Below are 72,089 nucleotides of genomic sequence, written 5' to 3'. Positions count from 1 at the left end.
TCACCAACTGCCCCTCCGACTCACCAACTACCTCTCCGACTCACCAACTGCCTCTCCGACTCACCAACTGCCTCTCCCACTCACCAACTGCCTCTCCGACTCAGCAACTGTCTCTCCGACACACCAACTGACTCTCCGACTCACCAACTGCACCTCCGACGCACCAACTGCCTCTCCGACTCACCAACTGGCTCTCCGACTCACCAACTGCCCCGCCGACTCACCAACTTCCCCTCCGACTCACCAACTACCTCTCCGACTCACCAACTGCCTCTCCGACTCACCAACTGCCCCTCCGACTCACCAACTACTTCTCCGACTCACCAACTGCCCCTCCGACTCACCAACTGCCTCTCCGACTCACCAACTGCTTCTCCGACTCACCAACTGCCTCTCCGACACACCAACTGCCTCTCCGACTCACCAACTGCCGCTCTGACTCACCAACTGCCCCTCTGACTCACCAACTGCCTCTCCGACGCACCAACTGCACCTCCTACTCACCAAGTGCCTCTCCGACTCACCAACTGCCTCTCCGACTCACCAACTGCCTCACCGACTCACCAACTGCCCCTCCGACTCACCAACTGCCTCTCCGACTCAACAACTGCCCCTCCGACTCACCAATTGCCCCTCCGACTCACCAACTGCCTCACCGAGTCACCAACTACCTCTCCGACTCACCAACTACCTCTCCGACTCACCAACTGCCCCCCCGACTCACCAACTGCCTCTCCGAGTCACCAACTACCTCTCCGACTCACCAACTACCTCTCCGACTCATCAACTGCCTCCCCGACTCACCAACTGCCCCTCCAACTCACCAACTGCCTCTCCGACTCACCAACTGCCTCACCGACTCACCAACTGCCCCTCCGACTCACCAACTGCCTCTCCGACTCACCAACTGCCGCTCCGACTCACCAACTGCCCCTCCGACTCACCAACTGCCTCACCGAGTCACCAACTACCTCTCCGACTCACCAACTACCTCTCCGACTCACCAACTGCCCGCCCGACTCACCAACTGCCTCTCCGAGTCACCAACTACCTCTCCGCCACACCAACTGCCACTCCGACTCACCAACTACCTCTCCGACTCACCGACTGCGCCTCCGACTCATCGACTGCCTCTCCGACTCACCGACTGCCTCTCCGACTCACCGACTAACACTCCGACACACCGACTACCTCTCCGACTCACCTACTACCTCTCCGACTCACCAACTACCTCTCCGACTCACCAAATGCCTCTCCGACTCTCCATCTGCCTCTCCGACTCACCAACTGCCCCTCCGACTCTCCAACTCACTCTCCGACTCACAAGCTGCCTCTCCGACTCACGAACTGCCTCTCCGACTCACCAACTGCCTCTCCGACTCAGCAACTGCCTCTCCGACTCACCAACTACCTCTCCGACTCACCAACTACCTCTCCGACTCACCAACTACCTCTCTGACTCACCTACTACCTCTCCGACTCACCAACTACCTCTCCGACTCACCAAATGCCTCTCCGACTCTCCAACTGCCTCTCCAACTCACCAACTGCCCCTCCGACTCACGAACTGCCTCTCCGACTCACCAACTGCCTCTCCGACTCAGCAACTGCCTCTCCGACTCACCAACTACCTCTCCGACTCACCAACTACCTCTCCGACTCACCAACTACCTCTCTGACTCACCAACTACCTCTCCGACTCACCAACTGCCTCTCCGACTCTCCAACTGCCTCTCCGACTCTCCAACTGCCCCTCCGACTCACCAACGCCCTCTCCGACTCACCAACTAGCTCTCCGACTCTCAACTGCCCCTCCGACTCATAAACAGCCTCTCCGACTCACCAACTGCCTCTCCGAATCACCAACTGCCTCTCCGACTCACCAACTGCCTCTCCGACTCACCAACTGAGCCTATGACTCACCAACTGCCTCTGCGACTCACCAACTGCCTCTCCGACTCACCAACTGCCTCTCCGACTCACCAACTGCCTCTCCGACTCACCAACTGCCTCTCCGACTCACCAACTGCCTCTCCGACTCACCAACTGCCCCTCCGACTCACCAACTGCCTCTCCGAGTCACCAACTACCTCTCCGACTCACCAACTACCTCTCCGACTCACCAACTGCCCCCCCGACTCAACAACTGCCTCTCCAAGTCACCAACTACCTCTCCGACTCACCAACTACCTCTCCGACTCACCAACTGCCTCTCCGACTCACCAACTGCCCCTCCGACTCACCAACTGCCTCTCCGACTCACCAACTGCCTCTCCGACTCACCGACTAACACTCCGACACACCGACTACCTCTCCGCCACACCAACTGCCACTCCGACTCACCAACTACCTCTCCGACTCACCGACTGCGCCTCCGACTCATCGACTGCCTCTCCGACTCACCGACTGCCTCTCTGACTCACCGACTAACACTCCGACACACCGACTACCTCTCCGACTCACCTACTACCTCTCCGACTCACCAACTACCTCTCCGACTCACCAAATGCCTCTCCGACTCTCCAACTGCCTCTCCGACTCACCAACTGCCTCTCCGACTCACCAACTGCCTCTCCGACTCACCAACTGCCCCTCCGACTCTCCAACTCACTCTCCGACTCACAAGCTGCCTCTCCGACTCACGAACTGCCTCTCCGACTCACCAACTGCCTCTCCGACTCAGCAACTGCCTCTCCGACTCACCAACTACCTCTCCGACTCACCAACTACCTCTCCGACTCACCAACTACCTCTCAGACTCACCAACTACCTCTCCGACTCACCAACTGCCTCTCCGACTCTCCAACTGCCTCTCCGACTCTCCAACTGCCCCTCCGACTCACCAACGCCCTCTCCGACTCACCAACTAGCTCTCCGACTCTCAACTGCCCCTCCGACTCATAAACAGCCTCTCCGACTCACCAACTGCCTCTCCGAATCACCAACTGCCTCTCCGACTCACCAACTGCCTCTCCGACTCACCAACTGAGCCTATGACTCACCAACTGCCTCTGCGACTCACCAACTGCCTCTCCGACTCACCAACTGCCTCTCCGACTGACCAACTGCCTCTCCAACTCACCAACTACCTCTCCGACTCACCAACTGCCTCTCCGACTCACCAACTCCCTCTCCGACTCACCAACTACCTCTCCGTCTCACCAACTACCTCTCAGACTCACCAACTACCTCTCCAACTCACCAACTGCCTCTCCGACTCTCCAACTGCCTCTCCGACTCACCAACTGCCTCTCCGACTCACCAACTGCCTCTCCGACTCTCCAACTGCCTCTCCTACTCACCAACTGCCTCTCCGACTCACCAACTGCCTCTCCGACTCACCAACTGCCTCTCCGACTAACCAACGCCCTCTACGACTCACCAAATTCCCCTCCGACTCACCAACTGCCTCTCCGAGTCACCAACTACCTCTCCGACTCACCAACTACCTCTCCGACTCACCAACAGCCTCCCCGACTCACCAACTGCCTCTCCAAGTCACCAACTACCTCTCCGACTCACCAACTGCCTCTCCGACTCACCAACTGCCTCTCCGACTCACCAACTGCCTCTCCGACTAACCAACTGCCCCTCCAACTCACCAACTGCCTCTCCGACTCACAAACTGCCTCTCCGACTCAGCAACTGCCTCTCCGACTCACCAACTACCTCTCCGACTCACCAACTGCCTCTCCGAGTCACCAACTACCTCTCCGACTCACCAACTACCTCTCCGACTCACAAACTACCTCTCAGACTCACCAACTACCTCTCCGACTCACCAACTGCCTCTCCGACTCTTCAACTGCCTCTCCGACTCACCAACTGCCTCTCCGACTCACCAACTGCCTCTCCGACTCTCCAACTGCCTCTCCGACTCACCAACTGCCTCTCCGACTCACCAACTGCCTCTCCGACTCACCAACTGCCTCTCCGACTCACCAACGCCCTCTCCGACTCACCAACTGCCTCTCCGACTCTCCAGCTGCCTCTCCGACTCACCAACTGCCTCTCTGACTTGCCAACTGCCCCTCCGACTCACCAACACCAGCTCCGACTCACCAACTACCTCTCCGACTCACCAACTGCCCCTCCGACTCACCAACTACCTCTCCGACTCACCAACTGCCTCTCCGACTCACCAACTGTCTCTCCCATTCACCAACTACCTCTCCGACTCACCAACTGCCTCTCCGACTCACCAACTGCCTCGCCGACTCACCAACTGGCTCACCGACGCACCAACTACCCCACCGTCTCACCAAATTCCCCTCCGACTCACCAACTACCTCTCCGACTCACCAACTGCCTCTCCGACTCACCAACTGTCCCTCCGACTCACCAACTACTTCTCCGACTCACCAACTGCCCCTCCGACTCACCAACTGCCTCTCCGACTCACCAACTGCCTCTCCGACTCACCAACTGCCTCTCCGACTCACCAACTGCCCCTCCGACTCACCAACTGCCTCTCCGACTGACCAACTGCCCCTCCGACTCACGAACTGCCCTCCGACTCACCAACTGCCTCTCAGACTCACCAACTGCCACTCCGACTCACCAACTGCCTCTCCGACTCACCAACTGCCTCTCCGACTCACCAACTGCCTCTCCGACTCACCAACTGCCCCTCCGACTCACCAACTGTCTCTCCGACTCACAAACTGCCTCTCCGACTCACGAACTGCCTCTCTGACTCACCAACTCCCTCTCCGACTCACCACCTACCTCTCCGACTCACCAAATACCTCTCTGACTCACCAACTACCTCTCCGACTCACCAACTGCCTCTCCGACTCTCCAACTGCCTCTCCGACTCTCCAACTGCCCCTCCGACTCACCAACGCCCTCTACAACTCACCAACTACCTCTCCGACTCACCAACTGCCCCTCCGACTCACCAACTACCTCTCCGACTCACCAACTGCCTCTCCGACTCACCAACTGCCTCTCCCACTCACCAACTGCCTCTCCGACTCAGCAACTGTCTCTCCGACTCACCAACTGCCTCTCCGACTCACCAACTGCACCTCCGACGCACCAACTGGCTCTCCGACTCACCAACTGGCTCTCCGACTCACCAACTGCCCCGCCGACTCACCAACTTCCCCTCCGACTCACCAACTACCTCTCCGACTCACCAACTGCCTCTCCGACTCACCAACTGTCCCTCCGACTCACCAACTACTTCTCCGACTCACCAACTGCCCCTCCGACTCACCAACTGCCTCTCCGACTCACCAACTGCTTCTCCGACTCACCAACTGCCTCTCCGACACACCAACTGCCTCTCCGACTCACCAACTGCCGCTCTGACTCACCAACTGCCCCTCTGACTCACCAACTGCCTCTCCGACGCACCAACTGCACCTCCTACTCACCAACTGCCTCTCCGACTCACCAACTGCCTCTCCGACTCACCAACTGCCTCACCGACTCACCAACTGCCCCTCCGACTCACCAACTGCCTCTCCGACTCAACAACTGCCCCTCCGACTCACCAATTGCCCCTCCGACTCACCAACTGCCTCACCGAGTCACCAACTACCTCTCCGACTCACCAACTACCTCTCCGACTCACCAACTGCCCCCCCGACTCACCAACTGCCTCTCCGAGTCACCAACTACCTCTCCGACTCACCAACTACCTCTCCGACTCATCAACTGCCTCCCCGACTCACCAACTGCCCCTCCAACTCACCAACTGCCTCTCCGACTCACCAACTGCCTCACCGACTCACCAACTGCCCCTCCGACTCACCAACTGCCTCTCCGACTCACCAACTGCCGCTCCGACTCACCAACTGCCCCTCCGACTCACCAACTGCCTCACCGAGTCACCAACTACCTCTCCGACTCACCAACTACCTCTCCGACTCACCAACTGCCCCCCCGACTCACCAACTGCCTCTCCGAGTCACCAACTACCTCTCCGCCACACCAACTGCCACTCCGACTCACCAACTACCTCTCCGACTCACCGACTGCGCCTCCGACTCATCGACTGCCTCTCCGACTCACCGACTGCCTCTCCGACTCACCGACTAACACTCCGACACACCGACTACCTCTCCGACTCACCTACTACCTCTCCGACTCACCAACTACCTCTCCGACTCACCAAATGCCTCTCCGACTCTCCATCTGCCTCTCCGACTCACCAACTGCCCCTCCGACTCTCCAACTCACTCTCCGACTCACAAGCTGCCTCTCCGACTCACGAACTGCCTCTCCGACTCACCAACTGCCTCTCCGACTCAGCAACTGCCTCTCCGACTCACCAACTACCTCTCCGACTCACCAACTACCTCTCCGACTCACCAACTACCTCTCTGACTCACCTACTACCTCTCCGACTCACCAACTACCTCTCCGACTCACCAAATGCCTCTCCGACTCTCCAACTGCCTCTCCAACTCACGAACTGCCCCTCCGACTCACGAACTGCCTCTCCGACTCAGCAACTGCCTCTCCGACTCACCAACTACCTCTCCGACTCACCAACTACCTCTCCGACTCACCAACTACCTCTCTGACTCACCTACTACCTCTCCGACTCACCAACTACCTCTCCGACTCACCAAATGCCTCTCCGACTCTCCAACTGCCTCTCCGACTCACGAACTGCCTCTCCGACTCACCAACTGCCTCTCCGACTCAGCAACTGCCTCTCCGACTCACCAACTACCTCTCCGACTCACCAACTACCTCTCTGACTCACCTACTACCTCTCCGACTCACCAACTACCTCTCCGACTCACCAAATGCCTCTCCGACTCTCCAACTGCCTCTCCAACTCACCAACTGCCCCTCCGACTCACGAACTGCCTCTCCGACTCACCAACTGCCTCTCCGACTCAGCAACTGCCTCTCCGACTCACCAACTACCTCTGCGACTCACCAACTACCTCTCCGACTCACCAACTACCTCTCCGACTCACCAACTGCCCCCCCGACTCACCAACTGCCTCTCCGAGTCACCAACTACCTCTCCGACTCACCAACTACCTCTCCGACTCATCAACTGCCTCCCCGACTCACCAACTGCCCCTCCAACTCACCAACTGCCTCTCCGACTCACCAACTGCCTCACCGACTCACCAACTGCCCCTCCGACTCACCAACTGCCTCTCCGACTCACCAACTGCCGCTCCGACTCACCAACTGCCCCTCCGACTCACCAACTGCCTCACCGAGTCACCAACTACCTCTCCGACTCACCAACTACCTCTCCGACTCACCAACTGCCCCCCCGACTCACTAACTGCCTCTCCGAGTCACCAACTACCTCTCCGCCACACCAACTGCCACTCCGACTCACCAACTACCTCTCCGACTCACCGACTGCGCCTCCGACTCATCGACTGCCTCTCCGACACACCGACTGCCTCTCCGACTCACCGACTAACACTCCGACACACCGACTACCTCTCCGACTCACCTACTACCTCTCCGACTCACCAACTACCTCTCCGACTCACCAAATGCCTCTCCGACTCTCCATCTGCCTCTCCGACTCACCAACTGCCCCTCCGACTCTCCAACTCACTCTCCGACTCACAAGCTGCCTCTCCGACTCACGAACTGCCTCTCCGACTCACCAACTGCCTCTCCGACTCAGCAACTGCCTCTCCGACTCACCAACTACCTCTCCGACTCACCAACTACCTCTCCGACTCACCAACTACCTCTCTGACTCACCTACTACCTCTCCGACTCACCAACTACCTCTCCGACTCACCAAATGCCTCTCCGACTCTCCAACTGCCTCTCCAACTCACCAACTGCCCCTCCGACTCACGAACTGCCTCTCCGACTCACCAACTGCCTCTCCGACTCAGCAACTGCCTCTCCGACTCACCAACTACCTCTCCGACTCACCAACTACCTCTCCGACTCACCAACTACCTCTCTGACTCACCAACTACCTCTCCGACTCACCAACTGCCTCTCCGACTCTCCAACTGCCTCTCCGACTCTCCAACTGCCCCTCCGACTCACCAACGCCCTCTCCGACTCACCAACTAGCTCTCCGACTCTCAACTGCCCCTCCGACTCATAAACAGCCTCTCCGACTCACCAACTGCCTCTCCGAATCACCAACTGCCTCTCCGACTCACCAACTGCCTCTCCGACTCACCAACTGAGCCTATGACTCACCAACTGCCTCTGCGACTCACCAACTGCCTCTCCGACTCACCAACTGCCTCTCCGACTCACCAACTGCCTCTCCGACTCACCAACTGCCTCTCCGACTCACCAACTGCCTCTCCGACTCACCAACTGCCCCTCCGACTCACCAACTGCCTCTCCGAGTCACCAACTACCTCTCCGACTCACCAACTACCTCTCCGACTCACCAACTGCCCCCCCGACTCAACAACTGCCTCTCCAAGTCACCAACTACCTCTCCGACTCACCAACTACCTCTCCGACTCACAAACTGCCTCTCCGACTCACCAACTGCCCCTCCGACTCACCAACTGCCTCTCCGACTCACCAACTGCCTCTCCGACTCACCGACTAACACTCCGACACACCGACTACCTCTCCGCCACACCAACTGCCACTCCGACTCACCAACTACCTCTCCGACTCACCGACTGCGCCTCCGACTCATCGACTGCCTCTCCGACTCACCGACTGCCTCTCCGACTCACCGACTAACACTCCGACACACCGACTACCTCTCCGACTCACCTACTACCTCTCCGACTCACCAACTACCTCTCCGACTCACCAAATGCCTCTCCGACTCTCCAACTGCCTCTCCGACTCACCAACTGCCTCTCCGACTCACCAACTGCCTCTCCGACTCACCAACTGCCCCTCCGACTCTCCAACTCACTCTCCGACTCACAAGCTGCCTCTCCGACTCACGAACTGCCTCTCCGACTCCCCAACTGCCTCTCCGACTCAGCAACTGCCTCTCCGACTCACCAACTACCTCTCCGACTCACCAACTACCTCTCCGACTCACCAACTACCTCTCAGACTCACCAACTACCTCTCCGACTCACCAACTGCCTCTCCGACTCTCCAACTGCCTCTCCGACTCTCCAACTGCCCCTCCGACTCACCAACGCCCTCTCCGACTCACCAACTAGCTCTCCGACTCTCAACTGCCCCTCCGACTCATAAACAGCCTCTCCGACTCACCAACTGCCTCTCCGAATCACCAACTGCCTCTCCGACTCACCAACTGCCTCTCCGACTCACCAACTGAGCCTATGACTCACCAACTGCCTCTGCGACTCACCAACTGCCTCTCCGACTCACCAACTGCCTCTCCGACTCACCAACTGCCTCCCCGACTCACCAACTGCCTCTCCGACTCACCAACTGCCTCTCCGACTCACCAACTGCCCCTCCGACTCACCAACTGCCTCTCCGAGTCACCAACTACCTCTCCGACTCACCAACTACCTCTCCGACTCACCAACTGCCCCCCCGACTCAACAACTGCCTCTCCAAGTCACCAACTACCTCTCCGACTCACCAACTACCTCTCCGACTCACCAACTGCCTCTCCGACTCACCAACTGCCCCTCCGACTCACCAACTGCCTCTCCGACTCACCAACTGCCTCCCCGACTCACCAACTGCCTCTCCAAGTCACCAACTACCTCTCCGACTCACCAACTGCCTCTCCGACTCACCAACTGCCTCTCCGACTCACCAACTGCCTCTCCGACTAACCAACTGCCCCTCCGACTCACCAACTGCCTCTCCGACTCACAAACTGCCTCTCCGACTCACGAACTGCCTCTCCGACTCACCAACTACCTCTCCGACTCACCAACTGCCTCTCCGAGTCACCAACTACCTCTCCGACTCACCAACTACCTCTCCGACTCACAAACTACCTCTCAGACTCACCAACTACCTCTCCGACTCACCAACTGCCTCTCCGACTCTCCAACTGCCTCTCCGACTCACCAACTGCCTCTCCGACTCACCAACTGCCTCTCCGACTCTCCAACTGCCTCTCCGACTCACCAACTGCCTCTCCGACTCACCAACTGCCGCTCCGACTCACCAACTGCCTCTCCGACTCACCAATTGCCCCTCCGACTCACCAACTACCTCTCCGACTCACCAACTGCCTCTCCGACTCACCAACTGTCTCTCCCACTCACCAACTACCTCTCCGACTCACCAACTGCCTCTCCGACTCACCAACTGCCTCGCCGACTCACCAACTGGCTCACCGACGCACCAACTGCCCCACCGTCTCACCAAATTCCCCTCCGACTCACCAACTACCTCTCCGACTCACCAACTGCCTCTCCGACTCACCAACTGTCCCTCCGACTCACCAACTACTTCTCCGACTCACCAACTGCCCCTCCGACTCACCAACTGCCTCTCCGACTCACCAACTGCCTCTCCGACTCACCAACTGCCTCTCCGACTCACCAACTGCCTCTCCGACTCACCAACTGCACCTCCGACGCACCAACTGCCTCTCCGACTCACCAACTGGCTCTCCGACTCATCAACTGCCCCGCCGACTCACCAACTTCCCCTCCGACTCACCAACTACCTCTCCGACTCACCAACTGCCTCTCCGACTCACCAACTGTCCCTCCGACTCACCAACTACTTCTCCGACTCACCAACTGCCCCTCCGACTCACCAACTGCCTCTCTGACTCACCAACTGCTTCTCCGACTCACCAACTGCCTCTCCGACACACCAACTGCCTCTCCGACTCACCAACTGCCGCTCTGACTCACCAACTGCCCCTCTGACTCACCAACTGCCTCTCCGACTCACCAACTGCCCCTCCTACTCACCAACTGCCTCTCCGACTCACCAACTGCCTCTCTGACTCACCAACTGCCTCACCGACTCACCAACTGCCCCTCCGACTCACCAACTGCCTCTCCGACTCAACAACTGCCCCTCCGACTCACCAATTGCCCCTCCGACTCACCAACTGCCTCACCGAGTCACCAACTACCTCTCCGACTCACCAACTACCTCTCCGACTCACCAACTGCCCCCCCGACTCACCAACTGCCTCTCCGAGTCACCAACTACCTCTCCGCCACACCAACTGCCACTCCGACTCACCAACTACCTCTCCGACTCACCGACTGCCTCTCCGACTCACCGACTAACACTCCGACACACCGACTACCTCTCCGACTCACCTACTACCTCTCCGACTCACCAACTACCTCTCCGACTCACCAAATGCCTCTCCGACTCTCCAACTGCCTCTCCGACTCACCAACTGCCTCTCCGACTCACCAACTGCCTCTCCGACTCACCAACTGCCCCTCCGACTCACCAACTCACTCTCCGACTCACCAACTGCCTCTCCGACTCACCAACTGTCCCTCCGACTCACCAACTACCTCTCCGACTCACCAACTACCTCTCCGACTCACCAACTACCTCTCCGACTCACCAACTGACTCTCCGACTCACCAACTGCCTCTCCGACTCACCAACTGTCCCTCCGACTCACTAACTGCCTCTCCGAATCACAAGCTGCCTCTCCAACTCACGAACTGCCTCTCCGACTCACCAACTGCCTCTCCGACTCAGAAACTGCCTCTCCGACTCACCAACTACCTCTCCGACTCACCAACTACCTCTCCGACTCTCCAACTGCCCCTCCGACTCACCAACGCCCTCTCCGACTCACCAACTAGCTCTCCGACTCACCAAATACCTCTCTGACTCACCAACTACCTCTCCGACTCACCAACTGCCTCTCCGACTCTCCAACTGCCTCTCCGACTCTCCAACTGCCCCTCCGACTCACCAACGCCCTCTACAACTCACCAACTACCTCTCCGACTCACCAACTGCCCCTCCGACTCACCAACTACCTCTCCGACTCACCAACTGCCTCTCCGACTCACCAACTGCATCTCCCACTCACCAACTGCCTCTCCGACTCACCAACTGCCTCTCCGAATCACCAACTGCCTCTCCGACTCACCAACTGCACCTCCGACGCTCCAACTGCCTCTCCGACTCACCAACTGGCTCTCCGACTCACCAACTGCCCCGCCGACTCACCAACTTCCCCTCCGACTCACCAACTACCTCTCCGACTCACCAACTGCCTCTCCGACTCACCAACTGTCCCTCCGACTCACCAACTACTTCTCCGAGTCACCAACTGCCCCTCCGACTCACCAACTGCCTCTCCGACTCACCAACTGCTTCTCCGACTCACCAACTGCCTCTCCGACACACCAACTGCCTCTCCGACTCACCAACTGCCGCTCTGATTCAACAACTGCCCCTCTGACTCACCAACTGCCTCTCCGACTCACCAACTGCCCCTCCTACTCACCAACTGCCTCTCCGACTCACCAACTGCTTCTCCGACTCAACAACTGCCTCACCGACTCACCAACTGCCCCTCCGACTCACCAACTGCCTCTCCGACTCAACAACTGCCCCTCCGACTCACCAATTGCCCCTCCGACTCACCAACTGCCTCACCGAGTCACCAACTACCTCTCCGACTCACCAACTACCTCTCCGACTCACCAACTGCCCCCCCGACTCACCAACTGCCTCTCCGAGTCACCAACTACCTCTCCGCCACACCAACTGCCACTCTGACTCACCTACTACCTCTCCGACTCACCGACTGCGCCTCCGACTCATCGACTGCCTCTCCGACTCACCGACTGCCTCTCCGACTCACCGACTAACACTCCGACACACCGACCAACTCTCCGACTCACCTACTACCTCTCCGACTCACCAACTACCTCTCCGACTCACCAAATGCCTCTCCGACTCTCCAACTGCCTCTCCGACTCACCAACTGCCTCTCCGACTCACCAACTGCCTCTCCGACTCACCAACTGCCCCTCCGACTCTCCAACTCACTCTCCGACTCAGCAACTGCCTCTCCGACTCACCAACTGTCCCTCCGACTCACCAACTACCTCTCCGACTCACCAACTGACTCTCCGACTCACCAACTGCCTCTCCGACTCACCAACTGTCCCTCCGACTCACTAACTGCCTCTCCGACTCACAAGCTGCCTCTCCGACTCACGAACTGCCTCTCCGACTCACCAACTGACTCTCCGACTCAGCAACTGCCTCTCCGACTCACCAACTACCTCTCCGACTCACCAACTACCTCTCCGACTCACCAACTACCTCTCTGACTCACCAACTACCTCTCCGACTCACCAACTGCCTCTCCGACTCTCCAACTGCCTCTCCGACTCTCCAACTGCCCCTCCGACTCACCAACGCCCTCTCCGAATCACCAACTAGCTCTCCGACTCTCAACTGCCCCTCCGACTCATAAACAGCCTCTCCGACTCACCAACTGCCTCTCCGAATCACCAACTGCCTCTCCGACTCACCAACTGCCTCTCTGACTCACCAACTGAGCCTATGACTCACCAACTGCCTCTGCGACTCACCAACTGCCTCTCCGACTCACCAACTGCCTCTCCGACTCACCAACTGCCTCTCCGACTCACCAACTGCCCCTCCGACTCACCAACTGCCTCTCCGAGTCACCAACTACCTCTCCGACTCACCAACTACCTCTCCGACTCACCAACTGCCCCCCCGACTCAACAACTGCCTCTCCAAGTCACCAACTACCTCTCCGACTCACCAACTACCTCTCCGACTCACCAACTGCCTCTCCGACTCACCAACTGCCCCTCCGACTCACCAACTGCCTCTCCGACTCACCAACTGCCTCTCCGACTCACCAACTGCCCCTCCGACTCACCAACTACCTCTCCGACTCACCAACTGCCTCTCCGACTCACCAACTGCCCATCCGACTCACCAACTGCCTCTCCGAGTCACCAACTACCTCTCCGACTCACCAACTACCTCTCCGACTCACCAACTGCCCCCCCCGACTCTACAACTGCCTCTCCGAGTCACCAACTACCTCTCCGACTCACCAACTACCTCTCCGACTCACCAACTGTCTCCCCGACTCAACAACTGCCTCTCCAAGTCACCAACTACCTCTCCGACTCACCAACTACCTCTCCGACTCACCAACTGCCTCTCCGACTCACCAACTGCCTCTCCGACTCATCAACTACCTCTCCGACTCACCAACTGCCTCTCCGACTCACCAACTACCTCTCCGACTCACCAACCACCTCTCCGACTCACCAACTACCTCTCAGACTCACCAACTACCTCTCCGACTCACCAACTGCCTCTCCGACTCTCCAACTGCCTCTCCGACTCACCAACTGCCTCTCCGACTCACCAACTGCCTCTCCAACTCTCCAACTGCCTCTCCGACTCACCAACTGCCTCTCCGACTCACCTACTGCCTCTCCGACTCACCAACTGCCTCTCCGACTAACCAACGCCCTCTACGACTCACCAACTGCCTCTCTGACTCACCAACTGCCTCTCCGACTCGCCGTCTGCCCCTCCGACTCACCAACGCCCTCTCCGACTCACCAACTACCTCTCCGACTCATCAACAGCCCCTCCGACTCACCAACTACCTCTCCGACTCACCAACTGCCTCTCCGACTCACCAACTGCCTCTCCGACTCACCAACTGCCTCTCCGACTCACCAACTGCCCCTCCGACTCACCAACTACCTCTCCGACTCACCAACTGCCTCTCCGACTCACCAACTGCTTCTCCGACTCACCAACTGCCTCTCCGACTCACCAACTGCCTCTCCGACTCGCCGTCTGCCCCTCCGACTCACCAACGCCCTCTCCGACTCACCAACTACCTCTCCGACTCATCAACAGCCCCTCCGACTCACCAACTACCTCTCCGACTCACCAACTGCCTCTCCGACTCACCAACTGCCTCTCCGACTCACCAACTGCCTCTCCGACTCACCAACTGCCCCTCCGACTCACCAACTACCTCTCCGACTCACCAACTGCCTCTACGACTCACCAACTGCTTCTCCGACTCACCAACTGCCTCTCCGACTCACCAACTGCCTCTCTGACTCGCCGACTGCCCCTCCGACTCACCAACGCCCTCTCCGACTCACCAACTACCTCTCCGACTCATCAACTGCCCCTCCGACTCACCAACTACCTCTCCGACTCACCAACTGCCTCTCCGACTCACCAACTGCCTCTCCCACTCACCAACTGCCTCTCCGACTCACCAACTGCCTCTCCGACTCACCAACTGCCTCGCCGACTCATCAACTGCCCCTCCGACGCACCAACTGCCTCTCCGACTCACCAACTGGCTCTCCGACTCACCAACTGCCCCACCGTCTCAGGAAATTCCCCTCCGACTCACCAACTACCTCTCCGACTCACCAACTGCCTCTCCGACTCACCAACTGCTTCTCCGACTCACCAACTGCCTCTCCGACTCACCAACTGGCTCTCCGAATCAGCAACTGCCCCACCGTCTCACCAAATTCCCCTCCGAATCACCAACTGCCTCTACGACTCACCAACTGCCTCTCCGACTCACCAACTGAGCCTATGACTCACCAACTGCCTCTCCGACTCACCAACTGCCTCTCCGACTCACCAACTGCCTCTCCGACTCACCAACTGCCTCTCCGACTCACCAACTACCTCTCCGACTCACTAACTGCCTCTCCGACTCACCAACTGCCCCTCCGACTCACCAACTGCCTCTCCGAGTCACCAACTACCTCTCCGACTCACCAACTACCTCTCCGACTCACCAACTGCCACCCCGACTCAACAACTGCCTCTCCAAGTCACCAACTACCTCTCCGACTCACCAACTGCCTCTCCGACTCACCAACTGCCTCTCCGACTCACCAACTGCCCCTCCGACTCACCAACTGCCTCTCCGACTCACCAACTGCCTCTCCGACTCACCAACTGCCCCTCCGACTCACCAACTACCTCTCCGACTCACCAACTGCCTCTCCGACTCACCAACTGCCCCTCCGACTCACCAACTGCCTCTCCGAGTCACCAACTACCTCCCCGACTCACCAACTATCTCTCCGACTCACCAATTGCCCCCCCGACTCACCAACTGCCTCGCCGAGTCACCAACTACCTCTCCGACTCACCAACTACCTCTCCGACTCACCAACCGCCTCCCCGACTCAACAACTGCCTCTCCAAGTCACCAACTACCTCTCCGACTCACCAACTGCCTCTCCGACTCACCAACTGCCTCCCCGACTCACCAACTGCCTCTCCGACTCACCAACAGCCCCTCCGACTCACCAACTGCCTCTCCGACTCACAAACTGCCTCTCCGACTCACCAACTGCCTCTCCAACTCACCAACTACCTCTCCGACTCACCAACTGCCTCTCCGACTCACCAACTACCTCTCCGACTCACCAACTGCCTCTCCGACTCTCCAACTGCCTCTCCGACTCACCAACTGCCTCTCCGACTCACCAACTGCCTCTCCGACTCTCCAACTGCCTCTCGGACTCACCAACTGCCTCTGCGACTCTCCAACTGCCTCTCCGACTCACCAACTGCCTCTCCGACTAACCAACGCCCTCTACGACTCACCAACTGCCTCTCCGACACTCCAACTGCCTCTCCGACTCACCAACTGCCTCTCCGACTCACCAACTGGCTCTCCGACTCACCAACTGCCCCACCGTCTCACCAAATTCCCCTCCGACTCACCAACTGCCTCTCCGAGTCACCAACTACCTCTCCGACTCACCAACTACCTCTCCGACTCACCAACTGCCTCCCCGACTCACCAACTGCCTCTCCAAGTCACCAACTACCTCTCCGACTCACCAACTGCCTCTCCGACTCACCAACTACCTCTCCGACTCACCAACTGCCTCTCCGACTAACCAACTGCCCCTCCGACTCACCAACTGCCTCTCTGACTCACAAACTGCCTCTCCGACTCACCAACTGCCTCTCCGACTCACCAACTACCTCTCCGACTCACCAACTGCCTCTCCGAGTCACCAACTACCTCTCCGACTCACCAACTACCTCTCCGACTCACAAACTACCTCTCAGACTCACCAACTACCTCTCCGACTCACCAACTGCCTCTCCGACTCTCCAACTGCCTCTCCGACTCACCAACTGCCTCTCCGACTCACCAACTGCCTCTCCGACTCTCCAACTGCCTCTCCGACTCACCAACTGCCTCTCCGACTCACCAACTGTCTCTCCGACTCACCAACGCCCTCTCCGACTCACCAACTGCCTCTCCGACTCTCCAACTGCCTCTCCGACTCACCAACTGCCTCTTCGACTCGCCAACTGCCCCTCCGACTCACCAACACCCTCTCCGACTTACCAACTACCTCTCCAACTCACCAACTGCCCCTCCGACTCACCAACTACCTCTCAGACTCACCAACTGCCTCTCCGACTCACCAACACCCTCTCCGACTCACCAACTACCTCTCCGACTCACCAACTGCCCCTCCGACTCACCAACTACCTCTCAGACTCACCAACTGCCTCTCCGACTCACCAACTGTCTCTCCCACTCACCAACTACCTCTCCGACTCACCAACTGCCTCTCCGACTCTCCAACTGCCTCTCCGACTCTCCAACTGCCTCTGCGACTCTCCAACTGCCTCTCCGACTCACCAACTGCCTCTCCGACTAACCAACGCCCTCTACGACTCACCAACTGCCTCTCCGACACTCCAACTGCCTCTCCGACTCACCAACTGCCTCTCCGACTCACCAACTGGCTCTCCGACTCACCAACTGCCCCACCGTCTCACCAAATTCCCCTCCGACTCACCAACTGCCTCTCCGAGTCACCAACTACCTCTCCGACTCACCAACTACCTCTCCGACTCACCAACTGCCTCCCCGACTCACCAACTGCCTCTCCAAGTCACCAACTACCTCTCCGACTCACCAACTGCCTCTCCGACTCACCAACTACCTCTCCGACTCACCAACTGCCTCTCCGACTAACCAACTGCCCCTCCGACTCACCAACTGCCTCTCCGACTCACAAACTGCCTCTCCGACTCACCAACTGCCTCTCCGACTCACCAACTACCTCTCCGACTCACCAACTGCCTCTCCGAGTCACCAACTACCTCTCCGACTCACCAACTACCTCTCCGACTCACAAACTACCTCTCAGACTCACCAACTACCTCTCCGACTCACCAACTGCCTCTCCGACTCTCCAACTGCCTCTCCGACTCACCAACTGCCTCTCCGACTCACCAACTGTCTCTCCGACTCTCCAACTGCCTCTCCGACTCACCAACTGCCCCTCCGACTCACCAAGTGCCTCTCCGACTCACCAACGCCCTCTCCGACTCACCAACTGCCTCTCCGACTCTCCAACTGTCTCTCCGACTCACCAACTGCCTCTCCGACTCGCCAACTGCCCCTCCGACTCACCAACACCCTCTCCGACTCACCAACTACCTCTCCGACTCACCAACTACCCCTCCGACTCACCAACTACCTCTCAGACTCACCAACTGCCTCCCCGACTCACCAACTGTCTCTCCCACTCACCAACTACCTCTCCGACTCACCAACTGCCTCTCCGACTCACCAACTGCCTCGCCGACTCACCAACTGGCTCACCGAGTCACCAACTGCCCCACCGTCTCACCAAATTCCCCTCCGACTCACCAACTACCTCTCCGACTCACCAACTGCCTCTCCGACTCACCAACTGTCCCTCCGACTCACCAACTACTTCTCCGACTCACCAACTGCCCCTCCGACTCACCAACTGCCTCTCCGACTCACCAACTGCCTCTCCGACTCACCAACTGCCTCTCCGACTCACCAACTGCCCCTCCGACTCACCAACTGCCTCTCTGACTCACCAACTGCCCCTTCGACTCACGAACTGCCCCCCCGACTCACCAACTGCCTCTCAGACTCACCAACTGCTTCTCCGACTCACCAACTGCCTCTCCGACTCACCAACTGCCTCTCCGACTCACCAACTGCCCCTCCGACTCACCAACTGTCTCTCCGACTCACAAATTGCCTCTCCGACTCACGAACTGCCTCTCCGACTCACCAACTACCTCTCCGACTCACCACCTACCTCTCCGACTCACCAACTACCTCTCTGACTCACCAAATACCTCTCCGACTCACCAACTGCCTCTCCGACTCTCCAAACTGCCTCTCCGACTCTCCAACTGCCCCTCCGACTCACCAACGCCTCTCCGACTCACCAACTGCCCCTCCGACTCACCAACTGCCTCTCCGACACACCAACTGCCTCTCCGACTCACCAACTGCCTCTCCGACTCACCAACTGCCCCTCCGACTCACCAACTGCCTCTCCGACTGACCAACTGCCCCTCCGACTCACGAACTGCCCCCCGACTCACCAACTGCCTCTCAGACTCACCAACTGCCACTCCGACTCACCAACTGCCTCTCCGACTCACCAACTGCCTCTCCGACTCACCAACTGCCTCTCCGACTCACCAACTGCCCCTCCGACTCACCAACTGTCTCTCCAACTCACAAACTGCCTCTCCGACTCACGAACTGCCTCTCCGACTCACCAACTACCTCTCCGACTCACCACCTACCTCTCCGACTCACCAAATACCTCTCTGACTCACCAACTACCTCTCCGACTCACCAACTGCCTCTCCGACTCTCCAACTGCCTCTCCGACTCCACAACTGCCCCTCCGACTCACCAACGCCCTCTACAACTCACTAACTACCTATCCGACTCACCAACTGCCCCTCCGACTCACCAACTACCTCTCCGACTCACCAACTGCCTCTCCGACTCACCAACTGCCTCTCCCACTCACCAACTGCCTCTCCGACCCACCAACTGCCTCTCCGACTCACCAACTGCGTCTCCGACTCACCAACTGCACCTCTGACGCACCAACTGCCTCTCCGACTCACCAACTGGCTCTCCGACTCACCAACTGCCCCACCGTCTCAGGAAATTCCCCTCCGACTCACCAACTACCTCTCCGACTCACCAACTGCCTCTCCGACTCACCAACTGCTTCTCCGACTCACCAACTGCCTCTCCGACTCACCAACTGGCTCTCCGACTCACCAACTGCCCCACCGTCTCACCAAATTCCCCTCCGACTCACCAACTGCCTCTCCGAGTCACCAACTACCTCTCCGACTCACCAACTACCTCTCCGACTCACCAACTGCCTCCCCGAATCACAAACTGCCTCTCCAAGTCACCAACTACCTCTCCGACTCACCAACTGCCTCTCCGACTCACCAACTGCCTCTCCGAGTCACCAACTGCCTCTCCGACTCACCAACTGCCCCTCCGACTCACCAACTGCCTCTCCGACTCACAAACTGCCTCTCCGACTCACCAACTACCTCGCCGACTCTCCAACTGCCCCTCCGACTCATAAAAAGCCTCTCCGACTCACCAACTGCCTCTCCGAATCACCAACTGCCTCTACGACTCACCAACTGCCTCTCCGAGTCACCAACTGAGCCTATGACTCACCAACTGCCTCTCCGACTCACCAACTGCCTCTCCGACTCACCAACTGCCTCTCCGACTCACCAACTGCCCCTCCAACTCACCAACTGCCTCTCCGACTCACCAACTGCCTCACCGACTCACCAACTGCCCCTCCGACTCACCAACTGCCTCTCCGACTCACCAACTGCCCCTCCGACTCACCAACTGCCTCTCCCACTCACCAACTGCCTCTCCGACTCACCAACTGCCTCTCCGACTCACCAACTGCCTCACCGACTCACCAACTGCCCCTCCGACTCACCAACTGCCTCTCCGACTCACCAACTGCCCCTCCGACTCACCAACTGCCTCTCCCACTCACCAACTGCCTCTCCGACTCACCAACTGCCTCTCCGACTCACCAACTGGCTCTCCGACTCACCAACTGCCCCACCGTCTCAGGAAATTCCCCTCCGACTCACCAACTACCTCTCCGACTCACCAACTGCCTCTCCGACTCACCAACTGCTTCTCCGACTCACCAACTGCCTCTCCGACTCACCAACTGGCTCTCCGACTCAGCAACTGCCCCACCGTCTCACCAAATTCCCCTCCGAATCACCAACTGCCTCTACGACTCACCAACTGCCTCTCCGACTCACCAACTGAGCCTATGACTCACCAACTGCCTCTCCGACTCACCAACTGCCTCTCCGACTCACCAACTGCCTCTCCGACTCACCAACTGCCTCTCCGACTCACCAACTACCTCTCCGACTCACTAACTGCCTCTCCGACTCACCAACTGCCCCTCCGACTCACCAACTGCCTCTCCGAGTCACCAACTACCTCTCCGACTCACCAACTACCTCTCCGACTCACCAACTGCCACCCCGACTCAACAACTGCCTCTCCAAGTCACCAACTACCTCTCCGACTCACCAACTGCCTCTCCGACTCACCAACTGCCTCTCCGACTCACCAACTGCCCCTCCGACTCACCAACTGCCTCTCCGACTCACCAACTGCCTCTCCGACTCACCAACTGGCCCTCCGACTCACCAACTACCTCTCCGACTCACCAACTGCCTCTCCGACTCACCAACTGCCTCCCCGACTCACCAACTGCCTCTCCGACTCACCAACAGCCCCTCCGACTCACCAACTGCCTCTCCGACTCACAAACTGCCTCTCCGACTCACCAACTGCCTCTCCAACTCACCAACTACCTCTCCGACTCACCAACTGCCTCTCCGACTCACCAACTACCTCTCCGACTCACCAACTGCCTCTCCGACTCTCCAACTGCCTCTCCGACTCACCAACTGCCTCTCCGACTCACCAACTGCCTCTCCGACTCTCCAACTGCCTCTCGGACTCACCAACTGCCTCTGCGACTCTCCAACTGCCTCTCCGACTCACCAACTGCCTCTCCGACTAACCAACGCCCTCTACGACTCACCAACTGCCTCTCCGACACTCCAACTGCCTCTCCGACTCACCAACTGCCTCTCCGACTCACCAACTGGCTCTCCGACTCACCAACTGCCCCACCGTCTCACCAAATTCCCCTCCGACTCACCAACTGCCTCTCCGAGTCACCAACTACCTCTCCGACTCACCAACTACCTCTCCGACTCACCAACTGCCTCCCCGACTCACCAACTGCCTCTCCAAGTCACCAACTACCTCTCCGACTCACCAACTGCCTCTCCGACTCACCAACTACCTCTCCGACTCACCAACTGCCTCTCCGACTAACCAACTGCCCCTCCGACTCACCAACTGCCTCTCCGACTCACAAACTGCCTCTCCGACTCACCAACTGCCTCTCCGACTCACCAACTACCTCTCCGACTCACCAACTGCCTCTCCGAGTCACCAACTACCTCTCCGACTCACCAACTACCTCTCCGACTCACAAACTACCTCTCAGACTCACCAACTACCTCTCCGACTCACCAACTGCCTCTCCGACTCTCCAACTGCCTCTCCGACTCACCAACTGCCTCTCCGACTCACCAACTGCCTCTCCGACTCTCCAACTGCCTCTCCGACTCACCAACTGCCTCTCCGACTCACCAACTGCCTCTCCGACTCACCAACGCCCTCTCCGACTCACCAACTGCCTCTCCGACTCTCCAACTGCCTCTCCGACTCACCAACTGCCTCTTCGACTCGCCAACTGCCCCTCCGACTCACCAACACCCTCTCCGACTTACCAACTACCTCTCCAACTCACCAACTGCCCCTCCGACTCACCAACTACCTCTCAGACTCACCAACTGCCTCTCCGACTCACCAACACCCTCTCCGACTCACCAACTACCTCTCCGTCTCACCAACTGCCTCTCCGACTCACCAACACCCTCTCCGACTCACCAACTGCCTCTCCGACTCACCAACTGCCTCTCCCACTCACCAACTGCCTCTCCGACCCACCAACTGCCTCTCCGACTCACCAACTGCGTCTCCGACTCACCAACTGCACCTCTGACGCACCAACTGCCTCTCCGACTCACCAACTGGCTCTCCGACTCACCAACTGCCCCACCGTCTCAGGAAATTCCCCTCCGACTCACCAACTACCTCTCCGACTCACCAACTGCCTCTCCGACTCACCAACTGCTTCTCCGACTCACCAACTGCCTCTCCGACTCACCAACTGGCTCTCCGACTCACCAACTGCCCCACCGTCTCACCAAATTCCCCTCCGACTCACCAACTGCCTCTCCGAGTCACCAACTACCTCTCCGACTCACCAACTACCTCTCCGACTCACCAACTGCCTCCCCGAATCACAAACTGCCTCTCCAAGTCACCAACTACCTCTCCGACTCACCAACTGCCTCTCCGACTCACCAACTGCCTCTCCGAGTCACCAACTGCCTCTCCGACTCACCAACTGCCCCTCCGACTCACCAACTGCCTCTCCGACTCACAAACTGCCTCTCCGACTCACCAACTACCTCGCCGACTCTCCAACTGCCCCTCCGACTCATAAAAAGCCTCTCCGACTCACCAACTGCCTCTCCGAATCACCAACTGCCTCTACGACTCACCAACTGCCTCTCCGAGTCACCAACTGAGCCTATGACTCACCAACTGCCTCTCCGACTCACCAACTGCCTCTCCGACTCACCAACTGCCTCTCCGACTCACCAACTGCCCCTCCAACTCACCAACTGCCTCTCCGACTCACCAACTGCCTCACCGACTCACCAACTGCCCCTCCAACTCACCAACTGCCTCTCCGACTCACCAACTGCCCCTCCGACTCACCAACTGCCTCTCCCACTCACCAACTGCCTCTCCGACTCACCAACTGCCTCTCCGACTCACCAACTGCCTCACCGACTCACCAACTGCCCCTCCGACTCACCAACTGCCTCTCCGACTCACCAACTGCCCCTCCGACTCACCAACTGCCTCTCCCACTCACCAACTGCCTCTCCGACTCACCAACTGCCTCTCCGACTCACCAACTGGCTCTCCGACTCACCAACTGCCCCACCGTCTCAGGAAATTCCCCTCCGACTCACCAACTACCTCTCCGACTCACCAACTGCCTCTCCGACTCACCAACTGCTTCTCCGACTCACCAACTGCCTCTCCGACTCACCAACTGGCTCTCCGACTCAGCAACTGCCCCACCGTCTCACCAAATTCCCCTCCGAATCACCAACTGCCTCTACGACTCACCAACTGCCTCTCCGACTCACCAACTGAGCCTATGACTCACCAACTGCCTCTCCGACTCACCAACTGCCTCTCCGACTCACCAACTGCCTCTCCGACTCACCAACTACCTCTCCGACTCACTAACTGCCTCTCCGACTCACCAACTGCCCCTCCGACTCACCAACTGCCTCTCCGAGTCACCAACTACCTCTCCGACTCACCAACTACCTCTCCGACTCACCAACTGCCACCCCGACTCAACAACTGCCTCTCCAAGTCACCAACTACCTCTCCGACTCACCAACTGCCTCTCCGACTCACCAACTGCCTCTCCGACTCACCAACTGCCCCTCCGACTCACCAACTGCCTCTCCGACTCACCAACTGCCTCTCCGACTCACCAACTGGCCCTCCGACTCACCAACTACCTCTCCGACTCACCAACTGCCTCTCCGACTCACCAACTGCCTCCCCGACTCACCAACTGCCTCTCCGACTCACCAACAGCCCCTCCGACTCACCAACTGCCTCTCCGACTCACAAACTGCCTCTCCGACTCACCAACTGCCTCTCCAACTCACCAACTACCTCTCCGACTCACCAACTGCCTCTCCGACTCACCAACTACCTCTCCGACTCACCAACTGCCTCTCCGACTCTCCAACTGCCTCTCCGACTCACCAACTGCCTCTCCGACTCACCAACTGCCTCTCCGACTCTCCAACTGCCTCTCGGACTCACCAACTGCCTCTGCGACTCTCCAACTGCCTCTCCGACTCACCAACTGCCTCTCCGACTAACCAACGCCCTCTACGACTCACCAACTGCCTCTCCGACACTCCAACTGCCTCTCCGACTCACCAACTGCCTCTCCGACTCACCAACTGGCTCTCCGACTCACCAACTGCCCCACCGTCTCACCAAATTCCCCTCCGACTCACCAACTGCCTCTCCGAGTCACCAACTACCTCTCCGACTCACCAACTACCTCTCCGACTCACCAACTGCCTCCCCGACTCACCAACTGCCTCTCCAAGTCACCAACTACCTCTCCGACTCACCAACTGCCTCTCCGACTCACCAACTACCTCTCCGACTCACCAACTGCCTCTCCGACTAACCAACTGCCCCTCCGACTCACCAACTGCCTCTCCGACTCACAAACTGCCTCTCCGACTCACCAACTGCCTCTCCGACTCACCAACTACCTCTCCGACTCACCAACTGCCTCTCCGATTCACCAACTACCTCTCCGACTCACCAACTACCTCTCCGACTCACAAACTACCTCTCAGACTCACCAACTACCTCTCCGACTCACCAACTGCCTCTCCGACTCTCCAACTGCCTCTCCGACTCACCAACTGCCTCTCCGACTCACCAACTGCCTCTCCGACTCTCCAACTGCCTCTCCGACTCACCAACTGCCTCTCCGACTCACCAACTGCCTCTCCGACTCACCAACGCCCTCTCCGACTCACCAACTGCCTCTCCGACTCTCCAACTGCCTCTCCGACTCACCAACTGCCTCTTCGACTCGCCAACTGCCCCTCCGACTCACCAACACCCTCTCCGACTTACCAACTACCTCTCCAACTCACCAACTGCCCCTCCGACTCACCAACTACCTCTCAGACTCACCAACTGCCTCTCCGACTCACCAACACCCTCTCCGACTCACCAACTACCTCTCCGACTCACCAACTGCCCCTCCGACTCACCAACTACCTCTCAGACTCACCAACTGCCTCTCTGACTCACCAACTGTCTCTCCCACTCACCAACTACCTCTCCGACTCACCAACTGCCTCTCCGACTCTCCAACTGCCTCTCCGACTCTCCAACTGCCTCTGCGACTCTCCAACTGCCTCTCCGACTCACCAACTGCCTCTCCGACTAACCAACGCCCTCTACGACTCACCAACTGCCTCTCCGACACTCCAACTGCCTCTCCGACTCACCAACTGCCTCTCCGACTCACCAACTGGCTCTCCGACTCACCAACTGCCCCACCGTCTCACCAAATTCCCCTCCGACTCACCAACTGCCTCTCCGAGTCACCAACTACCTCTCCGACTCACCAACTACCTCTCCGACTCACCAACTGCCTCCCCGACTCACCAACTGCCTCTCCAAGTCACCAACTACCTCTCCGACTCACCAACTGCCTCTCCGACTCACCAACTACCTCTCCGACTCACCAACTGCCTCTCCGACTAACCAACTGCCCCTCCGACTCACCAACTGCCTCTCCGACTCACAAACTGCCTCTCCGACTCACCAACTGCCTCTCCGACTCACCAACTACCTCTCCGACTCACCAACTGCCTCTCCGAGTCACCAACTACCTCTCCGACTCACCAACTACCTCTCCGACTCACAAACTACCTCTCAGACTCACCAACTACCTCTCCGACTCACCAACTGCCTCTCCGACTCTCCAACTGCCTCTCCGACTCACCAACTGCCTCTCCGACTCACCAACTGTCTCTCCGACTCTCCAACTGCCTCTCCGACTCACCAACTGCCCCTCCGACTCACCAAGTGCCTCTCCGACTCACCAACGCCCTCTCCGACTCACCAACTGCCTCTCCGACTCTCCAACTGTCTCTCCGACTCACCAACTGCCTCTCCGACTCGCCAACTGCCCCTCCGACTCACCAACACCCTCTCCGACTCACCAACTACCTCTCCGACTCACCAACTACCCCTCCGACTCACCAACTACCTCTCAGACTCACCAACTGCCTCTCCGACTCACCAACTGTCTCTCCCACTCACCAACTACCTCTCCGACTCACCAACTGCCTCTCCGACTCACCAACTGCCTCGCCGACTCACCAACTGGCTCACCGAGTCACCAACTGCCCCACCGTCTCACCAAATTCCCCTCCGACTCACCAACTACCTCTCCGACTCACCAACTGCCTCTCCGACTCACCAACTGTCCCTCCGACTCACCAACTACTTCTCCGACTCACCAACTGCCCCTCCGACTCACCAACTGCCTCTCCGACTCACCAACTGCCTCTCCGACTCACCAACTGCCTCTCCGACTCACCAACTGCCCCTCCGACTCACCAACTGCCTCTCTGACTCACCAACTGCCCCTTCGACTCACGAACTGCCCCCCCGACTCACCAACTGCCTCTCAGACTCACCAACTGCTTCTCCGACTCACCAACTGCCTCTCCGACTCACCAACTGCCTCTCCGACTCACCAACTGCCCCTCCGACTCACCAACTGTCTCTCCGACTCACAAATTGCCTCTCCGACTCACGAACTGCCTCTCCGACTCACCAACTACCTCTCCGACTCACCACCTACCTCTCCGACTCACCAACTACCTCTCTGACTCACCAAATACCTCTCCGACTCACCAACTGCCTCTCCGACTCTCCAAACTGCCTCTCCGACTCTCCAACTGCCCCTCCGACTCACCAACGCCCTCTCCGACTCACCAACTGCCCCTCCGACTCACCAACTGCCTCTCCGACTCACCAACTGCCTCTCCGACTCACCAACTGCCTCTCCGACTCACCAACTGCCCCTCCGACTCACCAACTGCCTCTCCGACTGACCAACTGCCCCTCCGACTCACGAACTGCCCCCCGACTCACCAACTGCCTCTCAGACTCACCAACTGCCACTCCGACTCACCAACTGCCTCTCCGACTCACCAACTGCCTCTCCGACTCACCAACTGCCTCTCCGACTCACCAACTGCCCCTCCGACTCACCAACTGTCTCTCCAACTCACAAACTGCCTCTCCGACTCACGAACTGCCTCTCCGACTCACCAACTACCTCTCCGACTCACCACCTACCTCTCCGACTCACCAAATACCTCTCTGACTCACCAACTACCTCTCCGACTCACCAACTGCCTCTCCGACTCTCCAACTGCCTCTCCGACTCCACAACTGCCCCTCCGACTCACCAACGCCCTCTACAACTCACCAACTACCTCTCCGACTCACCAACTGCCCCTCCGACTCACCAACTACCTCTCCGACTCACCAACTGCCTCTCCGACTCACCAACTGCCTCTCCCACTCACCAACTGCCTCTCCGACCCACCAACTGCCTCTCCGACTCACCAACTGCCTCTCCGACTCACCAACTGCACCTCTGACGCACCAACTGCCTCTCCGACTCACCAACTGGCTCTCCGACTCACCAACTGCCCCACCGTCTCAGGAAATTCCCCTCCGACTCACCAACTACCTCTCCGACTCACCAACTGCCTCTCCGACTCACCAACTGCTTCTCCGACTCACCAACTGCCTCTCCGACTCACCAACTGGCTCTCCGACTCACCAACTGCCCCACCGTCTCACCAAATTCCCCTCCGACTCACCAACTGCCTCTCCGAGTCACCAACTACCTCTCCGACTCACCAACTACCTCTCCGACTCACCAACTGCCTCCCCGAATCACAAACTGCCTCTCCAAGTCACCAACTACCTCTCCGACTCACCAACTGCCTCTCCGACTCACCAACTGCCTCTCCGAGTCACCAACTGCCTCTCCGACTCACCAACTGCCCCTCCGACTCACCAACTGCCTCTCCGACTCACAAACTGCCTCTCCGACTCACCAACTACCTCGCCGACTCTCCAACTGCCCCTCCGACTCATAAAAAGCCTCTCCGACTCACCAACTGCCTCTCCGAATCACCAACTGCCTCTACGACTCACCAACTGCCTCTCCGACTCACCAACTGAGCCTATGACTCACCAACTGCCTCTCCGACTCACCAACTGCCTCTCCGACTCACCAACTGCCTCTCCGACTCACCAACTGCCTCTCCGACTCACCAACTGCCCCTCCGACTCACCAACTACCTCTCCGACTCACCAACTGCCTCTCCGACTCACCAACTGCCCCTCCGACTCACCAACTGCCTCTCCGAGTCACCAACTACCTCTCCGACTCACCAACTATCTCTCCGACTCACCAACTGCCCCCCCGACTCACCAACTGCCTCGCCGAGTCACCAACTACCTCTCCGACTCACCAACTATCTCTCCGACTCACCAACCGCCTCCCCGACTCAACAACTGCCTCTCCAAGTCACCAACTACCTCTCCGACTCACCAACTGCCTCTCCGACTCACCAACTGCCTCCCCGACTCACCAACTGCCTCTCCGACTCACCAACAGCCCCTCCGACTCACCAACTGCCTCTCCGACTCACAAACTGCCTCTCCGACTCACCAACTGCCTCTCCAACTCACCAACTACCTCTCCGACTCACCAACTGCCTCTCCGACTCACCAACTACCTCTCCGACTTACCAACTGCCTCTCCGACTCTCCAACTGCCTCTCCGACTCACCAACTGCCTCTCCGACTCACCAACTGCCTCTCCGACTCTCCAACTGCCTCTCGGACTCACCAACTGCCTCTGCGACTCTCCAACTGCCTCTCCGACTCACCACATGCCTCTCCGACTAACCAACGCCCTCTACGTCTCACCAACTGCCTCTCCGACACTCCAACTGCCTCTCCGACTCACCAACTGCCTCTCCGACTCACCAACTGGCTCTCCGACTCACCAACTGCCCCACCGTCTCACCAAATTCCCCTCCGACTCACCAACTGCCTCTCCGAGTCACCAACTACCTCTCCGACTCACCAACTACCTCTCCGACTCACCAACTGCTTCCCCGACTCACCAACTGCCTCTCCAAGTCACCAACTACCTCTCCGACTCACCAACTGCCTCTCCGACTCACCAACTACCTCTCCGACTCACCAACTGCCTCTCCGACTAACCAACTGCCCCTCCGACTCACCAACTGCCTCTCCGACTCACAAACTGCCTCTCCGACTCACCAACTGCCTCTCCGACTCACCAACTACCTCTCCGACTCACCAACTGCCTCTCCGAGTCACCAACTACCTCTCCGACTCACCAACTACCTCTCCGACTCACAAACTACCTCTCAGACTCACCAACTACCTCTCCGACTCACCAACTGCCTCTCCGACTCTCCAACTGCCTCTCCGACTCACCAACTGCCTCTCCGACTCACCAACTGCCTCTCCGACTCTCCAACTGCCTCTCCGACTCACCAACTGCCTCTCCGACTCACCAACTGCCTCTCCGACTCACCAACGCCCTCTCCGACTCTCCAACTGCCTCTCCGACTCTCCAACTGCCTCTCCCACTCACCAACTGCCTCTTCGACTCGCCAACTGCCCCTCCGACTCACCAACACCCTCTCCGACTCACCAACTACCTCTCCGACTCACCAACTGCCCCTCCGACTCACCAACTACCTCTCAGACTCACCAACTGCCTCTCCGACTCACCAACACCCTCTCCGACTCACCAACTACCTCTCCGACTCACCAACTGCCCCTCCGACTTACCAACTACCTCTCAGACTCACCAACTGCCTCTCCGACTCACCAACTGTCTCTCCCACTCACCAACTACCTCTCCGACTCACCAACTGCCTCTCCGACTCTCCAACTGCCTCTCGGACTCACCAACTGCCTCTGCGACTCTCCAACTGCCTCTCCGACTCACCAACTGCCTCTCCGACTAACCAACGCCCTCTACGACTCACCAACTGCCTCTCCGACACTCCAACTGCCTCTCCGACTCACCAACTGCCTCTCCGACTCACCAACTGGCTCTCCGACTCACCAACTGCCCCACCGTCTCACCAAATTCCCCTCCGACTCACCAACTGCCTCTCCGAGTCACCAACTACCTCTCCGACTCACCAACTACCTCTCCGACTCACCAACTGCCTCCCCGACTCACCAACTGCCTCTCCAAGTCACCAACTACCTCTCCGACTCACCAACTGCCTCTCCGACTCACCAACTACCTCTCCGACTCACCAACTGCCTCTCCGACTAACCAACTGCCCCTCCGACTCACCAACTGCCTCTCCGAATCACAAACTGCCTCTCCGACTCACCAACTGCCTCTCCGACTCACCAACTACCTCTCCGACTCACCAACTGCCTCTCCGAGTCACCAACTACCTCTCCGACTCACCAACTACCTCTCCGACTCACAAACTACCTCTCAGACTCACCAACTACCTCTCCGACTCACCAACTGCCTCTCCGACTCTCCAACTGCCTCTCCGACTCACCAACTGCCTCTCCGACTCACCAACTGTCTCTCCGACTCTCCAACTGCCTCTCCGACTCACCAACTGCCTCTCCGACTCACCAACGCCCTCTCCGACTCACCAACTGCCTCTCCGACTCTCCAACTGTCTCTCCGACTCACCAACTGCCTGTCCGACTCGCCAACTGCCCCTCCGACTCACCAACACCCTCTCCGACTCACCAACTACCTCTCCGACTCACCAACTACCCCTCCGACTCACCAACTACCTCTCAGACTCACCAACTGCCTCTCCGACTCACCAACTGTCTCTCCCACTCACCAACTACCTCTCCGACTCACCAACTGCCTCTCCGACTCACCAACTGCCTCGCCGACTCACCAACTGGCTCACCGACTCACCAACTGCCCCACCGTCTCACCAAATTCCCCTCCGACTCACCAACTACCTCTCCGACTCACCAACTGCCTCTCCGACTCACCAACTGTCCCTCCGACTCACCAACTACTTCTCCGACTCACCAACTGCCCCTCCGACTCACCAACTGCCTCTCCGACTCACCAACTGCCTCTCCGACTCACCAACTGCCTCTCCGACTCACCAACTGCCCCTCCGACTCACCAACTGCCTCTCTGACTCACCAACTGCCCCTTCGACTCACGAACTGCCCCCCCGACTCACCAACTGCCTCTCAGACTCACCAACTGCCTCTCCGACTCACCAACTGCCTCTCCGACTCACCAACTGCCTCTCCGACTCACCAACTGCCCCTCCGACTCACCAACTGTCTCTCCGAATCACAAATTGCCTCTCCGACTCACGAACTGCCTCTCCGACTCACCAACTACCTCTCCGACTCACCACCTACCTCTCCGACTCACCAACTACCTCTCTGACTCACCAAATACCTCTCCGGCTCACCAACTGCCTCTCCGACTCTCCAACTGCCTCTCCGACTCTCCAACTGCCCCTCCGACTCACCAACGCCCTCTCCGACTCACCAACTGCCCCTCCGACTCACCAACTGCCTCTCCGACTCACCAACTGCCTCTCCGACTCACCAACTGCCTCTCCGACTCACCAACTGCCCCTCCGACTCACGAACTGCCTCTCCGACTGACCAACTGCCCCTCCGACTCACGAACTGCCCCCCGACTCACCAACTGCCTCTCAGACTCACCAACTGCCACTCCGACTCACCAACTGCCTCTCCGACTCACCAACTGCCTCTCCGACTCACCAACTGCCTCTCCGACTCACCAACTGCCCCTCCGACTCACCAACTGTCTCTCCGACTCACAAACTGCCTCTCCGACTCACGAACTGCCTCTCCGACTCACCAACTACCTCTCCGACTCACCACCTACCTCTCCGACTCACCAAATACCTCTCTGACTCACCAACTACCTCTCCGACTCACCAACTGCCTCTCCGACTCTCCAACTGCCTCTCCGACTCTCCAACTGCCCCTCCGACTCACCAACGCCCTCTACAACTCACCAACTACCTCTCCGACTCACCAACTGCCCCTCCGACTCACCAACTACCTCTCCGACTCACCAACTGCCTCTCCGACTCACCAACTGCCTCTCCCACTCACCAACTGCCTCTCCGACCCACCAACTGCCTCTCCGACTCACCAACTGCCTCTCCGACTCACCAACTGCACCTCTGACGCACCAACTGCCTCTCCGACTCACCAACTGGCTCTCCGACTCACCAACTGCCCCGCCGACTCACCAACTTCCCCTTCGACTCACCAACTACCTCTCCGACTCACCAACTGCCTCTCCGACTCACCAACTGCCTCTCCCACTCACCAACTGCCTCTCCGACCCACCAACTGCCTCTCCGACTCACCAACTGCCTCTCCGACTCACCAACTGCACCTCTGACGCACCAACTGCCTCTCCGACTCACCAACTGGCTCTCCGACTCACCAACTGCCCCGCCGACTCACCAACTTCCCCTCCGACTCACCAACTACCTCTCCGACTCACCAACTGCCTCTCCGACTCACCAACTGTCCCTCCGACTCACCAACTACTTCTCCGACTCACCAACTGCCCCTCCGACTCACCAACTGCCTCTCCGACTCACCAACTGCTTCTCCGACTCACCAACTGCCTCTCCGACACACCAACTGCCTCTCCGACTCACCAACTGCCGCTCTGACTCACCAACTGCCCCTCTGACTCACCAACTGCCTCTCCGACTCACCAACTGCCCCTCCTACTCACCAACTGCCTCTCCGACTCACCAACTGCCTCTCCGACTCACCAACCGCCTCACCGACTCACCAACTGCCCCTCCGACTCACCAACTGCCTCTCCGACTCAACAACTGCCCCTCCGACTCACCAATTGCCCCTCCGACTCACCAACTGCCTCACCGAGTCACCAACTACCTCTCCGACTCACCAACTACCTCTCCGACTCACCAACTGCCCCCCCGACTCACCAACTGCCTCTCCGAGTCACCAACTACCTCTCCGCCACACCAACTGCCACTCCGACTCACCAACTACCTCTCCGACTCACCGACTGCGCCTCCGAATCATCGACTGCCTCTCCGACTCACCGACTGCCTCTCCGACTCACCGACTAACACTCCGACACACCGACTACCTCTCCGACTCAACTACTACCTCTCCGACTCACCAACTACCTCTCCGACTCACCAAATGCCTCTCCGACTCTCCAACTGCCTCTCCGACTCACCAACTGCCTCTCCGACTCACCAACTGCCTCTCCGACTCACCAACTGCCCCTCCGACTCTCCAACTCACTCTCCGACTCACCAACTGCCTCTCCGACTCACCAACTGTCCCTCCGACTCACCAACTACCTCTCCGACTCACCAACTGACTCTCCGACTCACCAACTGCCTCTCCGACTCACCAACTGTCCCTCCGACTCACTAACTGCCTCTCCGACTCACAAGCTGCCTCTCCGACTCACGAACTGCCTCTCCGACTCACCAACTGCCCATCTGACTCACCAACTGCCTCTCCGACTCACCAACTGCCCATCCTACTCACCAACTGCCTCTCCGACTCACCAACTGCCTCTCCGACTCACCAACTGCCTCACCGACTCACCAACTGCCCCTCCGACTCACCAACTGCCTCTCCAACTCAACAACTGCCCCTCCGACTCACCAATTGCCCCTCCGACTCACCAACTGCCTCACCGAGTTACCAACTACCTCTCCGACTCACCAACTACCTCTCCGACTCACCAACTGCCCCCCCGACTCACCAACTGCCTCTCCGAGTCACCAACTACCTCTCCGCCACACCAACTGCCACTCCGACTCACCAACTACCTCTCCGACTCACCGACTGCGCCTCCGACTCATCGACTGCCTCTCCGACTCACCGACTGCCTCTCCGACTCACCGACTAACACTCCGACACACCGACTACCTCTCCGACTCACCTACTACCTCTCCGACTCACCAACTACCTCTCCGACTCACCAAATGCCTCTCCGACTCTCCAACTGCCTCTCCGACTCACCAACTGCCTCTCCGACTCACCAACTGCCTCTCCGACTCACCAACTGCCCCTCCGACTCTCCAACTCACTCTCCGACTCACCAACTGCCTCTCCGACTCACCAACTGTCCCTCCGACTCACCAACTACCTCTCCGACTCACCAACTGACTCTCCGACTCACCAACTGCCTCTCCGACTCACCAACTGTCCCTCCGACTCACTAACTGCCTCTCCGACTCTCCAACTGCCTCTCCGACTCTCCAACTGCCCCTCCGACTCACCAACGCCCTCTCCGAATCACCAACTAGCTCTCCGACTCTCAACTGCCCCTCCGACTCATAAACAGCCTCTCCGACTCACCAACTGCCTCTCCGAATCACCAACTGCCTCTCCGACTCACCAACTGCCTCTCCGACTCACCAACTGAGCCTATGACTCACCAACTGCCTCTGCGACTCACCAACTGCCTCTCCGACTCACCAACTGCCTCTCCGACTCACCAACTGCCTCTCCGACTCACCAACTGCCCCTCCGACTCACCAACTGCCTCTCTGACTCACCAACTGCCCCTTCGACTCACGAACTGCCCCCCCGACTCACCAACTGCCTCTCAGACTCACCAACTGCCTCTCCGACTTACCAACTGCCTCTCCGACTCACCAACTGCCTCTCCGACTCACCAACTGCCCCTCCGACACACCAACTGTCTCTCCGACTCACAAATTGCCTCTCCGACTCACGAACTGCCTCTCCGTCTCACCAACTACCTCTCCGACTCACCACCTACCTCTCCGACTCACCAACTACCTCTCTGACTCACCGAATACCTCTCCGACTCACCAACTGCCTCTCCGACTCTCCAACTGCCTCTCCGACTCTCCAACTGCCCCTCCGACTCACCAACGCCCTCTCCGACTCACCAACTGCCCCTCCGACTCACCAACTGCCTCTCCGACTCACCAACTGCCTCTCCGACTCACCAACTGCCTCTCCGACTCACCAACTGCCCCTCCGACTCACCAACTGCCTCTCCGACTGACCAACTGCCCCTCCGACTCACGAACTGCCCCCCGACTCACCAACTGCCTCTCAGACTCACCAACTGCCTCTCAGACTCACCAACTGCCTCTCCGACTCACCAACTGCCTCTCCGACTCACCAACTGCCTCTCCGACTCACCAACTGCCCCTCCGACTCACCAACTGTCTCTCCGACTCACAAACTGCCTCTCCGACTCACGAACTGCCTCTCCGACTCACCAACTACCTCTCCGACTCACCACCTACCTCTCCGACTCACCAAATACCTCTCTGACTCACCAACTACCTCTCCGACTCACCAACTGCCTCTCCGACTCTCCAACTGCCTCTCCGACTCTCCAACTGCCCCTCCGACTCACCAACGCCCTCTACAACTCACCAACTACCTCTCCGACTCACCAACTGCCCCTCCGACTCACCAACTACCTCTCCGACTCACCAACTGCCTCTCCGACTCACCAACTGCCTCTCCCACTCACCAACTGCCTCTCCGACCCACCAACTGCCTCTCCGACTCACCAACTGCCTCTCCGACTCACCAACTGCACCTCTGACGCACCAACTGCCTCTCCGACTCACCAACTGGCTCTCCGACTCACCAACTGCCCAGCCGACTCACCAACTTCCCCTCCGACTCACCAACTACCTCTCCGACTCACCAACTGCCTCTCCGACTCACCAACTGCCTCTCCCACTCACCAACTGCCTCTCCGACCCACCAACTGCCTCTCCGACTCACCAACTGCCTCTCCGACTCACCAACTGCACCTCTGACGCACCAACTGCCTCTCCGACTCACCAACTGGCTCTCCGACTCACCAACTGCCCCGCCGACTCACCAACTTCCCCTCCGACTCACCAACTACCTCTCCGACTCACCAACTGCCTCTCCGACTCACCAACTGTCCCTCCGACTCACCAACTACTTCTCCGACTCACCAACTGCCCCTCCGACTCACCAACTGCCTCTCCGACTCACCAACTGCTTCTCCGACTCACCAACTGCCTCTCCGACACACCAACTGCCTCTCCGACTCAGCAACTGCCGCTCTGACTCACCAACTGCCCCTCCTACTCACCAACTGCCTCTCCGACTCACCAACTGCCCCTCCTACTCACCAACTGCCTCTCCGACTCACCAACTGCCTCTCCGACTCACCAACTGCCTCACCGACTCACCAACTGCCCCTCCGACTCACCAACTGCCTCTCCGACTCAACAACTGCCCCTCCGACTCACCAATTGCCCCTCCGACTCACCAACTGCCTCACCGAGTCACCAACTACCTCTCCGACTCACCAACTACCTCTCCGACTCACCAACTGCCCCCCCGACTCACCAACTGGCTCTCCGAGTCACCAACTACCTCTCCGCCACACCAACTGCCACTCCGACTCACCAACTACCTCTCCGACTCACCGACTGCGCCTCCGACTCATCGACTGCCTCTCCGACTCACCGACTGCCTCTCCGACTCACCGACTAACACTCCGACACACCGACTACCTCTCCGACTCAACTACTACCTCTCCGACTCACCAACTACCTCTCCGACTCACCAAATGCCTCTCCGACTCTCCAACTGCCTCTCCGACTCACCAACTGCCTCTCCGACTCACGAACTGCCTCTCCGACTCACCAACTGCCTCTCCGACTCAGCAACTGCCTCTCCGACTCACCAACTACCTCTCCGACTCACCAACTACCTCTCCGACTCACCAACTACCTCTCTGACTCACCAACTACCTCTCCGACTCACCAACTGCCTCTCCGACTCTCCAACTGCCTCTCCGACTCTCCAACTGCCCCTCCGACTCACCAACGCCCTCTCCGACTCACCAACTAGCTCTCCGACTCACCAAATACCTCTCTGACTCACCAACTACCTCTCCGACTCACCAACTGCCTCTCCGACTCACCAACTGTCTCTCCCACTCACCAACTACCTCTCCGACTCACCAACGCCCTCTACAACTCACCAACTACCTCTCCGACTCACCAACTGCCCCTCCGACTCAACAACTGCCTCTCCGACTCACCAACTGCCTCTCCGACTCACCAACTGCCTCTCCCACTCACCAACTGCCTCTCCGACTCACCAACTGCCTCTCCGACTCACCAACTGCCTCTCCGACTCACCAACTGCACCTCCGACGCACCAACTGCCTCTGCGACTCACCAACTGGCTCTCCGACTCACCAACTGCCCCGCCGACTCACCAACTTCCCCTCCGACTCACCAACTACCTCTCCGACTCACCAACTGCCTCTCCGACTCACCAACTGTCCCTCCGACTCACCAACTACTTCTCCGACTCACCAACTGCCCCTCCGACTCACCAACTGCCTCTCCGACTCACCAACTGCTTCTCCGACTCACCAACTGCCTCTCCGACACACCAACTGCCTCTCCGACTCACCAACTGCCGCTCTGACTCACCAACTGCCCATCTGACTCACCAACTGCCTCTCCGACTCACCAACTGCCCCTCCTACTCACCAACTGCCTCTCCGACTCACCAACTGCCTCTCCGACTCACCAACTGCCTCACCGACTCACCAACTGCCCCTCCGACTCACCAACTGCCTCTCCGACTCAACAACTGCCCCTCCGACTCACCAATTGCCCCTCCGACTCACCAACTGCCTCACCGAGTTACCAACTACCTCTCCGACTCACCAACTACCTCTCCGACTCACCAACTGCCCCCCCGACTCACCAACTGCCTCTCCGAGTCACCAACTACCTCTCCGCCACACCAACTGCCACTCCGACTCACCAACTACCTCTCCGACTCACCGACTGCGCCTCCGACTCATCGACTGCCTCTCCGACTCACCGACTGCCTCTCCGACTCACCGACTAACACTCCGACACACCGACTACCTCTCCGACTCACCTACTACCTCTCCGACTCACCAACTACCTCTCCGACTCACCAAATGCCTCTCCGACTCTCCAACTGCCTCTCCGACTCACCAACTGCCTCTCCGACTCACCAACTGCCTTTCCGACTCACCAACTGCCCCTCCGACTCTCCAACTCACTCTCCGACTCACCAACTGCCTCTCCGACTCACCAACTGTCCCTCCGACTCACCAACTACCATTCCGACTCACCAACTGACTCTCCGACTCACCAACTGCCTCTCCGACTCACCAACTGTCCCTCCGACTCACTAACTGCCTCTCCGACTTTCCAACTGCCTCTCCGACTCTCCAACTGCCCCTCCGACTCACCAACGCCCTCTCCGAATCACCAACTAGCTCTCCGACTCTCAACTGCCCCTCCGACTCATAAACAGCCTCTCCGACTCACCAACTGCCTCTCCGAATCACCAACTGCCTCTCCGACTCACCAACTGCCTCTCCGACTCACCAACTGAGCCTATGACTCACCAACTGCCTCTGCGACTCACCAACTGCCTCTCCGACTCACCAACTGCCTCTCCGACTCACCAACTGCCTCTCCGACTCACCAACTGCCTCTCCGACTCACCAACTGCCTCTCCGACTCACCAACTGCCCCTCCGACTCACCAACTGCCTCTCCAAGTCACCAACTACCTCTCCGACTCACCAACTACCTCTCCGACTCACCAACTGCCCCCCCGACTCAACAACTGCCTCTCCAAGTCACCAACTACCTCTCCGACTCACCAACTACCTCTCCGACTCACCAACTGCCTCTCCGACTCACCAACTGCCCCTCCGACTCACCAACTGCCTCTCCGACTCACCAACTGCCTCTCCGACTCACCAACTGCCCCTCCGACTCACCAACTACCTCTCCGACTCACCAACTGCCTCTCCGACTCACCAACTGCCCATCCGACTCACCAACTGCCTCTCCGAGTCACCAACTACCTCTCCGACTCACCAACTACCTCTCCGACTCACCAACTGCCCCCCCGATTCACCAACTGCCTCTCCGAGTCACCAACTACCTCTCCGACTCACCAACTACCTCTCCGACTCACCAACTGTCTCCCCGACTCAACAACTGCCTCTCCAAGTCACCAACTACCTCTCCGACTCACCAACTGCCTCTCCGACTCACCAACTGCCTCCCCGACTCACCAACTGCCTCACCGACTCACCAACAGCCCCTCCGACTCACCAACTGCCTCTCCGACTCACAAACTGCCTCTCCGACTCACCAACTGCCTCTCCTACTCATCAACTACCTCTCCGACTCACCAACTGCCTCTCCGACTCACCAACTACCTCTCCGACTCACCAAGCACCTCTCCGACTCACCAACTACCTCTCAGACTCACCAACTACCTCTCCGACTCACCAACTGCCTCTCCGACTCTCCAACTGCCTCTCCGACTCACCAACTGCCTCTCCGACTCACCAACTGCCTCTCCAACTCTCCAACTGCCTCTCCGACTCACCAACTGCCTCTCCGACTCACCTACTGCCTCTCCGACTCACCAACTGCCTCTCCGACTAACCAACGCCCTCTATGACTCACCAACTGCCTCTCTGACTCACCAACTGCCTCTCCGACTCGCCGTCTGCCCCTCCGACTCACCAACGCCCTCTCCGACTCACCAACTACCTCTCCGACTCATCAACAGCCCCTCCGACTCACCAACTACCTCTCCGACTCACCAACTGCCTCTCCGACTCACCAACTGCCTCTCCGACTCACCAACTGCCTCTCCGACTCACCAACTGCCCCTCCGACTCACCAACTACCTCTCCGACTCACCAACTGCCTCTCCGACTCACCAACTGCTTCTCCGACTCACCAACTGCCTCTCCGACTCACCAACTGCCTCTCCGACTCGCCGACTGCCCCTCCGACTCACCAACGGCCTCTCCGACTCACCAACTACCTCTCCGACTCATCAACTGCCCCTCCGACTCACCAACTACCTCTCCGACTCACCAACTGCCTCTCCGACTCACCAACTGCCTCTCCCACTCACCAACTGCCTCTCCGAATCACCAACTGCCTCTCCGACTCACCAACTGCCTCGCCGACTCATCAACTGCCCCTCCGACGCACCAACTGCCTCTCCGACTCACCAACTGCTTCTCCGACTCACCAACTGCCTCTCCGACTCACCAACTGCCTCTCCGACTCACCAACTGCCTCTCCGACTCACCAACTGCCCCTCCGACTCACCAACTGCCTCTCCGACTCACAAACTGCCTCTCCGACTCACCAACTACCTCGCCGACTCTCCAACTGCCCCTCCGACTCATAAACAGCCTCTCCGACTCACCAACTGCCTCTCCGAATCACCAACTGCCTCTACGACTCACCAACTGCCTCTCCGACTCACCAACTGAGCCTATGACTCACCAACTGCCTCTCCGACTCACCAACTGCCTCTCCGACTCACCAACTGCCTCTCCGACTCACCAACTGCCTCTCCGACTCACCAACTACCTCTCCGACTCACCAACTGCCTCTCCGACTCACCAACTGCCCCTCCGACTCACCAACTGTCTCTCCGAGTCACCAACTACCTCTCCGACTCACCAACTACCTCTCCGACTCACCAACTGCCCCCCCGACTCAACAACTGCCTCTCCAAGTCACCAACTACCTCTCCGACTCACCAACTACCTCTCCGACTCACCAACTGCCTCTCCGACTCACCAACTGCCCCTCCGACTCACCAACTGCCTCTCCGACTCACCAACTGCCTCTCCGACTCACCAACTGCCCCTCCGACTCACCAACTACCTCTCCGACTCACCAACTGCCTCTCCGACTCACCAACTGCCCCTCCGACTCACCAACTGCCTCTCCGAGTCACCAACTACCTCTCCGACTCACCAACTATCTCTCCGACTCTCCAACTGCCCCCCCGACTCACCAACTGCCTCGCCGAGTCACCAACTACCTCTCCGACTCACCAACTACCTCTCCGACTCACCAACTGCCTCCCCGACTCAACAACTGCCTCTCCAAGTCACCAACTAACTCTCCGACTCACCAACTGCCTCTCCGACTCACCAACTGCCTCCCCGACTCACCAACTGCCTCTCCGACTCACCAACAGCCCCTCCAACTCACCAACTGCCTCTCCGACTCACAAACTGCCTCTCCGACTCACCAACTGCCTCTCCGACTCACCAACTACCTCTCCGACTCACCAACTGCCTCTCCGACTCACCAACTACCTCTCCGACTCACCAACTGCCTCTCCGACTCTCCAAAATGCCTCTCCGACTCACCAACTGCCTCTCCGACTCTCCAACTGCCTCTCGGACTCACCAACTGCCTCTGCGACTCTCCAACTGCCTCTCCGACTCACCAACTGCCTCTCCGACTAACCAACGCCCTCTATGACTCACCAACTGCCTCTCCGACACTCCAACTGCCTCTCCGACTCACCAACTGCCTCTCCGACTCACCAACTGTCTCTCCGACTCACCAACTGCCCCACCGTCTCACCAAATTCCCCTCCGACTCACCAACTGCCTCTCCGAGTCACCAACTACCTCTCCGACTCACCAACTACCTCTCCGACTCACCAACTGCCTGCCCGACTCACCAACTGCCTCTCCAAGTCACCAACTACATCTCCGACTCACCAACTGCCTCTCCGACTCACCAACTACCTCTCCGACTCACCAACTGTCTCCCCGACTCAACAACTGCCTCTCCAAGTCACCAACTACCTCTCCGACTCACCAACTGCCTCTCCGACTCACCAACTGCCTCCCCGACTCACCAACTGCCTCTCCGACTCACCAACAGCCCCTCCGACTCACCAACTGCCTCTCCGACTCACAAACTGCCTCTCCGACTCACCAACTGCCTCTCCTACTCATCAACTACCTCTCCGACTCACCAACTGCCTCTCCGACTCACCAACTACCTCTCCGACTCACCAACCACCTCTCTGACTCACCAACTACCTCTCAGACTCACCAACTACCTCTCCGACTCACCAACTGCCTCTCCGACTCTCCAACTGCCTCTCCGACTCACCAACTGCCTCTCCGACTCACCAACTGCCTCTCCAACTCTCCAACTGCCTCTCCGACTCACCAACTGCCTCTCCGACTCACCTACTGCCTCTCCGACTCACCAACTGCCTCTCCGACTAACCAACGCCCTCTACGACTCACCAACTGCCTCTCTGACTCACCAACTGCCTCTCCGACTCGCCGTCTGCCCCTCCGACTCACCAACGCCCTCTCCGACTCACCAACTACCTCTCCGACTCATCAACAGCCCCTCCGACTCACCAACTACCTCTCCGACTCACCAACTGCCTCTCCGACTCACCAACTGCCTCTCCGACTCACCAACTGCCTCTCCGACTCACCAGCTGCCCCTCCGACTCACCAACTACCTCTCCGACTCACCAACTGCCTCTCCGACTCACCAACTGCTTCTCCGACTCACCAACTGCCTCTCCGACTCACCAACTGCCTCTCCGACTCACCGACTGCCCCTCCGACTCACCAACGCCCTCTCCGACTCACCAACTACCTCTCCGACTCATCAACTGCCCCTCCGACTCACCAACTACCTCTCCGACTCACCAACTGCCTCTCCGACTCACCAACTGCCTCTCCCACTCACCAACTGCCTCTCCGACTCACCAACTGCCTCTCCGACTCACCAACTGCCTCGCCGACTCATCAACTGCCCCTCCGACGCACCAACTGCCTCTCCGACTCACCAACTGCTTCTCCGACTCAACCAACTGCCTCTCCGACTCACCAACTGCCTCTCCGACTCACCAACTGCCTCTCCGACTCACCAACTGCCCCTCCGACTCACCAACTGCCTCTCCGACTCACAAACTGCCTCTCCGACTCACCAACTACCTCGCCGACTCTCCAACTGCCCCTCCGACTCATAAACAGCCTCTCCGACTCACCAACTGCCTCTCCAAATCACCAACTGCCTCTACGACTCACCAACTGCCTCTCCGACTCACCAACTGAGCCTATGACTCACCAACTGCCTCTCCGACTCACCAACTGCCTCTCCGACTCACCAACTGCCTCTCCGACTCACCAACTGCCTCTCCGACTCACCAACTGCCTCTCCGACTCACCAACTACCTCTCCGACTCACCAACTGCCTCTCCGACTCACCAACTGCCCCTCCGACTCACCAACTGCCTCTCCGAGTCACCAACTACCTCTCCGACTCACCAACTACCTCTCCGACTCACCAACTGCCCCCCCGACTCAACAACTGCCTCTCCAAGTCACCAACTACCTCTCCGACTCACCAACTACCTCTCCGACTCACCAACTGCCTCTCCGACTCACCAACTGCCCCTCCGACTCACCAACTGCCTCTCCGACTCACCAACTGCCTCTCCGACTCACCAACTGCCCCTCCGACTCACCAACTACCTCTCCGACTCACCAACTGCCTCTCCGACTCACCAACTGCCCCTCCGACTCACCAACTGCCTCTCCGAGTCACCAACTACCTCTCCGACTCACCAACTATCTCTCCGACTCACCAACTGCCCCCCCGACTCACCAACTGCCTCGCCGAGTCACCAACTACCTCTCCGACTCACCAACTACCTCTCCGACTCACCAACTGCCTCTCCGACTCACCAACTACCTCTCCGACTCACCAACTGCCTCTCCGACTCACCAACTGCCTCTCCGACACTCCAACTGCCTCTCCGACTCACCAACTGCCTCTCCGACTCACCAACTGTCTCTCCGACTCACCAACTTCCCCACCGTCTCACCAAATTCCCCTCCGACTCACCAACTGCCTCTCCGAGTCACCAACTACCTCTCCGACTCACCAACTACCTCTCCGACTCACCAACTGCCTGCCCGACTCACCAACTGCCTCTCCAAGTCACCAACTACCTCTCCGACTCACCAACTGCCTCTCCGACTCACCAACTACCTCTCCGACTCACCAACTGCCTCTCCGACTAACCAACAGCCCCTCCGACTCACCAACTGCCTCTCCGACTCACAAACTGCCTCTCCGACTCACGAACTGCCTCTCCGACTCACCAACTACCTCTCCGACTCACCAACTGCCTCTCCGAGTCACCAACTACCTCTCCGACTCACCAACTACCTCTCCGACTCACAAACTACCTCTCAGACTCACCAACTACCTCTCCGACTCACCAACTGCCTCTCCGACTCTCCAACTGCCTCTCCGACTCACCAACTGCCTCTCCGACTCACCAACTGCCTCTCCGACTCTCCAACTGCCTCTCCGACTCACCAACTGCCTCTCCGACTCACCAACTGCCTCTCCGACTCACCAACGCCCTCTCCGACTCACCAACTGCCTCTCCGACTCTCCAACTGCCTCTCCGACTCACCAACTGCCTCTCCGACTCGCCAACTGCCCCTCCGACTCACCAACACCCTCTCCGACTCACCAACTAGCTCTCCGACTCACCAACTGCCCCTCCGACTCACCAACTACCTCTCAGACTCACCAACTGCCTCTCCGACTCACCAACTGTCTCTCCCACTCACCAACTACCTCTCCGACTCACCAACTGCCTCTCCGACTCACCAACTGCCTCGCCGACTCACCAACTGGCTCACCGACTCACCAACTGCCCCACCGTCTCACCAAATTCCCCTCCGACTCACCAACTACCTCTCCGACTCACCAACTGCCTCTCCGACTCACCAACTGTCCCTCCGACTCACCAACTACTTCTCCGACTCACCAACTGCCCCTCCGACTCACCAACTGCCTCTCCGACTCACCAACTGCCTCTCCGACTCACCAACTGCCTCTCCGACTCACCAACTGCCCCTCCGACTCACCAACTGCCTCTCTGACTCATCAACTGCCCCTTCGACTCATGAACTGCCCCCCCGACTCACCAACTGCCTCTCAGACTCACCAACTGCCTCTCCGACTCACCAACTGCCTCTCCGACTCACCAACTGCCTCTCCGACTCACCAACTGCCCCTCCGACTCACCAACTGTCTCTCCGACTCACAAGTTGCCTCTCCGACTCACGAACTGCCTCTCCGACTCACCAACTACCTCTCCGACTCACCACCTACCTCTCCGACTCACCAACTACCTCTCTGACTCACCAAATACCTCTCCGACTCACCAACTGCCTCTCCGACTCTCCAAGTGCCTCTCCGACTCTCCAACTGCCCCTCCGACTCACCAACGCCCTCTCCGACTCACCAACTACCTCTCCGACTCACCAACCGCCCCTCCGACTCACCAACTACCTCTCCGACTCACCAACTGCCTCTCCGACTCACCAATTGCCTCTCCCACTCATCAACTGCCTCTCCGACTCACCAACTGCCTCTCCGACTCACCAACTGCCTCTCCGACTCACCAACTGCACCTCCGACGCACCAACTGCCTCTCCGACTCACCAACTGGCTCTCCGACTCACCAACTGCCCCGCCGACTCACCAACTTCCCCTCCGACTCACCAACTACCTCTCCGACTCACCAACTGCCTCTCCGACTCACCAACTGTCCCTCCGACTCACCAACTACTTCTCCGACTCACCATCTGCCCCTCCGACTCACCAACTGCCTCTCCGACTCACCAACTGCTTCTCCGACTCACCAACTGCCTCTCCGACACATCAACTGCCTCTCTGACTCACCAACTGCCGCTCTGACTCACCAACTGCCCTCTGACTCACCAACTGCCTCTCCGACTCACCAACTGCCCCTCCTACTCACCAACTGCCTCTCCGACTCACCAACTGCCTCTCCGACTCACCAACTGCCTCACCGAGTCACCAACTACCTCTCCGTCCCACCAACTACCTCTCCGACTCACCAACTGTCCCTCCGACTCACCAACTGCCCCTCCGAGTCACCAACTACCTCTCCGACTCACCAACTACCTCTCCGACTCATCAACTGCCTCCCCGACTCACCAACTGCCCCTCCAACTCACCAACTGCCTCTCCGACTCACCAACTGCCTCTCCGACTCACCAACTGCCGCTCCGACACACCGACTACCTCTCCGACTCACCTACTACCTCTCCGACTCACCAACTACCTCTCCGACTCACCAAATGCCTCTCCGACTCTCCAACTGCCTCTCTGACTCACCAACTGCCTCTCCGACTCACCAACTGCCTCTCCGACTCACCAACTGCCCCTCCGACTCTCCAACTCACTCTCCGACTCACCAACTGCCTCTCCGACTCACCAACTGTCCCTCCGACTCACCAACTACCTCTCCGACTCACCAACTGCCTCTCCGACTCACCAACTGCCCCTCCGACTCACTAACTGCCTCTCCGACTCACAAGCTGCCTCTCCGACTCACGAACTGCCTCTCCGACTCACCAACTGCCTCTCCGACTCACCAACTGCCTCTCCGACACACCGACTACCTCTCCGACTCACCAACTACCTCTCCGACTCACCAGTTATCTCTCCGACTCACCAACTGCCTCTCCGACTCTCCAACTGCCTCTCCGACTCTCCAACTGCCCCTCCGACTCACCAACGCCCTCTCCGACTCACCAACTAGCTCTCCGACTCTCAACTGCCCCTCCGACTCATAAACAGCCTCTCCGACTCACCAACTGCCTCTCCGAATCACCAACTGCCTCTCCGACTCACCAACTGAGCCTATGACTCACCAACTGCCTCTCCGACTCACCAACTGCCTCTCCGACTCACCAACTGCCTCTCCGACTCACCAACTGCCTCTCCGACTCACCAACTGCCTCTCCGACTCACCAACTGCCTCTCCGACTCGCCAACTGCCTCTCCGACTCACCAACTGCCCCTCCGACTCACCAACTGCCTCGCCGAGTCACCAACTACCTCTCCGACTCACCAACTACCTCTCCGACTCACCAACTGCTTCCCCGACTCAACAACTGCCTCTCCAAGTCACCAACTACATCTCCGACTCATCAACTACCTCTCCGACTCACCAACTGCCTCTTCGACTCAACAACTGCCTCTCCGACTCTCCAACTGCCTCTCCGACTCACCAACTGCCTCTCCGACTCACCAACTGCCTCTCCGACTCACCAACTACCTCTCCGACTAACCAACGCCCTCTACGACTCACCAACTGCCACTCCGACTCACCAACTGCCTCTCTCCGACTCGCCGTCTGCCCCTCCGACTCACCAACTACCTCTCCGACTCACCAACTATCTCTCCGACTCATCAACTGCCCCTCCGACTCACCAACTACCTCTCCGACTCACCAACTGCCTCTCCGACTCACCAACTGCCTCTCCCACTCATCAACTGCCTCTCCGACTCACCAACTGCCTCTCCGACTCACCGACTGCCTCGCCTACTCATCAACTGCCCCTCCGATGCACCAATTGCCTCTCCGACTCACCAACTGGCTCTCCGACTCACCAACTGCCCCACCGTCTCACGAAATTCCCCTCCGACTCACCAACTACCTCTCCGACTCACCAACTGCCTCTCCGACTCACCAACTGCTTCTCCGACTCACCAACTGCCTCTCCGACTCACCAACTGCCTCTCCGACTCGCCGACTGCCCCTCCGACTCACCAACTGCCTCTCCGACTCACCAACTGCCTCTCCGACTCATCAACTGCCCCTCCGACTCACCAACTACCTCTCCGACTCACAAATTGCCTCTCCGACTCACCAACTGCCTCTCCCACTCACCAACTGCCCCTCCGACTCACCAACTGCCTCTCCGACTCACCAACTGTCTCGCCGATTCATCAACTGCCCCTCCGACGCACCAACTGCCTCTCCGACTCACCAACTGGCTCTCCGACTCACCAATTGCCCCACCGTCTCACGAAAATCCCCTCCGACTCACCAACTATCTCCGACTCACCAACTGCCTCTCCGACTCACAAACTGCTTCTCCGACTCACCAACTGCCTCTCCGACTCACCAACTGGCTCTCCGACTCACCAACTGCCCCACCGTCTCACCAAATTCCCCTCCGACTCACCAACTGCCTCTCCGAGTCACCAACTACCTCTCCGACTCACCAACTACCTCTCCGACTCACCAACTGGCTCTCCGACTCACCAACTGCCTTTCCAAGTCACCAACTACCTCTCCGACTCACCAACTGCCTCTCCGACTCACCAACTACCTCTCCGACTCACCAACTGCCTCCCCGACTCACCAACTGCCTCTCCGACTCACAAACTGCCTCTCCGACTCACCAACTGCCTCTCCGACTCACCAACTACCTCTCCGACTCACCAACTGCCTCTCCGAGTCACCAACTACCTCTCCGACTCACCAACTACCTCTCCGACTCACAAACTACCTCTCAGACTCACCAACTACCTCTCCGACTCACCAACTGCCTCTCCGACTCTCCAACTGCCTCTCCGACTCACCAACTGCCTCTCCGACTCACCAACTGCCTCTCCGACTCTCCAACTGCCTCTCCGACTCACCAACTGCCTCTCCGACTCACCAACTGCCTCTCCGACTCACCAACGCCCTCTCCGACTCACCAACTGCCTCTCCGACTCTCCAACTGCCTCTCCGACTCACCAACTGCCTCTCCGACTCGCCAACTGCCCCTCCGACTCACCAAGACCCTCTCCGACTCACCAACTACCTCTCCGACTCACCAACTGCCCCTCCGACTCACCAACTACCTCTCAGACTCACCAACTGCCTCTCCGACTCACCAACTGTCTCTCCCACTCACCAACTACCTCTCCGACTCTCCAACTGCCTCTCTGACTCACCAACTGCCTCTCCGACTCACCAACTGCCTCTCCGACTCACCAACTGCCCCTCCGACTCTCCAACTCACTCTCCGACTCACCAACTGCCTCTCCGACTCACCAACTGTCCCTCCGACTCACCAACTACCTCTCCGACTCACCAACTGCCTCTCCGACTCACCAACTGCCTCTCCGACTCACCAACTGCCCCTCCGACTCACTAACTGCCTCTCCGACTCACCAACTGCCTCTCCGACTCACCAACTGCCCCTCCGACTCACCAACTGCCTCTCTGACTCACCAACTGCCCCTTCGACTCATGAACTGCCCCCCCGACTCACCAACTGCCTCTCAGACTCACCAACTGCCTCTCCGACTCACCAACTGCCTCTCCGACTCACCAACTGCCCCTCCGACTCACCAACTGCCTCGCCGAGTCACCAACTACCTCTCCGACTCACCAACTACCTCTCCGACTCACCAACTGCTTCCCCGACTCAACAACTGCCTCTCCAAGTCACCAACTACATCTCCGACTCATCAACTACCTCTCCGACTCACCAACTGCCTCTCCGACTCAACAACTGCCTCTCCGACTCTCCAACTGCCTCTCCGACTCACCAACTACCTCTCCGACTCATCAACTGCCTCCCCGACTCACCAACTGCCCCTCCAACTCACCAACTGCCTCTCCGACTCACCAACTGCCTCTCCGACTCACCAACTGCCGCTCCGACACACCGACTGCCTCGCCGAGTCACCAACTACCTCTCCGACTCACCAACTACCTCTCCGACTCACCAACTGCTTCCCCGACTCAACAACTGCCTCTCCAAGTCACCAACTACATCTCCGACTCATCAACTACCTCTCCGACTCACCAACTGCCTCTTCGACTCAACAACTGCCTCTCCGACTCTCCAACTGCCTCTCCGACTCACCAACTGCCTCTCCGACTCACCAACTGCCTCTCCGACTCACCAACTGCCTCTCCGACTAACCAACGCCCTCTACGACTCACCAACTGCCTCTCCGACTCACCAACTGCCTCTCTCCGACTCGCCGTCTGCCCCTCCGACTCACCAACGCCCTCTCCGACTCACCAACTATCTCTCCGACTCATCAACTGCCCCTCCGACTCACCAACTACCTCTCCGACTCAACAACTGCCTCTCCGACTCACCAACTGCCTCTCCCACTCATCAACTGCCTCTCCGACTCACCAACTGCCTCTCCGACTCACCGACTGCCTCGCCTACTCATCAACTGCCCCTCCGATGCACCAACTGCCTCTCCGACTCACCAACTGGCTCTCCGACTCACCAACTGCCCCACCGTCTCACGAAATTCCCCTCCGACTCACCAACTACCTCTCCGACTCACCAACTGCCTCTCCGACTCACCAACTGCTTCTCCGACTCACCAACTGCCTCTCCGACTCACCAACTGCCTCTCCGACTCGCCGACTGCCCCTCCGACTCACCAACGCCCTCTCCGACTCACCAACTACCTCTCCGACTCATCAACTGCCCCTCCGACTCACCAACTACCTCTCCGACTCACCAACTGCCTCTCCGACTCACCAACTGCCTCTCCCACTCACCAACTGCCCCTCCGACTCACCAACTGCCTCTCCGACTCACCAACTGTCTCGCCGATTCATCAACTGCCCCTCCGACGCACCAACTGCCTCTCCGACTCACCAACTGGCTCTCCGACTCACGAATTGCCCCACCGTCTCACGAAAATCCCCTCCGACTCACCAACTATCTCCGACTCACCAACTGCCTCTCCGACTCACAAACTGCTTCTCCGACTCACCAACTGCCTCTCCGACTCACCAACTGGCTCTCCGACTCACCAACTGCCCCACCGTCTCACCAAATTCCCCTCCGACTCACCAACTGCCTCTCCGAGTCACCAACTACCTCTCCGACTCACCAACTACCTCTCCGACTCACCAACTGCCTCCCCGACTCACAAACTGCCTTTCCAAGTCACCAACTACCTCTCCGACTCACCAACTGCCTCTCCGACTCACCAACTACCTCTCCGACTCACCAACTGCCTCCCCGACTCACCAACTGCCTCTCCGACTCACAAACTGCCTCTCCGACTCACCAACTGCCTCTCCGACTCACCAACTACCTCTCCGACTCACCAACTGCCTCTCCGAGTCACCAACTACCTCTCCGACTCACCAACTACCTCTCCGACTCACAAACTACCTCTCAGACTCACCAACTACCTCTCCGACTCACCAACTGCCTCTCCGACTCTCCAACTGCCTCTCCGACTCACCAACTGCCTCTCCGACTCACCAACTGCCTCTCCGACTCTCCAACTGCCTCTCCGACTCACCAACTGCCTCTCCGACTCACCAACTGCCTCTCCGACTCACCAACGCCCTCTCCGACTCACCAACTGCCTCTCCGACTCTCCAACTGCCTCTCCGACTCACCAACTGCCTCTCCGACTCGCCAACTGCCCCTCCGACTCACCAACACCCTCTCCGACTCACCAACTACCTCTCCGACTCACCAACTGCCCCTCCGACTCACCAACTACCTCTCAGACTCACCAACTGCCTCTCCGACTCACCAACTGTCTCTCCCACTCACCAACTACCTCTCCGACTCACCAACTGCCTCTCCGACTCACCAACTGCCTCGCCGACTCACCAACTGGCTCACCGACTCACCAACTGCCCCACCGTCTCACCAAATTCCCCTCCGACTCACCAACTACCTCTCCGACTCACCAACTGCCTCTCCGACTCACCAACTGTCCCTCCGACTCACCAACTACTTCTCCGACTCACCAACTGCCCCTCCGACTCACCAACTGCCTCTCCGACTCACCAACTGCCTCTCCGACTCACCAACTGCCTCTCCGACTCACCAACTGCCCCTCCGACTCACCAACTGCCTCTCTGACTCACCAACTGCCCCTTCGACTCATGAACTGCCCCCCCGACTCACCAACTGCCTCTCAGACTCACCAACTGCCTCTCCGACTCACCAACTGCCTCTCCGACTCACCAACTGCCCCTCCGACTCACCAACTGCCTCGCCGAGTCACCAACTACCTCTCCGACTCACCAACTACCTCTCCGACTCACCAACTGCTTCCCCGACTCAACAACTGCCTCTCCAAGTCACCAACTACATCTCCGACTCATCAACTACCTCTCCGACTCACCAACTGCCTCTCCGACTCAACAACTGCCTCTCCGACTCTCCAACTGCCTCTCCGACTCACCAACTGCCTCTCCGACTCACCAACTGCCTCTCCGACTCACCAACTGCCTCTCCGACTAACCAACGCCCTCTACGACTCACCAACTGCCTCTCCGACTCACCAACTGCCTCTCTCCGACTCGCCGTCTGCCCCTCCGACTCACCAACGCCCTCTCCGACTCACCAACTATCTCTCCGACTCATCAACTGCCCCTCCGACTCACCAACTACCTCTCCGACTCACCAACTGCCTCTCCGACTCACCAACTGCCTCTCCCACTCACCAACTGCCCCTCCGACTCACCAACTGCCTCTCCGACTCACCAACTGTCTCGCCGATTCATCAACTGCCCCTCCGACGCACCAACTGCCTCTCCGACTCACCAACTGGCTCTCCGACTCACCAATTGCCCCACCGTCTCACGAAAATCCCCTCCGACTCACCAACTATCTCCGACTCACCAACTGCCTCTCCGACTCACAAACTGCTTCTCCGACTCACCAACTGCCTCTCCGACTCACCAACTGGCTCTCCGACTCACCAACTGCCCCACCGTCTCACCAAATTCCCCTCCGACTCACCAACTGCCTCTCCGAGTCACCAACTACCTCTCCGACTCACCAACTACCTCTCCGACTCACCAACTGCCTCCCCGACTCACAAACTGCCTTTCCAAGTCACCAACTACCTCTCCGACTCACCAACTGCCTCTCCGACTCACCAACTACCTCTCCGACTCACCAACTGCCTCCCCGACTCACCAACTGCCTCTCCGACTCACAAACTGCCTCTCCGACTCACCAACTGCCTCTCCGACTCACCAACTACCTCTCCGACTCACCAACTGCCTCTCCGAGTCACCAACTACCTCTCCGACTCACCAACTACCTCTCCGACTCACAAACTACCTCTCAGACTCACCAACTACCTCTCCGACTCACCAACTGCCTCTCCGACTCTCCAACTGCCTCTCCGACTCACCAACTGCCTCTCCGACTCACCAACTGCCTCTCCGACTCTCCAACTGCCTCTCCGACTCACCAACTGCCTCTCCGACTCACCAACTGCCTCTCCGACTCACCAACGCCCTCTCCGACTCACCAACTGCCTCTCCGACTCTCCAACTGCCTCTCCGACTCACCAACTGCCTCTCCGACTCGCCAACTGCCCCTCCGACTCACCAACACCCTCTCCGACTCACCAACTACCTCTCCGACTCACCAACTGCCCCTCCGACTCACCAACTACCTCTCAGACTCACCAACTGCCTCTCCGACTCACCAACTGTCTCTCCCACTCACCAACTACCTCTCCGACTCACCAACTGCCTCTCCGACTCACCAACTGCCTCGCCGACTCACCAACTGGCTCACCGACTCACCAACTGCCCCACCGTCTCACCAAATTCCCCTCCGACTCACCAACTACCTCTCCGACTCACCAACTGCCTCTCCGACTCACCAACTGTCCCTCCGACTCACCAACTACTTCTCCGACTCACCAACTGCCCCTCCGACTCACCAACTGCCTCTCCGACTCACCAACTGCCTCTCCGACTCACCAACTGCCTCTCCGACTCACCAACTGCCCCTCCGACTCACCAAATTGCCTCTCTGACTCACCAACTGCCCCTTCGACTCATGAACTGCCCCCCCGACTCACCAACTTCCTCTCAGACTCACCAACTGCCTCTCCGACTCACCAACTGCCTCTCCGACTCACCAACTGCCTCTCCGACTCACCAACTGCCCCTCCGACTCACCAACTGTCTCTCCGACTCACAAATTGCCTCTCCGACTCACGAACTGCCTCTCCGACTCACCAACTACCTCTCCGACTCACCACCTACCTCTCCGACTCACCAACTACCTCTCTGACTCACCAAATACCTCTCCGACTCACCAACTGCCTCTCCGACTCTCCAACTGCCTCTCCGACTCTCCAACTGCCCCTCCGACTCACCAACGCCCTCTCCGACTCACCAACTACCTCTCCGACTCACCAACTGCCCCTCCGACTCACCAACTACCTCTCCGACTCACCAACTGCCTCTCCGACTCACCAATTGCCTCTCCCACTCATCAACTGCCTCTCCGACTCACCAACTGCCTCTCCGACTCACCAACTGCCTCTCCGACTCACCAACTGCACCTCCGACGCACCAACTGCCTCTCCGACTCACCAACTGGCTCTCCGACTCACCAACTGCCCCGCCGACTCACCAACTTCCCCTCCGACTCACCAACTACCTCTCCAACTCACCAACTGCCTCTCCGACTCACCAACTGTCCCTCCGACTCACCAACTACTTCTCCGACTCACCATCTGCCCCTCCGACTCACCAACTGCCTCTCCGACTCACCAACTGCTTCTCCGACTCACCAACTGCCTCTCCGACACATCAACTGCCTCTCTGACTCACCAACTGCCGCTCTGACTCACCAACTGCCCTCTGACTCACCAACTGCCTCTCCGACTCACCAACTGCCCCTCCTACTCACCAACTGCCTCTCCGACTCACCAACTGCCTCTCCGACTCACCAACTGCCTCACCGACTCACCAACTGCCCCTCCGACTCACCAACTGCCTCTCCGACTCAACAACTGCCCCTCCGACTCACCAACTGCCCCTCCGACTCACCAACTGCCTCACCGAGTCACCAACTACCTCTCCGTCTCACCAACTACCTCTCCGACTCACCAACTGCCCCCCCGACTCACCAACTGCCTCTCCGAGTCACCAACTACCTCTCCGACTCACCAACTACCTCTCCGACTCACCAACTGCCTCTCCGACTCACCAACTGCCGCTCCGACACACCGACTACCTCTCCGACTCACCTACTACCTCTCCGACTCACCAACTACCTCTCCGACTCACCAAATGCCTCTCCGACTCTCCAACTGCCTCTCCGACTCACCAACTGCCTCTCCGACTCATCAACTGCCTCTCCGACTCACCAACTGCCCCTCCGACTCTCCAACTCACTCTCCGACTCACCAACTGCCTCTCCGACTCACCAACTGTCCCTCCGACTCACCAACTACCTCTCCGACTCACCAACTGCCTCTCCGACTCACCAACTGCCTCTCTGACTCACCAACTGCCCCTCCGACTCACTAACTGCCTCTCCGACTCACAAGCTGCCTCTGCGACTCACGAACTGCCTCTCCGACTCACCAACTGCCTCTCCGACTCACCAACTGCCTCTCCGACACACCAACTACCTCTCTGACTCACCAACTACCTCTCCGACTCAACAACTACCTCTCTGACTCACCAGTTATCTCTCCGACTCACCAACTGCCTCTCCGACTCTCCAACTGCCTCTCCGACTCACCAACTGCCTCTCCGACTCACCAACTGCCTCTCCGACTCACCAACTGCCTCTCCGACTAACCAACGCCCTCTACGACTCACCAACTGCCTCTCCGACTCACCAACTGCCTCTCTCCGACTCGCCGTCTGCGCCTCCGACTCACCAACGCCCTCTCCGACTCACCAACTATCTCTCCGACTCATCAACTGCCCCTCCGACTCACCAACTACCTCTCCGACTCATCAACTGCCTCTCCGACTCACCAACTGACTCTCCCACTCATCAACTGCCTCTCCGACTCACCAACTGCCTCTCCGACTCACCGACTGCCTCGCCTACTCATCAACTGCCCCTCCGATGCACCAACTGCATCTCCGACTCACCAACTGGCTCTCCGACTCACCAACTGCCCCACCGTCTCACGAAATTCCCCTCCGACTCACCAACTACCTCTCCGACTCACCAACTGCCTCTCCGACTCACCAACTGCTTCTCCGACTCACCAACTGCCTCTCCGACTCACCAACTGCCTCTCCGACTCGCCGACTGCCCCTCCGACTCACCAACGCCCTCTCCGACTCACCAACTAGCTCTCCGACTCATCAACTGCCCCTCCGACTCACCAACTACCTCTCCGACTCACCAACTGCCTCTCCGACTCACCAACTACCTCTCCCACTCACCAACTGCCCCTCCGACTCACCAACTGCCTCTCCGACTCACCAACTGTCTCGCCGATTCATCAACTGCCCCTCCGACGCACCAACTGCCTCTCCGACTCACCAACTGGCTCTCCGACTCACCAACTGCCCCACCGTCTCACGAAATTCCCCTCCGACTCATCAACTATCTCCGACTCACCAACTGCCTCTCCGACTCACAAACTGCTTCTCCGACTCACCAACTGCCTCTCCGACTCACCAACTGGCTATCCGACTCACCAACTGCCCCACCGTCTCACCAAATTCCCCTCCGACTCACCAACTGCCTCTCCGAGTGACCAACTACCTCTCCGACTCACCAACTACCTCTCCGACTCACCAACTGCCTCCCCGACTCACAAACTGCCTCTCCAAGTCACCAACTACCTCTCCGACTCACCAACTGCCTCTCCGACTCACCAACTGCCTCTCCGACTCACCAACTGCCTCTCCGACTCACCAACTGCCCCTCCGACTCACCAACTGCCTCTCCGACTCACAAACTGCCTCTCCGACTCACCAACTACCTCGCCGACTCTCCAACTGCCCCTCCGACTCATAAACAGCTTCTCCGACTCACCAACTGCCTCTCCGAATCACCAACTGCCTCTACGACTCACCAACTGCCTCTCCGACTCACCAACTGAGCCTATGACTCACCAACTGCCTCTCCGACTCACCAAATGCCTCTCCGACTCACCAACTGCCTCTCCGACTCACCAACTGCCTCTCCGACTCACCAACTGGCTCTCCGACTCACCAACTGCCTCTCCGACTCACCAACTGCCCCTCCGACTCACCAACTGCCTCTCCGAGTCACCAACTACCTCTCCGACTCACCAACTACCTCTCCGACTCACCAACTGCCCCCCCGACTCAACAAATGCCTCTCCCATTCACCAACTACCTCTCCGACTCACCAACTACCTCTCCGACTCACCAACTGCCTCTCCGACTCACCAACTGCCCCTCCAACTCACCAACTGCCTCTCCGACTCACCAACTGCCTCTCCGACTCTCCAACTGCCTCTCCGACTCACCAACTGCCTCTCCGACTCACCAACTGCCTCTCCGACTCACCAACGCCCTCTACGACTCACCAACTGCCTCTCCGACTCTCCAACTGCCTCTCCGACTCACCAACTGCCTCTCCGACTCACCAACTAGCTCTCCGACTCACCAACTGCCCCACCGTCTCACCAAATTCCCCTCCGACTCACCAACTGCCTCTCCAAGTCACCAACTACCTCTCCGACTCACCAACTACCTCTCCGACTCACCAACTGCCTCCCCGACTCACCAACTGCCTCTCCAAGTCACCAACTACCTCTCCGACTCACCAACTGCCTCTCCGACTCACCAACTGCCTCTCCGACTCACCAACTGCCTCTCCGACTAACCAACTGCCCCTCCGACTCACCAACTGCCTCTCCGACTCACAAACTGCCTCTCCGACTCACCAACTGCCTCTCCGACTCACCAACTACCTCTCCGACTCACCAACTGCCTCTCCGAGTCACCAACTACCTCTCCTACTCACCAACTACCTCTCCGACTCACAAACTACCTCTCAGACTCACCAACTTCCTCTCCGACTCACCAACTGCCTCTCCGACTCTCCAACTGCCTCTCCGACTCACCAACTGCCTCTCCGACTCACCAAGTGCCTCTCCGACTCTCCAACTGCCTCTCCGACTCACCAACTGCCTCTCCGACTCACCAACAGCCTCTCCGACTCACCAACTGCCTCTCCGACTCACCAACGCCCTCTCCGACTCACCAACTGCCTCTCCGACTCTCCAACTGCCTCTCCGACTCACCAACTGCCTCTCCGACTCACCAACTGCCTCGCCGACTCACCAACTGGCTCACCGACTCACCAACTGCCCCACCGTCTCACCAAATTCCCCTCCGACTCACCAACTACCTCTCCGACTCACCAACTGCCTCTCCGACTCACCAACTGTCCCTCCGACTCACCAACTACTTCTCCGACTCACCAACTGCCCCTCCGACTCACCAACTGCCTCTCCGACTCACCAACTGCCTCTGCGACTCACGAACTGCCTCTCCGACTCACCAACTGCCTCTCCGACTCACCAACTGCCTCTCCGACACACCAACTACCTCTCTGACTCACCAACTACATCTCCGACTCACCAACTACCTCTCTGACTCACCAGTTATCTCTCCGACTCACCAACTGCCTCTCCGACTCTCCAACTGCCTCTCCGACTCACCAACTGCCTCTCCGACTCACCAACTGCCTCTCCGACTCACCAACTGCCTCTCCGACTAACCAACGCCCTCTACGACTCACCAACTGCCTCTCCGACTCACCAACTGCCTCTCTCCGACTCGCCGTCTGCCCCTCCGACTCACCAACGCCCTCTCCGACTCACCAACTATCTCTCCGACTCATCAACTGCCCCTCCGACTCACCAACTACCTCTCCGACTCATCAACTGCCTCTCCGACTCACCAACTGCCTCTCCCACTCATCAACTGCCTCTCCGACTCGCCGACTGCCCCTCCGACTCACCAACGCCCTCTCTGACTCACCAACTACCTCTCCGACTCATCAACTGCCCCTCCGACTCACCAACTACCTCTCCGACTCACCAACTGCCTCTCCGACTCACCAACTACCTCTCCCACTCACCAACTGCCCCTCCGACTCACCAACTGCCTCTCCGACTCACCAACTGTCTCGCCGATTCATCAACTGCCCCTCCGACGCACCAACTGCCTCTCCGACTCACCAACTGGCTCTCCGACTCACCAACTGCCCCACCGTCTCAAGAAATTCCCCTCCGACTCATCAACTATCTCCGACTCACCAACTGCCTCTCCGACTCACAAACTGCTTCTCCGACTCACCAACTGCCTCTCCGACTCACCAACTGGCTATCCGACTCACCAACTGCCCCACCGTCTCACCAAATTCCCCTCCGACTCACCAACTGCCTCTCCGAGTCACCAACTACCTCTCCGACTCACCAACTACCTCTCCGACTCACCAACTGCCTCCCCGACTCACAAACTGCCTCTCCAAGTCACCAACTACCTCTCCGACTCACCAACTGCCTCTCCGACTCACCAACTGCCTCTCCGACTCACCAACTGCCTCTCCGACTCACCAACTGCCCCTCCGACTCACCAACTGCCTCTCCGACTCACAAACTGCCTCTCCGACTCACCAACTACCTCGCCGACTCTCCAACTGCCCCTCCGACTCATAAACAGCCTCTCCGACTCACCAACTGCCTCTCCGAATCACCAACTGCCTCTACGACTCACCAACTGCCTCTCCGACTCACCAACTGAGCCTATGACTCACCAACTGCCTCTCCGACTCACCAAATGCCTCTCCGACTCACCAACTGCCTCTCCGACTCACCAACTGCCTCTCCGACTCACCAACTGCCTCTCCGACTCACCAACTGCCCCTCCGACTCACCAACTGCCTCTCCGAGTCACCAACTACCTCTCCGACTCACCAACTACCTCTCCGACTCACCAACTGCCCCCCCGACTCAACAAATGCCTCTCCCGTTCACCAACTACCTCTCCGACTCACCAACTACCTCTCCGACTCACCAACTGCCTCTCCGACTCACCAACTGCCCCTCCAACTCACCAACTGCCTCTCCGACTCACCAACTGCCTCTCCGACTCTCCAACTGCCTCTCCGACTCACCAACTGCCTCTCCGACTCACCAACTGCCTCTCCGACTCACCAACGCCCTCTACGACTCACCAACTGCCTCTCCGACTCTCCAACTGCCTCTCCGACTCACCAACTGCCTCTCCGCCTCACCAACTAGCTCTCCGACTCACCAACTGCCCCACCGTCTCACCAAATTCCCCTCCGACTCACCAACTGCCTCTCCAAGTCACCAACTACCTCTCCGACTCACCAACTACCTCTCCGACTCACCAACTGCCTCCCCGACTCACCAACTGCCTCTCCAAGTCACCAACTACCTCTCCGACTCACCAACTGCCTCTCCGACTCACCAACTGCCTCTCCGACTCACCAACTGCCTCTCCGACTAACCAACTGCCCCTCCGACTCACCAACTGCCTCTCCGACTCAGAAACTGCCTCTCCGACTCACCAACTGCCTCTCCGACTCACCAACTACCTCTCCGACTCACCAACTGCCTCTCCGAGTCACCAACTACCTCTCCGACTCACCAACTACCTCTCCGACTCACAAACTACCTCTCAGACTCACCAACTTCCTCTCCGACTCACCAACTGCCTCTCCGACTCTCCAACTGCCTCTCCGACTCACCAACTGCCACTCCGACTCACCAACTGCCTCTCCGACTCTCCAACTGCCTCTCCGACTCACCAACTGCCTCTCCGACTCACCAACAGCCTCTCCGACTCACCAACTGCCTCTCCGACTCACCAACGCCCTCTCCGACTCACCAACTGCCTCTCCGACTCTCCAACTGCCTCTCCGACTCACCAACTGCCTCTCCGACTCGCCAACTGCCCCTCCGACTCACCAACACCCTCTCCGACTCACCAACTACCTCTCCGACTCACCAACTGCCCCTCCGACTCACCAACTACCTCTCCGACTGACCAACTGCCTCTCCGACTCACCAACTGTCTCTCCCACTCACCAACTACCTCTCCGCCTCACCAACTGCCTCTCCGACTCACCAACTGCCTCGCCGACTCACCAACTGGCTCACCGACTCACCAACTGCCCCACCGTCTCACCAAATTCCCCTCCGACTCACCAACTACCTCTCCGACTCACCAACTGCCTCTCCGACTCACCAACTGTCCCTCCGACTCACCAACTACTTCTCCGACTCACCAACTGCCCCTCCGACTCACCAACTGCCTCTCCGACTCACCAACTGCCTCTCCGACTCACCAACTGCCTCTCCGACTCACCAACTGCCCCTCCGACTCACCAACTGCCTCTCTGACTCACCAACTGCGCCTCCGACTCACGAACTGCCCCCCCGACTCACCAACTGCCTCTCAGACTCACCAACTGCCTCTCCGACTCACCAGCTGCCTCTCCGACTCACCAACTGCCTCTCCGACTCACCAACTGCCTCTCCGACTCACCAACTACCCCTCCGACTCACCAACTGTCTCTCCGACTCACAAACTGCTTCTCCGACTCATGAACTGCCTCTCCGACTCACCAACTACCTCTCCGACTCACCACCTACCTCTCCGACTCACCAACTACCTCTCTGACTCACCAACTACCTCTCCGACTCACCAACTGCCTCTCCGACTCTCCAACTGCCTCTCCGACTCTCCAACTGCCCTTCCGACTCACCAACGCCCTCTCCGACTCACCAACTACCTCTCCGACTCACCAACTGCCCCTCCGACTCACCAACTACCTCTCCGACTCAGCAACTGCCTCTCCGACTCACCAACTGCCTCTCCCACTCACCAACTGCCTCTCCGACTCACCAACTGCATCTCCGACTCACCAACTGCACCTCCGACGCACCAACTGCCTCTCCGACTCACCAACTGGCTCTCCGACTCACCAACTGCCCCGCCGACTCACCAACTTCCCCTCCGACTCACCAACTACCTCTCCGACTCACCAACTGCCTCTCCGACTCACCAACTGTCCCTCCGACTCACCAACTACTTCTCCGACTCACCATCTGCCCCTCCGACTCACCAACTGCCTCTCCGACTCACCAACTGCTTCTCCGACTCACCAACTGCCTCTCCGACACACCAACTGCCTCTCTGATTCACCAACTGCCGCTCTGACTCACCAACTGCCCCTCTGACTCACCAACTGCCTCTCCGACTCACCAACTGCCCCTCCTACTCACCAACTGCCTCTCCGACACACCAACTGCCTCTCCGACTCACCAACTGCCTCACCGACTCACCAACTGCCCCTCCGACTCACCAACTGCCTCTCCGACACAACAACTGCCCTTCCGACTCACCAACTGCCCCTCCGACTCACCAACTGCCTCACCGAGTCACCAACTACCTCTCCGACTCACCAACTACCTCTCCGACTCACCAACTGCCACCCCGACTCACCAACTGCCTCTCCGAGTCACCAACTACCTCTCCGACTCACCAACTACCTCTCCGACTCATCAACTGCCTCCCCGACTCACCAACTGCCCCTCCAACTCACCAACTGCCTCTCCGACTCAGCAACTGCCTCACCGACTCACCAACTGCCCCTCCGACTCACCAACTGCCTCTCCGACTCACCAACTGCCGCTCCGACTCACCAACTGCCCCTCCGACTCACCAACTGCCTCACCGAGTCACCAACTACATCTCCGACTCACCAACTACCACTCCGACTCACCAACTGCCCCCCCGACTCACCAACTGCCTCTCCGAGTCACCAACTACCTCTCCGCCACACCAACTGCCACTCCGACTCACCAACTACCTCTCCGACTCACCGACTGCGCCTCCGACTCATCGACTGCCTCTCCGACTCACCGACTGCCTCTCCGACTCACCGACTACCACTCCGACACACCGACTACCTATCCGACTCACCTATTACCTCTCCGACTCACCAACTACCTCTCCGACTCACCAAATGCCTCTCCGACTCTCCAACTGCCTCTCCGACTCACCAACGGCCTCTCCGACTCACCAACTGCCTCTCCGACTCACCAACTGCCCCTCCGACTCTCCAACTCACTCTCCGACTCACGAACTGCCTCTCCGACTCACCAACTGTCCCTCCGACTCACCAACTACCTCTCCGACTCACCAACTGCCTCTCCGACTCACCAACTGCCTCTCCGACTCACCAACTGCCCCTCCGACTCACTAACTGCCTCTCCGACTCACCAACTACCTCTCCGACTCACCAACTACCTCTCGGACTCACCAACTACCTCTCCGACTCACCAACTGCCTCTCCGACTCTCCAACTGCCTCTCCGACTCTCCAACTGCCCCTCCGACTCACCAACGCCCTCTCCGAATCACCAACTAGCTCTCCGACTCTCAACTGCCCCTCCGACTCATAAACAGCCTCTCCGACTCACCAACTGCCTCTCCGAATCACCAACTGCCTCTCCGACTCACCAACTGCCTCTCCGACTCACCAACTGAGCCTATGACTCACCAACTGCCTCTCCGACTCACCAACTGCCTCTCCGACTCACCAACTGCCTCTCCGACTCACCAACTGCCTCTCCGACTCACCAACTGCCCCTCCGATTCACCAACTGCCTCTCCGAGTCACCAACTACCTCTCCGACTCACCAACTACCTCTCCGACTCACCAACTGCTCCCCCGACTCAACAACTGCCTCTCCAAGTCACCAACTACCTCTCCGACTCACCAACTACCTCTCCGACTCACCAACTGCCTCTCCGACTCACCAACTGCCCCTCCGACTCACCAACTGCCCCTCCGACTCACCAACTGCCTCTCCGACTCACCAACTGCCTCTCCCACTCACCAACTGCCTCTCCGACTCACCAACTGCCTCTCCGACTCACCAACTGCCTCGCCGACTCATCAACTGCCCCTCCGATGCACCAACTGCCTCTCCGACTCACCAACTGGCTCTCCGACTCACCAACTGCCCTACCGTCTCACGAAATTCCCCTCCGACTCACCAACTAACTCTCCGACTCACCAACTGCCTCTCCGACTCACCAACTGCTTCTCCGACTCACCAACTGCCTCTCCGACTCACCAACTGCCTCTCCGACTCACCGACTGCCCCTCCGACTCACCAACGCCCTCTCCGACTCACCAACTACCTCTCCGACTCATCAACTGCCCCTCCGACTCACCAACTACCTCTCCGACTCACCAACTGCCTCTCCGACTCACCAACTGCCTCTCCCACTCACCAACTGCCTCTCCGACTCACCAACTGCCTCTCCGACTCACCAACTTCCTCGCCGACTCATCAACTGCCCCTCCGACGCACCAACTGCCTCTCCGACTCACCAACTGGCTCTCCGACTCACCAACTGCCCCACCGTCTCACGAAATTCCCCTCCGACTCACCAACTACCTCTCCGACTCACCAACTGCCTCTCCGACTCACCAACTGCTTCTCCGACTCACCAACTGCCTCTCCGACTCACCAACTGGCTCTCCGACTCACCAACTGCCCCACCGTCTCACCAAATTCCCCTCCGACTCACCAACTGCCTCTCCGATTCACCAACTACCTCTCCGACTCACCAACTACCTCTCCGACTCACCAACTGCCTCCCCGACTCACCAACTGCCTCTCCAAGTCACCAACTACCTCTCCGACTCACCAACAGCCTCTCCGACTCACCAACTGCCTCTCCGACTCACCAACTGCCTCTCCGACTCACCAACTGCCCCTCCGACTCACCAACTGCCTCTCCGACTCACAAACTGCCTCTCCGACTCACCAACTACCTCGCCAACTCTCCAACTGCCCCTCCGACTCACCAACTGCTTCTCCGACTCACCAACTGCCTCTCCGACACACCAACTGCCTCTGTGACTCACCAACTGCCGCTCTGACTCACCAACTGCCCCTCTGACTCACCAACTGCCTCTCCGACTCACCAGCTGCCCCTCCTACTCACCAACTGCCTCTCCCACACACCAACTGCCTCTCCGACTCACCAACTGCCTCACCGACTCACCAACTGCCCCTCCGAATCACCAACTGCCTCTCCGACTCAACAACTGCCCTTCCGACTCACCAACTGCCCCTCCGACTCACCAACTGCCTCACCGAGTCACCAACTACCTCTCCGACTCACCAACTACCTCTCCGACTCACCAACTGCCCCCCCGACTCACCAACTGCCTCCCCGAGTCACCAACTACCTCTCCGACTCACCAACTACCTCTCCGACTCATCAACTGCCTCCCCGACTCACCAACTGCCCCTCCAACTCACCAACTGCCTCTCCGACTCAGCAACTGCCTCACCGACTCACCAACTGCCCCTCCGACTCACCAACTGCCTCTCCGACTCACCAACTGCCGCTCCGACTCACCAACTGCCCCTCCGACTCACCAACTGCCTCACCGAGTCACCAACTACCTCTCCGACTCACCAACTACCTCTCCGACTCACCAACTGCCCCCCCGACTCACCAACTGCCTCTCCGAGTCACCAACTACCTCTCCGCCACACCAACTGCCACTCCGATTCACCAACTACCTCTCCGACTCACCGACTGCGCCTCCGACTCATCGACTGCCTCTCCGACTCACCGACTGCCTCTCCGACTCACCGACTACCACTCCGTCACACCGACTACCTCTCCGACTCACCTATTACCTCTCCGACTCACCAACTACCTCTCCGACTCACCAAATGCCTCTCCGACTCTCCAACTGCCTCTCCGACTCACCAACGGCCTCTCCGACTCACCAACTGCCTCTCCGACTCACCAACTGCCCCTCCGACTCTCCAACTCACTCTCCGACTCACCAACTGCCTCTCCGACTCACCAACTGTCCCTCCGACTCACCAACTACCTCTCCGACTCACCAACTGCCTCTCCGACTCACCAACTGCCTCTCCGACTCACCAACTGCCCCTCCGACTCACTAACTGCCTCTCCGACTCACCAACTACCTCTCCGACTCACCAACTACTCGGACTCACCAACTACCTCTCCGACTCACCAACTGCCTCTCCGACTCTCCAACTGCCTCTCCGACTCTCCAACTGCCCCTCCGACTCACCAACGCCCTCTCCGAATCACCAACTAGCTCTCCGACTCTCAACTGCCCCTCCGACTCATAAACAGCCTCTCCGACTCACCAACTGCCTCTCCGAATCACCAACTGCCTCTCCGACTCACCAACTGCCTCTCCGACTCACCAACTGAGCCTATGACTCACCAACTGCCTCTCCGACTCACCAACTGCCTCTCCGACTCACCAACTGCCTCTCCGACTCACCAACTGCCTCTCCGACTCACCAACTGCCCCTCCGATTCACCAACTGCCTCTCCGAGTCACCAACTACCTCTCCGACTCACCAACTACCTCTCCGACTCACCAACTGCTCCCACGACTCAACAACTGCCTCTCCAAGTCACCAACTACCTCTCCGACTCACCAACTACCTCTCCGACTCACCAACTGCCTCTCCGACTCACCAACTGCCCTACCGTCTCACGAAATTCCCCTCCGACTCACCAACTAACTCTCCGACTCACCAACTGCCTCTCCGACTCACCAACTGCTTCTCCGACTCACCAACTGCCTCTCCGACTCACCAACTGCCTCTCCGACTCGCCGACTGCCCCTCCGACTCACCAACGCCCTCTCCGACTCACCAACTACCTCTCCGACTCATCAACTGCCCCTCCGACTCACCAACTGCCCCTCCGACTCACCAACTACCTCTCCGACTCACCAACTGCCTCTCCGACTCACCAACTGCCTCTCCCACTCACCAACTGCCTCTCCGACTCACCAACTGCCTCTCCGACTCACCAACTTCCTCGCCGACTCATCAACTGCCCCTCCGACGCACCAACTGCCTCTCCGACTCACCAACTGGCTCTCCGACTCACCAACTGCCCCACCGTCTCACGAAATTCCCCTCCGACTCACCAACTACCTCTCCGACTCACCAACTGCCTCTCCGACTCACCAACTGCTTCTCCGACTCACCAACTGCCTCTCCGACTCACCAACTGGCTCTCCGACTCACCAACTGCGCCACCGTCTCACCAAATTCACCTCCGACTCACCAACTGCCTCTCCGATTCACCAACTACCTCTCCGACTCACCAACTACCTCTCCGACTCACCAACTGCCTCCCCGACTCACCAACTGCCTCTCCAAGTCACCAACTACCTCTCCGACTCACCAACAGCCTCTCCGACTCACCAACTGCCTCTCCGACTCACCAACTGCCTCTCCGACTCACCAACTGCCCCTCCGACTCACCAACTGCCTCTCCGACTCACAAACTGCCTCTCCGACTCACCAACTACCTCGCCAACTCTCCAACTGCCCCTCCGACTCACCAACTGCTTCTCCGACTCACCAACTGCCTCTCCGACACACCAACTGCCTCTGTGACTCACCAACTGCCGCTCTGACTCACCAACTGCCCCTCTGACTCACCAACTGCCTCTCCGACTCACCAACTGCCCCTCCTACTCACCAACTGCCTCTCCCACACACCAACTGCCTCTCCGACTCACCAACTGCCTCACCGACTCACCAACTGCCCCTCCGACTCACCAACTGCCTCTCCGACTCAACAACTGCCCTTCCGACTCACCAACTGCCCCTCCGACTCACCAACTGCCTCACCGAGTCACCAACTACCTCTCCGACTCACCAACTACCTCTCCGACTCACCAACTGCCCCCCCGACTCACCAACTGCCTCTCCGAGTCACCAACTACCTCTCCGACTCACCAACTACCTCTCCGACTCATCAACTGCCTCCCCGACTCACCAACTGCCCCTCCAACTCACCAACTGCCTCTCCGACTCAGCAACTGCCTCACCGACTCACCAACTGCCCCTCCGACTCACCAACTGCCTCTCCGACTCACCAACTGCCGCTCCGACTCACCAACTGCCCCTCCGACTCACCAACTGCCTCACCGAGTCACCAACTACCTCTCCGACTCACCAACTACCTCTCCGACTCACCAACTGCCCCCCCGACTCACCAACTGCCTCTCCGAGTCACCAACTATCTCTCCGCCACACCAACTGCCACTCCGACTCACCAACTACCTCTCCGACTCACCGACTGCGCCTCCGACTCACCAACTGCCTCTCCGACTCACCAACTGCCTCTCCGACTCTCCAACTGCCTCTCCGACTCACCAACTGCCTCTCCGACTCACCAACAGCCTCTCCGACTCACCAACTGCCTCTCCGACTCACCAACGCCCTCTCCGACTCACCAACTGCCTCTCCGACTCTCCAACTGCCTCTCCGACTCACCAACTGCCTCTCCGACTCACCAACTGGCTCACCGACTCACCAACTGCCCCACCGTCTCACCAAATTCCCCTCCGACTCACCAACTACCTCTCCGACTCACCAACTGCCTCTCCGACTCACCAACTGTCCCTCCGACTCACCAACTACTTCTCCGACTCACCAACTGCCCCTCCGACTCACCAACTGCCTCTCCGACTCACCAACTGCCTCTGCGACTCACGAACTGCCTCTCCGACTCACCAACTGCCTCTCCGACTCACCAACTGCCTCTCCGACACACCAACTACCTCTCTGCCTCACCAACTACATCTCCGACTCACCAACTACCTCTCTGACTCACCAGTTATCTCTCCGACTCACCAACTGCCTCTCCGACTCTCCAACTGCCTCTCCGACTCACCAACTGCCTCTCCGACTCACCAACTGCCTCTCCGACTCACCAACTGCCTCTCCGACTAACCAACGCCCTCTACGACTCACCAACTGCCTCTCCGACTCACCAACTGCCTCTCTCCGACTCGCCGTCTGCCCCTCCGACTCACCAACGCCCTCTCCGACTCACCAACTATCTCTCCGACTCATCAACTGCCCCTCCGACTCACCAACTACCTCTCCGACTCATCAACTGCCTCTCCGACTCACCAACTGCCTCTCCCACTCATCAACTGCCTCTCCGACTCGCCGACTGCCCCTCCGACTCACCAACGCCCTCTCTGACTCACCAACTACCTCTCCGACTCATCAACTGCCCCTCCGACTCACCAACTACCTCTCCGACTCACCAACTGCCTCTCCGACTCACCAACTACCTCTCCCACTCACCAACTGCCCCTCCGACTCACCAACTGCCTCTCCGACTCACCAACTGTCTCGCCGATTCATCAACTGCCCCTCCGACGCACCAACTGCCTCTCCGACTCACCAACTGGCTCTCCGACTCACCAACTGCCCCACCGTCTCAAGAAAATCCCCTCCGACTCATCAACTATCTCCGACTCACCAACTGCCTCTCCGACTCACAAACTGCTTCTCCGACTCACCAACTGCCTCTCCGACTCACCAACTGGCTATCCGACTCACCAACTGCCCCACCGTCTCACCAAATTCCCCTCCGACTCACCAACTGCCTCTCCGAGTCACCAACTACCTCTCCGACTCAACAACTACCTCTCCGACTCACCAACTGCCTCCCCGACTCACAAACTGCCTCTCCAAGTCACCAACTACCTCTCCGACTCACCAACTGCCTCTCCGACTCACCAACTGCCTCTCCGACTCACCAACTGCCTCTCCGACTCACCAACTGCCCCTCCGACTCACCAACTGCCTCTCCGACTCACAAACTGCCTCTCCGACTCACCAACTACCTCGCCGACTCTCCAACTGCCCCTCCGACTCATAAACAGCCTCTCCGACTCACCAACTGCCTCTCCGAATCACCAACTGCCTCTACGACTCACCAACTGCCTCTCCGACTCACCAACTGAGCCTATGACTCACCAACTGCCTCTCCGACTCACCAAATGCCTCTCCGACTCACCAACTGCCTCTCCGACTCACCAACTGCCTCTCCGACTCACCAACTGCCTCTCCGACTCACCAACTGCCCCTCCGACTCACCAACTGCCTCTCCGAGTCACCAACTACCTCTCCGACTCACCAACTACCTCTCCGACTCACCAACTGCCCCCCCGACTCAACAAATGCCTCTCCCATTCACCAACTACCTCTCCGACTCACCAACTACCTCTCCGACTCACCAACTGCCTCTCCGACTCACCAACTGCCCCTCCAACTCACCAACTGCCTCTCCGACTCACCAACTGCCTCTCCGACTCTCCAACTGCCTCTCCGACTCACCAACTGTCTCTCCGACTCACCAACTGCCTCTCCGACTCACCAACGCCCTCTACGACTCACCAACTGCCTCTCCGACTCTCCAACTGCCTCTCCGACTCACCAACTGCCTCTCCGACTCACCAACTAGCTCTCCGACTCACCAACTGCCCCACCGTCTCACCAAATTCCCCTCCGACTCACCAACTGCCTCTCCAAGTCACCAACTACCTCTCCGACTCACCAACTACCTCTCCGACTCACCAACTGCCTCCCCGACTCACCAACTGCCTCTCCAAGTCACCAACTACCTCTCCGACTCACCAACTGCCTCTCCGACTCACCAACTGCCTCTCCGACTCACCAACTGCCTCTCCGACTAACCAACTGCCCCTCCGACTCACCAACTGCCTCTCCGACTCAGAAACTGCCTCTCCGACTCACCAACTGCCTCTCCGACTCACCAACTACCTCTCCGACTCACCAACTGCCTCTCCGAGTCACCAACTACCTCTCCGACTCACCAACTACCTCTCCGACTCACAAACTACCTCTCAGACTCACCAACTTCCTCTCCGACTCACCAACTGCCTCTCCGACTCTCCAACTGCCTCTCCGACTCACCAACTGCCACTCCGACTCACCAACTGCCTCTCCGACTCTCCAACTGCCTCTCCGACTCACCAACTGCCTCTCCGACTCACCAACAGCCTCTCCGACTCACCAACTGCCTCTCCGACTCACCAACGCCCTCTCCGACTCACCAACTGCCTCTCCGACTCTCCAACTGCCTCTCCGACTCACCAACTGCCTCTCCGACTCGCCAACTGCCCCTCCGACTCACCAACACCCTCTCCGACTCACCAACTACCTCTCCGACTCACCAACTGCCCCTCCGACTCACCAACTACCTCTCCGACTGACCAACTGCCTCTCCGACTCACCAACTGTCTCTCCCACTCACCAACTACCTCTCCGCCTCACCAACTGCCTCTCCGACTCACCAACTGCCTCGCCGACTCACCAACTGGCTCACCGACTCACCAACTGCCCCACCGTCTCACCAAATTCCCCTCCGACTCACCAACTACCTCTCCGACTCACCAACTGCCTCTCCGACTCACCAACTGTCCCTCCGACTCACCAACTACTTCTCCGACTCACCAACTGCCCCTCCGACTCACCAACTGCCTCTCCGACTCACCAACTGCCTCTCCGACTCACCAACTGCCTCTCCGACTCACCAACTGCCCCTCCGACTCACCAACTGCCTCTCTGACTCACCAACTGCGCCTCCGACTCACGAACTGCCCCCCCGACTCACCAACTGCCTCTCAGACTCACCAACTGCCTCTCCGACTCACCAGCTGCCTCTCCGACTCACCAACTGCCTCTCCGACTCACCAACTGCCTCTCCGACTCACCAACTACCCCTCCGACTCACCAACTGTCTCTCCGACTCACAAACTGCTTCTCCGACTCATGAACTGCCTCTCCGACTCACCAACTACCTCTCCGACTCACCACCTACCTCTCCGACTCACCAACTACCTCTCTGACTCACCAACTACCTCTCCGACTCACCAACTGCCTCTCCGACTCTCCAACTGCCTCTCCGACTCTCCAACTGCCCCTCCGACTCACCAACGCCCTCTCCGACTCACCAACTACCTCTCCGACTCACCAACTGCCCCTCCGACTCACCAACTACCTCTCCGACTCAGCAACTGCCTCTCCGACTCAC

This window comes from Pristiophorus japonicus, chromosome 10 (assembly GCF_044704955.1).
Source record: "Pristiophorus japonicus isolate sPriJap1 chromosome 10, sPriJap1.hap1, whole genome shotgun sequence".
NCBI classification, from domain to species: Eukaryota; Metazoa; Chordata; class Chondrichthyes; family Pristiophoridae; genus Pristiophorus; species Pristiophorus japonicus.
Note: the sequence above shows the minus strand (reverse complement) of the source record.